Raw genomic sequence first — 72089 nt, forward strand, 5'->3', positions numbered from 1 at the left:
AATATCTGTTTAATGGGACATATCTGCTCACACACTGCAATACATTATCCTTTCATCCCTGTCATCCCTGAATTCAGCCAAAGGGAGAAACAATCAGATGTGGCTCAAGTGACCCCCAATGTACAAAAAACAATATATTCCATTGTATATTTCCTATCACATCATTGTGGAGGAATGTTTGGCCACTTTTCTTTACAACATTGCTTCAGTTCAGTGAGGTTTGCAGGAATTTGTTAATGTTCAGCTCTTCTAAGGATAAGGGGTGGGGGGTTACTCATGCCCTCCTATTTTTGGTTGATACCGGGAGTGGTATTGTTCTTATTTTGAACCCTGCGGTCATATCCCAATTAGTGTGGTGTTCGAATTCGAGATGTCCTTATATTCGACCCAAATATGGCTGTTGGAATTTGGGTTGACCCGACCCGAAAAAAAACGGGATTCAACATAAAAATTCAGATAAAAAAATAATCCCAATGTTCTTGGGACAACCTTTGGTCCCTGTAGCAAAGGGGTCCTGGGCTGGTTCCCACCTGTTGGACCTGTATGGGTTGGGTGGCCGAGTCAGGTTCCTTTGACTGTACTGAACTGATGCTCAGAATCTCTTAGGATGTGTTTTTGTCCCCCATAGTCCCAAATTTCCTTCTCAGGTCTCCACTCTCCCTTAGAGGTCTCTGTTTCCGACCACCCACTTGCCTCAAGAGTTACTTGTATATTTTCTGATACCCCATTGGTATCACTCTCCCACAATGTCCAAGGGCTTAACTCACCTGATAAAAGCGTGAAGCCCTTTCACTACTATAACTCCCTTAAAGTAGATATCTTGGCCTTACAAAAGACCCACTTCTCTCATTCCTCCTTGTCCTGCTTCTTCCATAATAGATTCCTACTGTTTTACCAAGCAAATTCACATCAAAAGAAATGTAGGGTTATGATATGTTTCTCGAGGAGTCTGAATTTCTCCCCTCAAGAAGTGGTTAGAGACTCAAGAGGCAGATACTTACTAGTTACTGGCTCCATTGAAGGTCACATGTTGACCATAGACTCCTACTAAGCTCCTAACGAAGGGCATCTTGAATTTCTTACACTCATTGCCTTAAAAGTTCAGGGCTCTCTATTGATTCTGGGATATTCTAATATGGCGCTAGATTAGGTTATAGACAAGACCAACCTGCCTAGATATCGCTACCTTTCTAAGAAAAGCCATACATTTTCTATACTACTGAAAGAGTATGACCTCATTGATGTTTGGCAAGAGATGAATCCTTTAGCTAGAAATTACACTTTTCTTTCAGTTGGTCAAAATTTATAATCCAGTATAGATCACATCTTTCTACAAACCTGTTTGATTTCCCAGGTGACCAAGGCCTGTATTCTGTCCACTCCATAGTCAGTCCATGATCCAGTGGTTGTAGACTTAAAAGGCTTAAAAGGTTTCAAACCAGGGTTCCGCTGGCAAATTAAAGATCCTCTTTCCCATGAGGAAATATCGAAATTGATTGATGGGTTCTTTTTAGTCGACAACCCGGAGGATACATCTCCTGCTAACAATTGGGAAGCCCATAAGGCGTCATTAGGGGGGAGTTAATTAGAATTGGTACACAACGGAAGACGGCCAAAGACAAGCTTATCAACTCAAAACTAAAAGATTACCATAGTCTATAACTCCATAGACATGACATAAAACTAATCCCAATTTGGACTTTCATCCACAAATAGAATCCTTACGCACTGAAATCAAACTTTTATAAACCACCAAAGCTGAAAAATTCTTGAGATGGGCCGCCCACTCACTTTATACCTGGGGGGACAAACCCGGCTGACTTGGTTATTAAGCTAAACCCCAAACCCAAATTACACGCCCTTCCAAAGATTAATCTTAAAGATGGTAGACTTTCTCAGAATCCAGAGAAAATATTATTGGCCTTTGAGGTTTTTTATAGTTCTCTATATGGTGAAAATAGAACACCTCCACAGGCAGCCTGAGAAGATTTTTTTATTGGGCTCCACTTGCCTAATCCTAAAGCCAATCACAAAAATATCCTTGAGATGCCCTTTTCTGCCAAAGAAGCCCTCAAAGTTCTTAAATTAATAAAAAAGGGCAGTGCTCCTGGTCCGGGTTATTTCTCCTATGCGTATTACAAAGCTTTTGGTCCCCAATCGATTCCACATCTTGTGCAATATTACAATAATTTGCGAGAAGGCCACCCTCTACCTCATCAAGCCAACCACCCCCTTATTAGAGTTATTCCCAAACCGGGAAAGGACTCCATGGATATCACTAATTATAGGCCCATCTCACTAATCAATTGTAATCTGAAACTTATGACCAAGATAGTGTCAGTTCGTTTGAATTCGTTTTTGGGAGTCTATATCCATCTGGATCAGGTAGGCTTCATGCAATATGGGCAGGCTCCTGACCATATGAGACGTTCTATTGATTTAATATCCCTGCTTCACTCTAACTGGGACAATGGTCCTAAGAGAGAGGCAATGCTTCTGGCAATTAACCTGCAAAGGCTTTCGATAGCGTGTCCTGGTCGTAACTATTTTCAGTTTTGTCACTTTTGGGCTTTGGGCAATATTTTATCAATATCATGCGAGCCCTATATGACAAACCTATAGCAAATATCTCAACAGGTGGCTTCCTCTCTCCCAATATTTCCATCTGAAGAGGTACAAGACAAGGCTGTCCATTATCTCCACTTTTATTTGCTATAGCTATTGAACCTCTTGCTAGGGCATTCTGTGCAAATGAAGGTATCGAGGGGATCCAGAGTGGTCAGACGGAACACAAATGTTCACTGTTGGGGGACAACATTCTTATGTATGACTCATCCACATATTACACTCCCAAATCTGTTCCATTTATTGGAGACTTTTGCAAGCCTTTCAGGTCTCCAGGTCAATCGATCTAAATCCCAGGCTCTTAACAATAATATTCCAGGACCTCAGTTGTCACTTTTGAAAGAAAATTTTGATCTCTGCTGGGAGGAAAATTCTCTTCAATACTTTGTGATTAATTTAACCCCTAGGTACCAGTCCTTGTTCCAAGCCAATTACACCCCTCTCCTCAACAAGATTTATGCTGACCTAAAACGATGGTCTAGCTCCCCCCCCCCCCCGTCATGGCTGGGTCGTATAGCCTTGATTAAGATGAATGTCTTGCCTAGGATTTTATACCCTTTCGCACATTCCCAATTCATGTCCCGTTCTCGATTCTCCGTTCCCTTCAATCTAAGATCATGAATTTCATCTGGGGCAGTAGACAGAGCAGAATCCAAAAAAACACCATGTGGGCTCCCAGGTCTCAGGGGGGTTTGGGGGTCCCCCTCCTCAAATATTACTATAAAGCAGCTCAAATCGCACAATTATCCCATTCCACCTTACAGGGGGTGAGGCCACAATGAGTAGAGTTGGAAGAGTCTGCTTGCAAACATGGGAGAATCGCCTCCTGCATGTGGTCCCCTGTAGAAAAAACTAAAGTGGTCCCAGGGTGCTTCTCCCTGTCCCACCCTCTTTTAATTTGGGGTAAGTTCCGACACTGTTCGAGGCTTTGTTCTGCTCTTGTACCGCTTACTCCAATATGGAACAATCCGGAGTTTTGCCCTGGCAGAGGTCCAGGTAGTTTTAAATGGTGGCTTGATAAGGGCTTCTACCGAATCAAAGATATTATTGATGTGCGTGACATTTTTAGTTTTTATTATTTGGTCAGCAAAAAGGAACTCCTGAGACAGGAATACTTCCATTACAGGCAAATTAAATCATCTGTCTGCTCCAAGATCAGACAGGCCCCTGGTTCTATGTGTTCTACTTCATTTGAAAGTTCCTGTAGAAGTTCCTGTAGATCTATTGCTGATACCAAAGGTCAAATTTCAATCATTTATGCTGCCCTGGCATCCCCCCCCCCGAACAAACTGTCATATATGAGGGCTTGGACAAATGATCTTGAGTTCTCCTGGTCCCATGAAGAATGAAACGAAGAAATCTTCTCTCTTTCTAAAATTTCTCTCAATTCATCATTAGTAGAGGTTAATTACAAAGTTCTCTTTAGATAGTACTTGGTACGAGACAGACTTTCTGGTAAGACAGACATGTCATCCCTCTACCTCCCCACTGTGCTTCAGAGGTTGTGATGCTAGGGGAACCATGGTACATATGTGGTGGTCCTGCCCTATAGCCCAGAACTTTTACTCATAAATATCCTGAATAATTTCCATGGTTTTAAAGAAGGATGTACAAAGTACTCCGGAGAGTGCTTTTTTTTAGTAAATGTGACACAGGGGTTTCCAAATACTCTTTGAAATTGATAAAACGTATTCTGTTTGCAGCTTGCTTCACTTTGGCTAAAATTGGCTTTGTGAAAACGGACTGTATTATGGTTAATGATCGGCTAACGCACACACTCAATAATACTTAAGGAAAATTTGATGCTATTTGGATCCCTGGAAGGAATACAGATCACACTAGATGGGTGTCGCTTCTATGTAACAAAGTTTTTTTTTTGAGTCCTATACCCCCCTTTCCCCTTGACCCTGTCCTGTCCATTCCTTTGGCCTCTTCAGCTTAGCCTTTGGGCATAAAGGGTTGTTTTTTTTTATAGTCTCTTTCATTTCTTTGTTTTTTTTATTATTGCTCATGTCAGACTGGTATTGTGCATTCTGTAAGCTGGTGAGGCATGTTTGACCTTCTGTTGTTACTATTGGTATTATTATTTGTATTATTGTTGTTATTATGTCATTTTCTTTTCTCTGAAAACCTCAATAAAAACATTGAAATACAAATATAATACTTTCACAATTCTTTGATTTGTAGTAATCTGCTTTTAAATTTCCCGCCCCCAGAATCCATCACTCCCATCGCATCACCCGGAAGATGTCACACATCTTGCCGGGTGATGCGGTGGGGATGTCCCGCCCTGCTCACTCTGCTAAAGCTGCTCGTATCACCCGGAGGCTGATTTCCTGCTGGCAGCACCCCCTGAATCTACTGCAGCTGCTCGCATTACCCAGAGATCAGCCTCTGGGTGATGCAAGCAGCTTTAGCAGATTTACTATTGGTGATCGCATCTGTAGTTAGATGCGATGCACCATGCGGAAATCCTGCATGGTGCATTGCATCTAACTGCAGATACGTGCAGCGGGGTGGTGGGGACACAGGCGGTATTTAAAAGCAGATTACTCGGTAATCTGTTTTTAAATTTCCTGCCAGGCCACGGCCCTGACAGAGAAGCGCCCCGGCATCACAGCGGGATTGTGCGATCGCCGCTGGAGCGCGGGGCTAAGGTAAGGGGGACTCGGGGTTACCGCTTTTTGCATTGTTTTCCCACCCACACTCGGGATTACCGCTAGAGGGGTTAAGAAAATTGCCTCAACACCCTTGAATTTAAATGGCGATCCCAGCCTTGTATAGAGATCTGACCTCTGTCATTATGTCTCCTAAGCTTTTATATAAGACCAATTAAACAAATTTTTAAAACATGCCAGATGATGTAACCAAAAACATCACCAAAAGCTTTACTTATACTATAACTCTAAAAGGTCCTCATGACTGGTACTTGACTCTGATTAAAAATAGTTGCTTCATAGCATGCTCTTTGCATGGAACAATAAGCTGCATTTATTAAAGCTCTCCAAGACTAGAGAACATACACAAGTAATTTGATTTTTGTAAGCAAATGTATTTAATCCTGCACCAGATCTATTCCAGGTTTGCTGGATCACCCAGGTTCACTGATGAAAGTGTATCCTCTCCAGCCTTGGAGAGCTTTAATAAATCAAGCCCAATGATTTGCCTATAGTGGAAAAGTCAGGAAGCTCTGAATTGGAGTGTAACAACTAATTTGGTCATTCCCACAAAGTACATTACCAATGTTTCAACCACATTGTCTTCATACTCATCTTTTCTGTGTATATTTTCCTAAAAATATAATACAGTTCTGTAAAAGACAATAAAGCTTTTCTGGAGCAACAATTTACAAAAAACAAAACTCTCCAACTCCCCAAAGTACAATGAAAAGAACCTGATTGACTTGACTTTAAGAACAATGACTGTAAATACAGGGATTTCTAATTGGACAATAAAGCTTCAATAGCCATCATTTAATATGCTTTATGCTCCCAGTCTACATTGCATTACAGTGTAAGTTGTATTAGAAGTGCAGCCAAGCAATAGTAGCTCATAAAATATGTATAATTGTGAGGAAGACTATCACCTAATGTTTCTTGCTCCTTGCCTTTTGTAAGATTCCATTAAAATGAAGCCAAGAGAGCATGGTATAAACACAATAATTGTATTTGTCTATATTATGCTTTTAGGTCTTTTAAAATTGTAAGGCCATTTACCATAGAACTCCATAGTCTTTCTTATATTTTGGACCAGGGTTGAGGAAAGAGAGTTGGGAGTGCTCTGTATATCAGTGGGGACAAAGGTGGGGGCAGAGTCCTTTAGAAGGAAGTTAATTTTATTGTCTAAGATTCCACAACCTTTGGATCGGAAGGTAATCTCCCTACCAAGGAAAGTGACAATAGCATTACCATTACAATGATTCTAGATGACAGCTTTTTGTAAACACTTAGTAAATATATGACATGTTGGTCCTAATGTGCTAATCTACTCATAATTGCGTACAGAACTGTACACTGATAATAAAAAAGTTTTCCAAAAATTTACATAAACAGTAAAACCATATCTGTATGGCGCCCCTGTAACCATTATTAAAATTGCGCTTCTTAATCCAGAACACTGATTAAGCCACCATATAATAAAGATTCATATAGTTAAAAATGTAAACAATATGTAAACTTAGCTGGGATCCATATCCTTCCTTCCCCACATTTAGGATATCCAGCCCCCATTTTAGAATTGTTACCTTATCTTCAGCTTAAGTACCGTAATATGCTCAAACTATCCTCAGATATACTTATATTGCATTTCTCTCTACGGCATTAAAAAGGATCTGCACAAAGAATTAATTGGGCAAGGGCATCCTTTCTCTTATCTACAACTCTCTTGTAAATGTGGAGGGTGCCCACCCTTTACCGCACGTTACCCATCAGGAAACAGATATTGACCAAACACTTTACTAATCGAACTAGTAACAAATTTGGGATACAGCTGCCCATGACTCTATCAATGCTCTATCAACTGAAGCCAATTAAAAGGTCCTTTTGCTCTGGTACATGGCGGTTCTTAGATTAGCTAACTGTTGGTCTAGAGTCTCTAATCTTTGTTTCTGTGACTTTCTTAGGTTCCTTTCTCCATATATGATGGCGTTGCCCTTATATTGAACAGTTTTGGATTGAAGTCCACTAAACAGCTCACACTATTTTTGACAGAAGCATTTGGAAAGACTTCATTGAGGAATTATTGCTCCTCAAACTAAGGGGATGTAACAAACTACAGGCAAGATTTCCAAAAGTATTTACAGATGCAAAGCAGACTTTAGAGAAGGCTTTGTGGTCAGATACCCCAGCAGTTGCCCAGGTGAAACAGAAGGTGACAAGGTATTTCAACAATAGAAAAATTTTGACTATACTCTAAGATAAAATGAACGCTTGCTAATAATGCTTTTTACATTCAAGAAATGTGCAGAAAGTATTGTTGTAACCTGCTAAGCTTTGAATGAATTCTTGGTGAGTTGCACTGCCTGTGGATCTTGTTGAGTCAACAAGTTTCCATGCTACTAGTACAGACTAAGTCCAATGAATGTTGTTGCAAAATAGGTTTCTGCAGCTATTCTAATCTTGAACTGAGTTTTTCTAATTAGTTTGTCAGGGAACCTTGCCTTTTTCTAAAATGTGAAACGGATCCCTAAGGTTTATGTTATATAAATATATAGATAATTAGATATTATTAATTAAAAAAAAATACATAAATTGTCAAACAGATCCTAATGAAATACTTTAAGTAAATAAAAATCATTTTTCAGTCTGACTTGAATTAGCACCTAACAATCTTTGCAAATCTTTCTCTTTCATGGACATGTTTGTTACTAAACAAAATGGCATGAACCTGGAATGAAGCTTTTTGGCCGATTTTGGTGCTTAATTATTATTATTATGATCCTAGCTATCCAATCCTTTATTCAATAGATCAGATGACATCTAGAGACATCTACAATAACGCACTTTTCAAGTTTTATCTGATGTTGGCTGACCTACTCTGTATCTGCTAAAGGAAACCTGTCATGAGAGAAACATGGGGCTGTTGAACTGTCTGAAAATAATTATTATTGATTTCTCCAACATACCAAGTACTAATAATATAGAGGTAGCAGTTATAATTGTGTATGGCAAATGTCAACAAGGATGGTTAAATGTCAGACAATTTCACACCTAGATGGCCTTACTGTCAGAATTGTTTTTCAATGTTGTTGGAAAATGTGAATGTAGTGTATGCTTTTGATGAGACCATATTCTCTGAGTGTAATATATCAGTACAGATGAAGTTCAAATGGTCCTTGTCAGAAAGTAAAACATCTGTGCAATTAAAGCTCAGAAGGAAGAATACATGAGCCATGTCAAACTAGCAGTGTTGTATCTCGTGGTAACTCAGTAGCGACATGATTGTTAAAAACTGCAGGTAAAAAATACATACCTGCTAGTGTAACATGTAAACCCAGGATCTAGGTTCTCCAAGGTGCAAAGATTATTAGTAGTTATACAGGATATTTGCACTGTGACAGTATTGTTTATGATAATGCACAGTAGTGCAATATGGTGAAATTGATTCTGAACGGCACCCAAAACCTTGCTGACCAATTGCAATGTACTAACTTGTGGAGTGCATAACTTACCACATTTACCTTTGATGCATTGTGGAATGCAGCATTGTCATATGCTGCTTCAGTTCACTTCTAGGGACATTCAGCTAAAGTGGTCCAAAATTTTAGATACTGCTTGTTCCAAATTGCATCCAGTGCATCCAGTGTAAGAATGTATATGAAAGATCTGTCCTCTACATGTACACTAGGTTTGAACAATATTCTGCTGAAATCTGATTGATCTGGTGATGTACCACTATAATGTAGGGAAGCAATTGAAATCTGGGTAATATCAGCTGTTTACTTGATTGTATACAAAAAAGGGTTCTGATTGCACCTGAAAATCTAATACATTTCTTTAAAAAATAAGTGCAAAATTGTATGCTATTTGTGAAAGTTAGCTTTATTATAATATTTTATTTTGTCATTTTTGTGGTTGTTCAACAAAAAATAAAAATGTGTACATCTAAACATATTACTATTTTAAAAGACAACAGAAAAAGTTTAAAACCAGTCATATTATGTAGCTTTTTTTTATTTGTGTTTTTTATTAATGGAACTGTTCAACACAAAAATACAGTGACAGATCAAAGAAATGGTGTTGCCAGAAGAAAATTAACTTTCAAGGATAGTTGAAATTTTAGCACAGATATCCTTTGTAATATTTTAGTGCCACACTCAGCACCCACTACCCCTCCAAAGTTTTACATTTACCAGTTCTCCCAATCCTCAGCACCACCTTTAAATTAAAATTCTCCTGCCCTGAATTTTTCCCCTCCATGTATGTGTGTTACAGTCCCCGTTCATTACTAGTAAAGCCTTTTATCTTTAATTCCAAGAATTGTACAGCCTTTTCCATAAGCATGAATGAAAATCATGACAGTCATGCAAATATCTTAGTAGTGAGATAGATTAAGATTTATGGGGTTGTGGCGGTTCTGGTAAAATGTCCCATAAAGGAGGATAACTGTAGTATTGGTACAGTTTTCCTACAAATAATATGTTAAAGAAAGTACAAATTATTGGGACAGAAAAAATTAATGTCTCATCGACAGAACCTTTGTACAATGTAATGATATGAAACGTGCCTATGGTATTTCATATGGTACAAAAGGATCCTTGATAATGCATTATAGACAATATCTTCTGTGAATTCTGTTAAAAAAAAAAAAAGATGAAAAAGTCAGTTCTAGCAAACTCTTTCTGGTCAGTGCATAAGTAATAAGTAATTTTCTTTTTCCTAAATATTGCTGAGGCAGTGCTGTATTCTGCAGCATTCTGTTGTCACCTAACAATGCCAGTATTGTTTTTACACTTTTTTTAGGCTGGGTCTACATAAACCACGTTTATATGCGTTTTTATGCACTTTTACAAGTGTTTTAAAGCTTAACTTTAAAACTCTAAAAAACTTTTATAAACGCCTATGACACGTTTTACCGCGAATTGCCGTGATTTTACATAAGCGTTTATAAAAGTTTTACTTTTAACCCTTTCAGGGAATGAGTACAGAAGTACATAAAACCCCTTATTCATTCCCTGAAAGGGTTAAAATATGTGTAAAAACATTGGACGAGGCTTTAATGTTATGTCGTCCTATTTTTCTACATATTTTAATCCTGTACTCATTCCCCAGGGTGTGGTGGTGGAGATCTGGGAGTCTCCTTATTAAAGGGGGCTTCCAGAGTCCAAAGTCCTGCTAAAAACGTTTGTGAAAGCCCCATTGTTTTCAATGGAAGCTTTCATAAAAAGCATAAAAACGCTTAAAACGCCTACATTGAGTTCAATGGAAGTGTTTTCAAGCATTTTCATGCGTTTTCCTGCGTTTATCCAGCGTTTTAATTTTTTAAACGTTGCAAGCAAGGTTTAAGATAACGCTCAAAAATGTGCCTGAAGGAAACGCCTGGTGTAGATTAGCCCATTGGAATGCATAGGGACTTCAAACATGGGCTTTAAAAGCCTTAGGTTAAACGCTGGGGAAACAGTCCGTGTAGACTAAGCCTTACCCACTGATCAGCAACAGCCTAACCATAGGACATATCATGCTGGAGGCTGAAAACTATTCCACTTGATATTTCCACCCAGACATAAAACATGAGAGACTAATAACAGTACTTCTTTAACACTTGACAGCTCAATTTAACACTTTGTTCCCCTCTCTGCACATATACAAGTCCCAATCAGCCTCCATGAGTATTTTATATGGCTAAATAAGACAAGCTTTGAACAGAATGTAACTGCCAGTTTAAATAAATTTGAGATGCTTCTGAGTTCATTTTGACTTAGTTTAAACCTCCTGAGCTGCTTTTGAATACTTTTTGACCTTTATAGGGACAAAACCTAAGTTGTGCCACAAACTAATGCTTCTGTATGCAACCCATCAGCCCATCCAGTTGATTCTGCTCACGTCAAACTCAACAATGAACATGGCTGCACCCATGGACTTGTAATGCTGACCTCCCTCTCTCTGTGTTTTACATATATATACCTCTTTTTAAAGTGCAGCGCTGCATAGTATGTTGGGGCTATATAAATACTGTTTAATTATATATATATATATATATATTTGAAAGATGACACAAAAATAATGATGACAGCAGACGAAATCTGACCCTTGTTTTATTACACACATTACCACTATTATACATATGTATACCTTTAGAAATTTGCTAGTGTTCATCTACGGAAACCTTTCTTCCATTTCTAGGCTGGGGAAAAAAAGAGTGGTATATCACATTTATAAATGGTATAGTACTGTGTATATCAGCAACAAAATTTACTAATCCCTACTTTAGATATAGATGTCTTTTGTATTGACTGTTAAGCACCATAAACAGTAATGATGATGTTCAATATGCAGTTACTTTATATTAGCTAATCATATTGTGCTCAGGCAGGTGACTATACACGTAAGTATGATTGGGGCCCCAATTACAATTCTTCATAGAGACCTAAATTCACTGCTATGTCAATTTCTAAACAAGCCCTAACTCCAACCCTTAAAGCACAAAAGACAAAGACATGCACCAAATACTAGAAAAAAGCATACAGCACATACCCGGAAAAGGAAAAATGGTCTTCCCACTGTCCCAGAGCTATCCTGGAAAATATAGCACATGCAGCGTTGGGAATTGGGAAGATTTAGTAATATTGTATTATTACCATATAGATAAAAATATCCTACATATTGAACTATTGCCTAAAGCAGCGGTCGCCAACCGGTGGTCCACAAGAAAATTTTGGTGGTCCCCCCCCCCCGCCCGAGCAGGGTCAGGACCCCGCTGGGGGAACGCACCGGCCACAGCCACGGACCACATCCCCCATATGAATCTCAGGCTCAGGGAAGTGGGCGGGTTGAGTCTCTGGGTGGGTTCTGGTATCATGACATCACTAAAGGGGAAGTTTCTTCCCCTTTGAGTGACAGTTATCTCCCCAAACATGCACGGTCCGGAGCCGGTAAATTTAGTGGTCCTTCAGCCCGAAAAGGTTGGGGACCACTGGCCTAAAGTATATACTAATTAGTTTGTGCCATATACTGCACCAACAATATTAAAATGCTGGGGAAATAATATAATAAAATAATGATTAAAAGCTACTAAAATATTAAATTACTGTTAAGGGGCCACAGAAAAACATAATCTGTGTAATTAATTTTATACAGTATTTATGATTTTATAATAATAATATATTGTAGCTTATACAATAAAATGGTGTTTCTTATCCAGTATTCTTTCAGAAGTTGGTAGGGGTTCTTTGAGCAATGACCACTGACCACCAAGCAAATGTACTGTGAGCTGTGGATATAGGAAGTACAGCAGCAGTTCTCAAAAACCTAAATATTTAATGGGTTTCAAAAAGTGTGAAACAGTGTAGTATAATTTATTTTTTTGTAAGCAGATATTTACTAACAGTATAATAAAAATGATATTTTTGACCTGATAAATGTAATTTAGTTAACTAATACCAGTTATTGAAAATATTTTGCATGCTTAGTAATGGCCTGTTCACTCATAGAACCTCCAAGTAACCTTGGGGTTGATTTACTAAGGAATATATGTTGTTCACCTAGCAAATAGATTTTCACCCAGGTTAGTGAATGAGGTAAAGCTTTCACATTTACAAAGCCAAGTAAAAATTCTTTTACAAATTCACTTTGATAAGTAAACAGCCAAACCTTTAACATAAAAGTAACAGTAAAAAAGTACATCTATAGGATCTTTTCTATAGATGGTATATTTAGGAAATAAGAAATAACAGATGTAATGATAAGGAGAAGATGCTTGCTGCAGAAGCATATTGGTATTGGTGGCTTGCAGAACAAGACCATCCATGAGGCAACCTTATAAAGACGTTCTTGGGCCTAGGAGATATCTAGAGGGCTCAGATATACCCTTCATACTACCAAAGTCAAACAAATTGCACTATAGATTAGAATTGTGTACCTCCCTGACACTTTCCAAGAGAGGATAGACATTGGATAGTTGCTGATTTATGGGGGAAATACCAGTATAGATAATGCAAATATATTGGCTTCTTTTGAGCATTTTTATATCCTTATCAATATATCAAAGTATATTGGTTGTTGTATTTTAGTAGTCTGATATAAAGACTCCTTTGTTTCCAAAAAATAAGATTTTATAAGGGTATTTTGGTGATTTCTCCATAACTTCTGAAACTACTGTGAGGATAGAGAGTCTGTGAACCTTCCTGAGTCTACAGTTTTTATCACTATATATCTGTAGCACAGTCATATCAAACATCAAGAGCAATTATTATGTAGCATCATAATGTACAGCACATGATTGCTCAGAAGGCTTAAAGAAAATTGAGATTGATATGGCAATCAATAATATAACAAATGTAAATGTACAAAGTACTTAATCCAGGAAATGCAGAGAGCTATTGTGCATCTTTCCAGTATGATAGAGCTAAACAGGGATTTGCTAGGTCTACAGATGCGCAGTTCAGCAGAACAAAAGGAAACAGCAAATTTACATGACTGGAAGTGAAAGTTACCATTAGCTATGAAAAAAAAACAATTTAGCAGAGGTTGCACTATTAGTTCTGAATGCATAATAGGGACTAGAATACTATTTAATTTAAGGTTATCTATATACTTCATTCATACTGTACTGTGCTTCATTCATTTAAACTGTTTTAGGCTGGGTAAATACAGGCAAATATTTTATTTCAAACCAATACAACGAGTATAGATTTTTGCTCCTCGATCAGCTGTGAAGTGATCAGACATGTTGGTAAATGTTATTTAGACCTACAAACTGAATCATCTGTACATCTGAGGATTTTGCACATCTGACCAATAGCTTTCTGATATTCTTTCATACAAGTGATCTAATTGTAGGAGCAAAACGTTGTACACCATTTACCATCAGAAAATTTGCTTATGTGTACCTAACCTTACACCTTCTCTGTAATACAATTTGTCAGTCAGAAAGAAAAAAACTTTTTCTATTCTAATAACATTTTCAGAGATATCCTCACATATGCTCATTTTTGTTAAAAGTGTTTTAAATCCTGTCTAGCAGTCTGTATTTACAAAGACCTTACAGATTACTGGTTCTACACAATTGGAACAGTGACCTTAAAAAAATTATGATTTAAAATGATTGAAAATGATGGATGAAGTTACTTTAACATGTTAAAGGTATATGATATTTTAGTAACTGGTTTTGCGTATACAATAATAAGCTCTCTGTGGACTTTATGAAAACCTGCACTCTGTTTTTGAAATCCTCAGGATAAACTATATAGGCATACCTTTTTCGTAAACTCTTCTGTAGTAATATGTGATTCCTATAAAGAGACCATAAAATTAATGGTATTTGTTGCTTCATACTTCATACAAACTTTTGTGAGAAGCAATACAAGGGGCACAATTTGCAAAAATTGTTTATTATATGCTTTTCCGTAAGTGTTACCCAGTCATATAAGAAACGGTAACTTCAAATTCAATTTTTCTACCTTTTCTTCAACCACAACACCCTATTTAGGTTTATGCTAAGCAATATTAATATGGCATTATTAGCTCATTTAGGAGCTCCTACCAGCGATCATTAGGACTACTTTACTAAGTCAAGGTGGTTACTGCACTTTAATTGCAACCACCATCCACTTGCTTTAAGCATCTCTCCTGCATATCACCATAGATAATGACTGGAGGTGGTTGGGGTGGTTTGTGAATCAAAACTGCTTCAAAGAATGTGTGACCACTGCTTGTTGATAGGAGGGCTACCAGTAGGCCACCCATGTGAACTTGGCCATATTATGGTGGTAACCAACACCTTTTTTGCCCATTGCATCAACTCATAGTTTGTGTACATATGTGTTAAAATTAAAAGCAAATCAAATTATCCTTACTTTTACAGAAAAATGTCAGTGCATTGATGGATGGTCACACAGATGTGGGATCAGTTAAAAAGGTAATAAAAACAATCTCAAAACAAGTAATCAAGCCATTAGGAAGTGTAGACAATGCCTTTCCTATAAATCAAAGTGGTCATGTTAGCTTAAGCTAACAATGAAAAATGTAATATTTAGCAATTTTTTAGCATTCCTAAATTGACACAAGTAAACACAAGTTTGTACTCACCCCTGTTTTTAGAGTAGGGTCTTGTGCTCTGGAGTAGTGAAATAAAAACTGAAAAACAACAGTATTATATCAGTCATTTTCAAGGATCCATCATGCATACAGGATGTATATTGTGTTATGCAACTTACTCTTTTGTACACCTCTTGATTATTCCCCTGAAGAAAAAAAAAAGCATCCGTTTTTGTTTCAAACAAATAAACTATGGCTACACAGAATAAAAAAATGAAGCCCTAGAAGGCAAACATCTCAGTAAACCTACTGTGTATCATCATTGCTTGTATATGGTCTACAAACATTGGGCCTGAATTGCTAAAAAAAACTGGAGAAGATTGACTATCATGGACGAACCTGGGTAATTCAGCAAACCTGCAATGGATTTCGTAAAAAAACATCAACTATATATGTTGGTAACTGGTTTCAAAACCAGCCCAGATCCAATCCAGGTTTGTTTGATCACCCAGGTTCCCCTATAACAGACTATGTTGGACACTCTTGGAAAGCTTTAATAAATCAGGACCATTGACTCATATTTTACAGGCCAACACTGGTTCCCTAGCTTCTTTTACTTTGACAGATAATTCTAAAAAAAAGTGAGATTGATTACCTTCAAAACCTATTGGCAGTCTTTTTATATCTCCATGATACTATCAAATAATAACATTTGCCTATTTCATATATTTCCATTATATGTCTATTGGAAATAAACTGTAGCTTGGTGCACCACATTTATCAGACAGTCAGTGATTTATTGACTGTTTGTCAATAACATTTCTGAAGTGTTTTGTTTTTTTGCAAATTTTTATATTTAGGACTAGAGAATAAAATATATATATTGAAAATGTATATTCTAGGTGGCCAGGGAAATTTACAATACTACTTTTTTATATTTTCAAAGCTCCGTGTCTGCTGACCTCTATGCTGTAAGAGCTTATTCACATGGACAGTCATAATACAGAGCCTTTGCTACTTACCAGTATCCAGTATCAAATGCTAGGAGTCCTGGAATAATTGCAAGTGGTTATATGTAGTCACTTTTGGTCTTTTAGCAAATGTCCATGAAAACATGATAGATGTTTTTTTTTTGCATTGTACTAGAGTTGTATTTTTCTTTCATTATCTTAGCCAAATGAAATAAATTTTTGGCACGTGAACATAACATTCTTTTGAGGGTGAAAGTAATATATATTTGGCTAAATCTAACATGCACGGAAGGTATTAACCAGAGGTGGGTGATCAAATTTAGGAGGTATTAGACAGAAATGGCTAGGGGGACTTTAATGTATTTCAAAAGTGTTAACTAGTCAATAGTGTTGGTATCCGAATTCGGGTTGTCCTTATATTCGACCCAAATATGGCCATTCCAATTTGGATAGACCTGACCTGAAAAACACAGGTTTTGATGGCGCAAATTCTGAGCTCCAAATTCAGGAACCCGGAACCCCCTTTAATAAGGTTACTCCCAGATGTCCAACCATGGGGAATAAATACAGGGGTACATAATAGTATTATATATTCAACCAACACATCTGGGAGTCACCTTGTTAAAGAGGGCTTCCGGATCCAAATTAGTCCCAAACCTATTTGGGATCCGGAAGACCCCTTTACAAGGTGACTCTCAGATGTCCAATCATGGGGAATAAGTACAGGAGTACATATTACCCCTTACTGGTTTCCTGAAAGGTTAAAATATAAGGCGTACTGAACTCAAATAACCTCTCAGTGGAGACTCATTGAGAGGTCATATGAGTTCAGTACGCCTTCCTGATTTTTTTCTTGCCTTGTACAGTGTTGTGCAGAGCTGTGGGAGTCTTGACATGTCTTTTTAAATGTATTTGGAGTCTGTAGAAGCTCTGCACAGTCCCGAAAAATAACCCGAATTTTCCCCTCATTGACTTTAATGGTGTTTGAATTCGATGTTCGATCGCCTGAACAATATTGGCCTATTCGATCGAATAGCCGTGGAATCAAATAGTGGGATATTCGACCAACGCTACTAGTCAAGTACTGAGAAGTGCACTACAAAACATTAGGTCTTTGTACATTCATATGACCTGTAAAAACCTCAGTTTGAGTATTTGAAACAGTTTTCTTTTTGATGACTAGTTTGAAAGTATTCCAGGAGACTTTGGTATTTTTTGACCCACAATGCAATGATTGAATTCTCATTTTTGTCTAGAGGAACGTAAAAACCACTTTTAGCAATCTTATCTTTCATCCCCTCCCATAGCTGGTGTTCTCCTCTTCCAACCACTGAGTTGTGGGTGAGTTCTCGGAGTCCTCATTTACATGGTAGGACTATTGGTCCTGCATTGTAAGGGATCACATCATACCCTCATTTCCACAAATACAATATTACATCCAGCTGATTTCTTTTACAAAAACATCTAAACAACATTCATTTTTTATATCTAAAAAGATTATAGAATTTTTTTGAGGAAAGCATGGATGTTTATTGTTCATTGTAGTATCCTGTCACAGAGAAAATTTCAATGCAGACCTGGTCTGGTTTATGCAATATTCTGCCTGATGCAAGACATAGTTTTATGGATACTTGAACCTGACAAAGCTGGATATAGGTGTATGATGCACAGAACTTACTGTACCTGGGCGGTGACAACTAACATGTCAGCACTAAACAAATGTTCTTCATTACATATTGCACTTTATCCTCTGTATTGCATATTTGATTTGCTAATTTACATTAAAGTTAAAATCCTTACCTGATTGACCTTCATTCTATTGTAAATGGAACTACAAAGATCCATGATAAAATTAGAAATCTGAAAAACATAAAAAATCAGTTTAAAATCAGTTTGATAATGATCACTGTAACAAGGATTCTACAAGTCATCATAAAGATAAATATGTACATTTCATAGTATACATAACATATTAGTTGGGATAATATTCCTCTTTTTTTAAAATCCTTTGTTCTTGTTTTTTTAATATATTAAGGAGAATATACAATTTTTATATTGAATATAGAAGGCAATTAAAAGCTGATGTTGCTTAAAGCATATTTAGAAACACAACTATTTATTTACTGGGTAAAGTAGGGAATGGTAACAACTTATGCCATGTCTGAATTACTGGGAAAACTCCCCTCATTGCCTGTTAAGAGATACAACAGGAAATTAATGAAAATCTCTGGTGTAGTATTTCCTAACAGTTTCATTCTTTTAGAGGAAATAGTATATATATATTTAAATCCGATAACATCTGCTGATTATAATTTCAGTGAAAACCTAAAATGTTCATCCACACTTTTACCAAAAAATCTCTGATTAGTTTAAGAGCTGGGAGGGAATGGAGAGGGTTAGGAGAGCTAAAAACAGGAGGGGTATGTGTAGAGTCAGATTCATGCAGTCGTAGTAAATTAGAGCTCAGATTAAGGGACACTGATTTTAAAGACAGAATTGAGTCTTACTACAGTGCAAAAACTATGGTAATAGGTGAAGAGAGCAATTTGCTGCTTCTCATTTCAGTGTCCAAGTATTGGTTGAGGGAGAGACTGATATGTGGGATAGCAGGGCAGATTGATGAATGACGTCGGAGGACTGCTGTTTGCATGTTAGATTTTAATTATCAATAACATTTTGCCAGCAAGATAAGACATGAACTAAAGGTAAAATAAAATGGTAATATCACTCATCCATAATGAGGATTATACCATATGTCTGAGAGAGTGGTGGATGATGATTATTCTCTTCCAGATCCAGATTTTGAATAACTCACATAGGCCAGGAATTTGGACATGTACTGGTGCCTCCCAATAAAGACAGGTGCTCCTCAGATGACAGGATAGGTCAATTCAGAAATTGACAGAAAGTACAGTTTTGCCTTTTATGTTTGTGTGGTTCAGGATGATAGCCCCTAGATTTGATAGAGAATGAACTTTATTTTAAAAATTTGGTCACAGTGGTGTTTTATTTCTTTCTTTTATTTTATGGTGTATTATTTTGGATTGCATTTTCTATGCAAATCTGTAATAATAAAAGTAGCTTTAGCTAGTTTCCAACCATGTGCCGTGGGCCTGTTTATTTAGATTTTCTGAGACTGGTTTGTTCGGAGAAGACACAATCTCTGCTAATCTGACATGCTAATATAGATGGATAGGTATATCTGTTGACAGATAGGTAGATAATTATTTTGACCTCCAATTAGGCCACTCTAGGTAAAGAGAAACACATCTCTTTAATGTGCTAATCAATTGATTAGGGAGTCCAATTTAGTGTGATTTTATTTGATCTAGGATTTGGTAACTCTTAGGTCAATGTATATTTCTAGTTAGGGTCCAATAGAAGTGAACCATGACATTATTAAGATTGTGGATCAACAAGAATACTAAGTGTCTGGCTTACAATAAATTTTGAAAAAATATAAAACAATATAGAGTTAAGAATTTTGCTTCTGTCATTCCTGATGGAAAACTAGTAGCTCCAAACATTAATCTGTAGAAGCACAGAAAGCAGATGTCCGTGGCACAGCAAGTGTCCAGGATAAATCAATAGTGCTTGGCTCTACAGAAACATAAACTAATAGATGAATACCCTTGAGATGTGCTAAATGCTTCCTGGAAAGCTATAGTGATAAGTGATCAAGATTTATTGGATGGCAGTCCTGCTGTTAAAACTGACCTAGTTCATGCGATACATATTTTAGCAGTGGAAAAAGCAGACATGAATTTTGTGGATATTATGCACAAACCATATGTTTTCTATTACTGTCTTCTAATGCATTTTCATATAAACCGTACAACTCTGGAGACATTTATTAATCACTCACCAAGCACTCACAATCACATTATTTTCTGTAAGAGATCATTTTGTATTGTAGTCATAAACAACAAATCTTGCCTCTTTTATTCTTTTTACATACTAATGATACTTTTTTGCATAGATTTAAAAAACAAAGCTTTGAAACTATTTAAATTCTGACTTGATAGACTACTTTGGACAGCCACTTGCACTGAAGGTACTATTATAATATATCAATAATCTGGATGCTAACAGGCTTGGAAATATTATGTTATCCTAAATGTTTTTAGGATTTAAAGTTATTAATATAATACTGCTATAAAAAGTGCTATTTATTTAAAGAAGTAAAATACAGTAAAGTGCATTTATTCTCTACATTTTGCATTTTCTATTTTAAAAATACAGTAAATAGGCTGTGAAAGATAAAGAAAACACATGTGATTGAGCCACTTATATTTTTGCAAATTATTAATTTGGCTTTATGTCCTTGGCATGTGCTATAGCTGTGCTGTAAATTGTCCTTGTCCTTTTTCTTGTTTCAGAGAGTTTGGAGGTAAGCATAACTAATATATTTTAAATCTACTGTTTTATCCTGCAAAATACTGCCACTGGCCCTACAGAGTTTATGCAGAAGTGTGGTTTAAAATCGATTCTTTAGAATATTTTTAAAACAAATTGATTGTCCTGTGATACCTATCCTTAGGATTAGCCCCCTGTGTTCAGACATATGGGCTGAATCCTTTGTATAACACATGTCAATAACAATATAGTTGAATAATAACAGAACAGATAGGATTTTAGTTAGTCTGATACAGTCAACTGCTTTAGTGTTTCATTATTACTTTGGATGGATGTGCCTGCAAAGAGCTCCTAAAATGCCTTGTTGGTTTTGCAGAACCCTTCTGTAAATATCCAATGAAAAATGATTCAAGAGATAAATGCATCTTTGCACTGTAATATACAGTTTTTTTTCTATTCCATTTCAATATTTTCAACCACTTCCAATATTGACTTACTGTTTGTCATATTAATGATTTCATAATGTAAGGGAGATCATCATAATAAATAACATTAACTAAAACACTCCAGCCATCCAGCATGCACCTTGTAAAAAGACAACAATGGCAGCTCCAATATTTCTGAATTTAGAGGTTCTCTTCCAAGAACATTTTATGTTGGTGAATTATAAATACTGTAGTTTCAAATACTGTCTTCCGATTTACTATACTGAATAATTAGGTAGTTTGGGAAGCATTAATTTTTTTTCTATAGCAACTGTCCTTTTAGGAAGTAGGTAATAGTGATATCAGTTTAAAGTTTTTGATTTTCAAAGCATATCCTTCTATTTTACGATATTTTCTCATCATTCAGTTCCAAAAACACTTAAAAAAAAAAGACTACATGAACTAGAAATTAATAAAAAGGAGGCACTTTCTCCTATATGATATTACAAATGTACTATTAAAGGGGACCTGTCAACAAAATGTTTACTTTACATAAAAGTAAAGACAACCCCTTTCTGTAAAGTAAAAATATATTTTTTAAATCTTTTGAAGGGTGAGAGGTAAAGCCCCTCCACCCATGGAGGTAAAGACAGAATGGGAGCACAAAGCCTTTTGGGATACCCATGTTACGCATCACAGGAGGCTTCTGACCACTCGGCCATGCGCAGAAGGGGATTTTTCCTGTAATAGTAAAAATCCCAAGCACGTGCAGTTCAAGATTGGTGATATACCCAGAAGAAGAAAGAAGACGGATGAAGACAGTGGCGGGACAAAGTCGGAGTGCGCCAGAGGAATCGCAGGCTCTATGAAAGTAAAGTTGATTGTTATTTTTTTTTTTTTGATCAGTTTCGTTGTGTATAGTAGTTAAATTTAGTAGTAGTAGTATAGTAGTTAAATTTTGCTAAGTAATTGACTGAAAACCAAGCCTGCCAACTATACATAAACCTTTACCAAAATTATAATTAGTTATAAATAGCTATTGTCAAAGAGAACATGATGTTGAAAATTAAAGAAGAACTAAACTCAAAAGTCTCCCAAAACAAAAAAATTCACCTACCTTTAATCGCGCAGTGAAGTTGATCGCTCCAGAGGTCTCTTCCGTCTTTGTGCTGGTGCTCTGGGTGATGCCATCTTTTCTTCTTCTTTCTGGTTCTTCTTCCTATGTCACCTGACCCAGGTGCTAAATCGGGTGACATAGATGAGAAAAACACTTGCTGATCTCACTGAGCATGCCTTTTCACAAAAAGGCTCCTTCTGCACATGCCCGAGATCCTTGGGCATTCTCAGAAGGAGCACCCAAGAGCCTCGCAGGATGCGTGATGTAGGTATCCGAGGAGGTGCTGCACCCTTTTTTATTTGCACTTAAAAAAAAAAAAACTAACAGAATTTTTACTGTACATAAAAGGGTTGTCTACCCTTTTATGTAAGGTGAAAATTGTGAGTTTAGGTACGTTTTAAACTTTCATATGTGGACATTTAGGTACCAGACTCTTTCTGCTAAAATACCAGGGTTTGGGAACTATAAGGGAAGGAGAACATTGTATTTCTAATAGTCAACTTTTCTCCTGTTCTGCACCTGTTGGGCCCTATCTTACATTTAGCCACTATATATAAGAAATCTTGATTATTACCAATAAAACTATAAAAACGTTTTTAAACTTTTCAGCATTGTTCAAATTTTTCAACCTTTAAAATTTTGATAGACAGCCTAAAACAATGGACAGTAACAACATCCATTATATTAAAACCATGTCTCCAATTATAGTAGGCATACCTATTACATTTTCAGTTATGAAATATATGCAAAAACAATAAAAAATAGACACAGAAAAACATTGTCACTCCCCACAGATCTGTCTCCCATGTCTCTCCTCTCATCCCCCACTTGGGAGTATTCTATTTCCAAAATATTGTTTTCTATTGTTACCTGTGGTTGATCCAATAGCGCTGTCCATTGGCTGAAGCAGAATGCTAATCTCTACAGATAAAAGAGAAAATAACTGTACATCGTTGCACTTAATTTAGTAAAGACTCCAACCCACTGTAAGCTACTCAATGATAACCTTGCATCATAAAACATTTGTTAAAATATTTATATTCTATTATATTTATTACATTTAAAACATTTTTGAATAAAGAAAACTCCTATGTAAAACACTGCACTACAACTGTAACATTATATTACTACTAGATTAGGCTATAGTATCTATCTACCCAATTGCAAAGTTGTTTTAGGCTTTTCTACTTAAAACATATTAGGACATGCAAATAAATGGTATTATACACAAAGGCAATTTGACCAAAAATATATTGGTTAAATTAAGACTGTGCCCTGCAATGTAGACGTGACACATTTACTTAATGGCAGCTCTGCCAGCTGCCTATATTTATAAAAAAAATCTCACACATCTACTGGTTCTAAGTGGCCAAATATTTTCCCTATCTTTGAGCACAATTGTCTTTCTGGCACAAGATAAAAATACAAAATGGCAGCCCTGGGTTTGCAGATGGGGGAATAATAAAAAATCTGTGGTCATTAGGCTTTCATCTAACTAAATGGACATAAAAAATTAATGAACCAGCTCTAAAATTCAAAAACATTTGTAACACATTGCATTTAAATCTGTACAACACATAATGAGTAGTATGCACTTAATGATCATTTGCAAAATTCATGTTGTGTTTACAGCTACTTTTACTTTTGGGAGCAAACTGCTACAAAGCTTTTACTGATATTTTGGTCATTTTAGTTCACAATGATGTTTACAAATCCAATGATTATATTTGGGTCTCACTGGCTTCTTTTCTTTGAAATGTTCTCTCTAGGTGTTTGGGGTAGTTACAGGTAAATAATTGTAATTTTGTTTTTACATATCTAGCTGGTAGGTGTACTAGGAAATGTTTATTTAGATTAGATTAGATCAGGCATGGACAAACGTAGGCCCATTGGGCTTTTTAATTTAAAACAATTTACACGTAATTTATTTCAGTTTATACAAACACTTTCCATCCATCTGATACTGGCTTGGCCCATCTGTCAAAATTTAAAACTCATTGTGGCCCCTGAGCCAAAATGTTTGCCACCCCCAGATTAGATGCAGATCTGGAAGTATTCAGCTGTCATTGAGCAAGTCTGCAATTCTTGTACGTGTCTGTTCTTTAATAAAAAATGCAGCCTCAAAGCCTGCCTGTATGTATGTGTATAAATGTCCCAAGATGGGAGCTCTGTTTGACTATAGTTAGCAACCACATTATACAAATATACTTTTTTGTAACCGTACCTGCCAACAAGCTAATTTAAAAATGAAGTTCACTTTGCACATTGTATTCACTAAACATTGTATTATCAATACCTATCTTGGCAATCAAGTACATTTTTGGTTTGTTCCAAAAAACTGACGTGTGAAACTTGACACTGCTATATAAATGTGTAAATGTTACTAAATTTTAAATAAAATGATGTATTATTAAAATGCATGCAATCTACTTTACTAAACTAAAAAAAAAGTATAGAAATACCTCACTGTCTGGTATGTCCATATCAGACATATATTGTGCTGCTGATTGAGGGAAACCTGAAAAGAGAAATTGGGACTGTTTTAAAAACCATGCTCAAACATAAAGGAAAGCATGAAATATACAAATAAAGTAATTTTAAAACCAAACAACCAAACCAAAGCCTATTTTTTAAACTATGTTCATTTTCTGCAGATATGCAGATAAATTTCCTCCAACAAATATACTCATATTTATATCAGTAACAGCAAAGATAATTGCACAGTGTTAAGAAATATTCACCAGATTAAGATATTATGTTCCACAATAATCCATTGTTATTGGTAGTTTGCCAAAAAAAAATATTTTAAAATATAAATATGAAAAGCATACAGATGTTGAGCTAGTACAGGACTTCCAAAAAAGTTGATATAACAACAGAATATTGTGCTTCAATGTTGCAATATCCTATTAGATTATTTTCATCTGCTTATTCTTACAGTCATCACTATGAAAGCAAACAGTAGTTGTCCTTGTCCCTGTTCATTATCTATTTAAAGAAATTACAGTACAAAAGCTTTTTCTAAAACACTGTTGCATTTTTAATATTTGTCTTCTTTCAAATGTTATCCAATCGATACATGAAATCAGTTTTATATGTATAATAGGTAACATTTGATAAAAGTTTTTCCTTTGCAACAGCACACTGATGTATATATTACTAAGTTAGGTATGATTGGGTGTTATATATATATTATATATATAAATATTATATAAATATAAAAATTCACACCTAACCATACCTAACTTTGTTCATTCGCCTAATATTTCTTTTCCTTTAATATGTCATTTATTTTTATTAGATATTAGTCAAACAAGTAGAAAAAACTAGGCACAGTTTTAAGTTTAGAATTGTGCAACCCATTAGTTAAGACTTCCAGTGGAGTCTCAAAATTTTTCTTTAGATTGCCATTTCCATGATAGCTATGAAAATGTTACTTATGTTTTATAGGTAAATTTTACAATAAAAAAGTCGCTTGACATCATTACATAGCAAACATTTCAAAAATACAAATGTACAAATATATATAATGTCTTACCTGAGGAAAGGTGAATAGCACTCAGACAGCAGATTGCAAACAGCAAGGGCAGAGGAGGATGATATTTTCTGGATTTAACATTAATAAACTCCCTCTTTCTATCTGTAAGGGATCTGCTTTTCTTGTGGCTCCAAGACTTGAGCATCTTGCCAGGAAATGTTGATGGTGAAGTCTGGCTCATTCACAGTTCAGCTGTATCTCTTTAAATGCAATACTGTATCCCATAGGAGTGTAAGCAATCAGCACCTGGCAGGATCCTACTTTCCCTGCTAGTATCATGCTGAGCTCCTATTTATCAGACATTGCCCCCCCAAATCAATGTTGCGTGATTAGCTAAGGGTTGAGTAAGTAGGGAGGAACAGAAGATCTATATTATTGCACAATAGGGAATTTTATAACTAACACTGAACTGGGGTTGATAGGAAATGCTGCTCATGAACACTATGTGATATCTCGGCACATGCCCTCTGAAATATAATAGGTTTTTCGCTTCCTATGGAGTTTATTAACAATTGCCGCTTTATGACATTTGCTGATCCTTGTTCTGAGAGATTTCACATGAAACCTGTTTTACAAGAAGTTGCATTAAGATGATGTAGTTTATTGTATGTCTTCTGTAATAACCCTGTCAAGCGTGGCTTGTCATTATCTATTTCAGCAAAGGCTTTATGGTGTCATTATACAGTATGCTTATACTACATCATTAAGTGTAACATTTTAATGTCAACTGTATTTGCAATTGACAAGCTCTCAGAGAAATAATTGGTAACAAGGTCCTATTCAGTGCTGTTGGTTAAATGTTAGTAGGAGAGCCACAAGCTTACAATTGCACAATGCATATGAACTATCTCCAAAAATGTGTTGCTAGAGTGTAAAATGGCTGTTGACTTGTTGACTGTTTTGTCCATTTCTGGCTTAACAACAGGTTTTCCTTTAAAGCCCAACTCCTGGAATTTACTTTTTTTTAAATTAAAATGTATAATAAAAAAAAATATAATTTTTTAATTTATTAATTTTTATTTAAATATATAATTTTCAGCAATGGAAAAAAATCAGCTCTGACAGTTACTTTCACTTATACTTTTGTTGTTCCTTCATTTAATAAGTAAACACCCTCAGTTTGTGGGGTGAATAATAGACTAAGGGTGTACTGTAAGTGCATCCCTGAATGGAGGTCACAATTGCTCCCTATATAAACAGTGTTACGGGGTTTTTGTCACTTTTTGAATCTCTGATGTTAAATCTCTGTTGACTATCTGTCAGTGGAAAAAGATGAAAAGACAATGAATATCAAAAAGGATGGGCCTGGAGACATCTGAAAAGGGTGTGTATGAAAAAAATGTGGGAGTGAAAAGGTTTGGAGGGATGAGTCTGACGTTTGGCTTTTATGTCCCCAATTCCCAACAAGAAAGAACTCCCTCTTCCATTATAGAAACAAAGCCTTGTGTATGCTTTGCATCACTTTAGTTAGAGCTTACACCGGGTTGATTACTCCCTCTTTACGCACCTGTGAAAGTACTACCACATAAGAGGATGGAGTGTTAGTCACATGCTTCTTCATAACTGGAATTACCAACTCTTTTCTATTCTTCTGGCAGCATGTCCCTGGAAAGGGGACATTAAAATAAACCAGTTTCTTTGCCCTGCATTAAAAAAAGAACAAGTTTGCTTTTAATTTATTTAGGAGCTAGTAAAGGTTTTGTCTTAGATGTTTTAGAGTTAGAATAGTAACCCATGGTAAGAAAGATAAAGGGTACCCCCAGAAAAGTATTTGTTTAATATGAACAATACTGGTATCTGTTTATACAGCTGGACAATTTAACCAGGCGTCTGTCCCTCCAAAAAGATGCACGTTAAAGTAAAATTCAAGGTAATTTTCTGTTTGTTTTGTTTTGTGTAAACAATTCCTAGGTTTAAAGTGACTCTGCTTAAATTAACAACCCAAAACAATCTGCTAACAGGTGTAAAAAACAGGTTCCTGCATGGGCTTTCACATACCTGCATCGTCTTTTAGTATTTGTGTTTTGTGCAATGCCATTCAGTTTTGACAAATTTCAATTAGAACTACCAAATGCACAGAGCTCAAGAGAATGTAATGCACCAAGTGCAATGGTAAGGAGTGAACAATGCACCTAGCTCAGGGGCCAGGAGTATATACCATACAGAGTGCAAGGGTGAGGACAACGTATTGTACAGAGTGGAGGGGTCGGAAGTAGGTAACACACTGGCTGCAGGAGTCAGAAGTATGTAATGCACCGTAGAAGGGTAAGGAAAATATAATGTATAGACGTCAGGAGACACAGCTACGTCATACACATAGTGCAGGGGCCAGAAGAATGTAATGTACCTGGTGTAGATAGAGACCTTTATATAATAGATATATTATTACAGTGTTCTCCTCAAAAATGTATTTAAACTTGGTGGAAGAAATCTGTAGGTGTGTGGTCATAAAGTGAGTAGGACACCACATGACAATAAGTGTCTCACTGTTATTATTCTGGGTTACCAAAAAATGTACTTCTTCACCTACTCAATTGCTGTACCAAATATTCTAAAAAATGCTATTTTTAGAATAGTCTGCCTATTAACCCAAATGGGATTGGTCACAAAGTTCAGGTATGTCTGAACCTTGAGCCAGATTCTACGAGCCTTCAGGTAATTGAACCAAAGCAGAACTCAAATACAAAATAGATGACCAACGGCAGGTATCTATAAAGTCCAATCTGGGTGGCTTAAATACAGTAATGCACTAAACAAAGTGCATAAAAAGGGGAAAAACTAATACAGATAATCACATTAAACTGCAATACAAAACACTTTACTTTTCAGGTTTAGGGGTTCTTTAACATCCAATAAGGCTAGCATGTTTCAAGGAACTTCAGATACCTTTAAAGCTATTGTCTAAAGACCATACGTTTCTTCTATTAGCAAAATATTTATACTTAGGTTGGTAAAAATTAACCCCTTTCCATATGCAGATCTGACATCCAGGAGAAAGCTGCTAATGGAGAGATCGAAGTATGTGGAATTTTTTCATGGTTGCTAAACAAATCATTAGGATAAATGACCTTCCACTGCTACTGCTGGGGCTCTGCTTTTTAATTTAATGCCTATAGTCTGTTTCATTGTGGAAGTGATCACTGAATAGGTGGCCCCAAGGGCTGGTGTCCCCCTACCTACTGGTCTATGGCTCTGTGTTCCTGCAACTGCTGTAAGGCAAATGATTGCTGATATTAAGACAGGAATGTCAATTACAGACCTCATTCTGCTGAGACTAAACTTGGAAGTGCTTTCAGTGTTTCTGCTCTGAGTAATTCTGAATTTTTGTGCCTTATTGTTCTGTACTTTGTTCAGCTCCAGTCAGTATTATTGCAAAAATAACACAACAAGTGGACAACTCGAATGTAATAAAATGTAAGAGTACCTAGATCATAATGACCAGCAATTAATCTATAGCAAAATCTGTCATCCTGTAATGGAACCATCTTGTCTTGCATATAATGTAGCCTCTAGTTTATAAATAATGAAAATGCAATAAAATTATTTATAGTGAAGAAATACCACACTCTCAGTTGGCAACACAGTGGGAGCACATTTTGAAATGCACCCTTTTTCATTAATGACCTGAAGATATCACACAGAACAGACTGAAATATTTATAATTATATAGAGAACACAATTCACAATAAAACAGCTGATGCTTTCATTGTACAGGGTTATCCATATCTGCAAGATCATTTATTTTTGTTATCAAAGCAAATGTTTCATATGTGCAGTGTGTTCATTCTACCCGACATGAACACCTTGGGGATGCCCTAAATGGAATCATGACCAAGGCTTTATGTCAGTAATTACCAGATGGACAAGCTGAAGAAGAATACTGTGTTGGATCACAAAAAATACTAATTTATCTAGTGAAAACAAACAAGTAGTTTCACTGATTAGTGAATAGGGACTTGTATGCATGTAATATACAGAGATCACACAGGTCATCTTTTATTAGGAAATGCTCAATACAAGAGCTTATTAAAAAGTTAAACTATCCACTGTCTGCAGACTTAATATTCCTAAGTATTACAAATCATTAGGAGCTTTAAAAGTGTGCTCACCTAGTTGCTGCTAAGGGAGATGAGCAATGCTTCTCTAAATGGGATTTAATTGCTTCCATTTGAATCCCAAACATAACTTTTAATTTACAACACTATTATTATTGTACAGTATTTATATAGCGCCATCATATTACGCAGCACTGTACAAAGTCCATAGTCGTGTCACTAACTGTCCCTCAAAGGAGCTCACAATCTAATGTCCCTACCGTAGTCATATGTCATTAATGTAGTCTAAGGTCAATTGTTAGGGAGAAGCCAATTAACCTAACTGCATGTTTTTGGGATGTGGGAGGAAACCCACGCAGACACGGGGAGAACCTGCAAACTCCATGCAGATAGTGTCCTGACTTGGGATCGAACCTGGGACCTAGCGCTTGCAAAGGCCGGAGTGCTAACCCCCTGAGCCACACTAAACATTAGAATAGGTAATCTGCCAAAAATATGTAACATACATGTTAAAAAAGGAGTGTGTTGGTGCCACTGGATAACCTCTGCACAATTAGCATGGATTGAATGTTCTCTGATAAATTAGTGGCTGGAGCTCTTGGCCAATACTGGAGAAGATGTCGGTGCTTTAAAAAAGGAATACACATAAATAGGATCCTCTGACAACATAAACATGATTAGTAGATATAATGTGAGCTTGAGCACTACAACAGCCATCATCTTTATTGCTCCCTAAATCCTATATAAATATATATTACATGTGCTTTTTTCAGCTTTCTATTTCTGATGAAACAGCACTATCCAATTGCTAACAAAATATACAGAGATTGAAAGGCTGAAAATAGACAAGTAAGATATGCTTCCAGCATCGCCAGTCCAATTTCACCCCATCTCGGAGTCTTTTATTATCTGCAAGTAATATTCTTCCTCCTCTTGAGTCACTAGGAGTCACTGCAAAGAACATTACCAATATATTTACCAGTGCCATGCCAATTTGTTCAAGATTTAATTTTACCTTACAAATGAAATCCCTGCCAGGTGTTCCAGAGCTGTGTCATCTTTAATGATAGACAAAAAGTAAGAAACATATGACCAATGGCTGTGAATAATGGTTGTTAAACTAACTTGCCCTGGAAATGATGGTCTCTATATAATTACAGAATCAAACATCTGTCTTCTATGGGATATGCATTTTTCTGTTATGCAAATATAAAATGTTTAATGTAGACCCTGAATAAACATAGTCACTAAAATTTCATAAAAGATTTTACATGGTAATGTAAGTTATTATTGTTATTAAACTGTAATCATATAGTGCCAATATATTACGCAGTGCTGTACATTAAGAAGGGGTTTCAAAAGACAGCCACAGAAAATGAAACGGGACGCCTCCTGAGAGGACCCTGTCTAAAAGCGCTTACAATCTAAGAGGTGGGGAAAGTAGCACACACTAGGAAAAAGGGGATGTGGAATAAGGAATGAGGGTTTAGGAGACAGAAGAAGACGTGCAGATGAGTTTGAAAAGATGGGCTTTAAATACTGACCCTTGGGGAACAAGGTTTTTTTTTCCCTTCCACTGAGCACAAACACTGAATATTTTTTTTCCCTGGCTCTATACCAGGCATTTTTTTCTTCCTTTGACCAATAACTAAGAATTATCTCTCATCTTGCATCAGAGGTCCTGAGAGGTATACTAATGTAGTTGCCTGTAATACTATTAGGAAGATATGTACAGCACCTTGTTAACCTCTCCCACCGGCCATAATCTGTCTGTGTTGACTTGAGATGCACACAGACAAAAAAAAACTTCAGGTTTAATTAAAGTTTAAAGGAACCTATCATAAGTGTATATCATATTATTCACAGTAAGGTTCTAAATCAGTTGAGACACTATCTGTTCTTTTTGCTGAGTATCACCATAAAATCCATCAGTGTTCCCTGCCATTTTACTTTTAGCCTACAGAAGTGGGCATTTTTGTTTTATAAATTCCAAAACATTTAGCCCCACCAAAGAGATTTAGGAAATTTTTGTGACCAGGGAACTAATGTACAAAACACATCCAGATCCAAAAGATCTAAAAAGGGAAGTATTGAGAGAATGTTAGTAATATTCTATAATCATATTAGGCTTTTTCACAAAATTATCCAAAATCTCCCTAGCCTCCAATATACTGGATTGATAAGTAATTTTGTACTCTCTACCTTTAACATTATATATATTGCATATTATATTTTATAATTCACAGCTTTAAACACATCAAAGAAATATACATTTTGTGCATTATCATTATTAATTGTATTATTTTTTAGTAATTGCAAATCTTAGTTTAGAAAAAATTTCCCATTAGTGCATATTGATTACTATGCTATAAAACTATTGCAATGATCTCACTCCTTATTAACAATAGTCCAAATTTTTTCCCTGGTGGAGTGCCATAATATTGCTACTTGTTGCTGTATATTTAGTTCCTGTAAATTACTCTTATGTAATTACTAATCGGTTTGTTTTTTTGTTTACTATTTTGTCCAAATGGTTTTATTTTTATTTAAAACAAACCATTTATTAATATTGTTGTTATCTGCTTACTGCAGTTTTATTTAAATTTTTCATTTATTATTGTTTTTTTTAAATAGTATTTTTTTACTATTATTGTTTTGTTCTTTTCCTAGCATTCCATTCCAGCTTCCAGTGTGGCTGTTGGACTAAATGAACTCCCACACGCCTGTGTGTGAGTTACACACAGATGGCCAAAAAGTGAATGTGGGAAGAGAAGGAAGAAGATGGCCACGCAGGTGAGCAGGTGAGTGCAAATAAAAAAATTGTGACCAGGAAGGTGAGGTTACTTTATTTTGGGTTTAGTTCTGCTTTAATAGAAGTTCACTTTATGTTGATAGTTGGTGAAGAAGGATATCTTACATTGAGCCTGATTTATTAAAGTTCTATTAGAATGGAGAAGATAGTCTATCATAGGAGAACCTGGGTGATACAACAAACTTGGAATGGATTTCCTAAAAATCAGTTGCTCTTAGTTGCCAAATGTTATCAGACATGAACCAGGTTGGCTGGATTGCCCAGGTTCTCACATGATTGTCTATTTTCTCCAGTCTTGGCGAATGTTAATGTTAAGTGAAATGAAGGGCCCTTTACATTGTCGGTTAGTGAAGAAGATCTTCCTTATATTGGTAGTTAGTGATATTCTCCCTTACATTTGTGACCAGTCAAATGCTGCCTTACATTGCAGGTCAGTAAAGAGGTACCACTTTAGCCTGGTGGCTAGAGGAGAGGAACTTCCTTATATTAGTGGTCAGTGGAAGAAGGGCCCCATCATGCCAGTAATCACTGGGAAACATGACCCTTATATTGGTGTTCAGTGGGAAGAGTGCTTCTTACAGATACCCACTGGGGACAATGGTCTTTTTAGCTATTTTTCAGAATTCAAAAAATTGCTCACTTCTGATGAAAACCATTGGAGGAACTCTAGGTTTCCACAAAAAGACTGCTTTAAAGACACTGCTGCTATTTAACACTTTTGTGTATGTTAGATAATGTGTTTCCTGCATGGCAGAGCAGCTTTTAAGGAGATTTACCTTACCTCCTACTAGAAGGTTTAGTATTAATCATTTTTGTATAGTGTGCCATTTTACTTACTGTAGGGAAAGGGTTCCCTAAAGTAGTAAGAAAAACGTTAAAGAGAGGAAGCATTCTTACCATGTTGGTAAATTCTCCTGCAACATTTGTCAATACCATCCTAGTTCTTTTTTGAATGTATAAATGCTATTTGGAGTTAGTTTTTCTTGTATTTTCCACTCTGAAGTAAATACTTTAGAGTAGGATATATAAGCAGTTTAGATGTTTGCCTGGGAAATTCCAAATATAAATTTTATATGTAATGGGTATTACAAAAAAGGAATACTCTGAGTATCTGTACTCTGAGCTAATATGGCCTTTCCCATTCTTTGTTTTGCTTTACAAATGTCCAAAAAGTTTGTTCTGAGGTGCTCTTAAAGCAATTCAAAACATGTCTTTCACCAGCAAACTAAATCCACAAGCACAAATGTACCACTATGGAGTATACGGATTTTGAAAGCAATATTTCAAATAAAGTAAAGTTTTAAAGTTTCAATAAATAAAGTTTGTCCTACATTTTGGAACTCATTCTGGAAGGAATAAAGAAAGTGAACGTTGTATGATACAGAATAGAATTTTACAGGAAGTTTGCCTGCATACTGTAAAGTGTAAAGCAGGAAGACTCTACTCCCTCTAAGAGGGACTTTTCAACCCTCTATACATTTGCAACATATTCTCTGTGCATTCACTAGTAATTGTTATTGTTAGCATTCATTAGAAAATATATATTTCTCCATGCTACTATTTTACCACTAAGCATGGACTTACTACTGCTTGTTATTAAATTAGGCTATGTAAAGTGAACTCCATGCAGCTTCAGGCACATAGCTCCAAAATATTAAGATCTTTAAAAAAAAATACTGCTAGTGTAACAGCTTAACATACATTTTTGCAACTTCTAAGTGCAATTGTGCATGCTTTTTGGTATGTAAGGCTCCGAACACATTCAATAATTGTCGTTGGAAATGATTGTGAAACACCCATTCGACTCTATGGAGAGGGGAGGGGTTGAACGAGGGAGTGGCACATCTGCGTTCTCTCCCCTTCACTTGTACTACGAGCTTTCATCGTTCTGGACCTGCCAGGATGGATCAATGAACGACGTCAGATGAGTGCTGTACACATGCCAGAATCTCATCCAATACTAGGCGATTATCGGGCGAGAATCATCTGATATGTGTACGTAGCCTAAGTTTGTCATGATAATTGACGGAACACATAATAAAGTCTACACCCTCCCCACTTTTAAATGCTCACCTCCCACTAAAACAGCGGCCACCAACCGCCAGAAAGGACCCCGCTGGGAAGGGATCGTAGGCTCAGGACTGTATTGATCGTAGGCTCAGGACAGTGAGCGGTTGTGTCTCTGGACTCAGACCTGCGATGGGAGAGTGGGAGTGTTCTGGCATCATGACGTCACTCTGGGGGAAGTTTCTTTCCCTTTGAGTGACACATGGCTCCCTGCGCATAAGCAGTCCGGAGTCCTTTATTTAGTGGTCCCTAAGGTCCAAAAGGTTCGTGACCACTGATCCAAAACATTCCTCTATTGCTAAGATCATTACCTGCAGAATCTGTACGAAGACCCCGCCACTGTTCAGCTAAAAGGAAAATGTCCACAGGTAGTGATATGGACACTTAAAATACACATGGGAAAAACACAGTAAGAGAAAAGAGCTGGAGCTGGACTATCACGCAACCACAGATTTTTTTTACCTTACTGTAATTAGGTAAGGGGGATGGAAAGGGCTTAGCTCTTACACTCAGTTAGTCAGAAATCAGCTTTAACACTCTTGTTTTCCTATTTCCACACAGAGAGAAACAATTGACACATGCTTGAACAGAATTTCACAGCTAGTTAGAAAAATCTCTATGTGATAATACAGATAATGTGATAATAGATAACCGCAAATTTTTGCCCTGCAAAAAATGCAAAAAAAATGCATACAGCTTGATCCTCTCTGAAACATTGTAAGTGAAGTCTGACCAAGGCACACCATTTACAAAGATCGGGCTTATAAATGCACATTTTCTTATAACATAGATAATATAATTTATAGTAAAATTAATATTCATAAAAGATCAGTATTCACTTATTTTTATCACTTTCAGTACATTCTTTTAAGTTCATAACTTGTCCATCATAATTCATTCATTGTGCAAAATATTTAATACAAAGTATTTCAGTTATTGGACCAATAATACATTTAAATAAAAATTATACTCCCAGTTTTGGATCTTGGGCACACACAAAAATTAATTTTTGGGGTGAAGTACTCCATGTATACGTTACCTGCCTTCTCCCGCTTACCTTGCTACCGATTCCCCCTTCCCTTTTACTTTAAGCTCCCAGGTGTCACATTGACAGCCGGGGTTTGCTGAGTAAAACAACAGCTACTGCAGCAGCCACTGCTGTAAAAGTCAGTTTCTAACCAGTGTATGTTTACACCCCTTGGAAATTTTTCAGAAATACAATGTAGCATTATTGTGTTCATGGTGTTTTCTCAGTCTTTTTTCCCAGAAAGCAATGTAAAAAAACTAAATGGTGGGTGGGGGTGGATGTGGGCTGAATTACAAGCAAGGCAGCATATAGAACAAAGGGGCAAGCCATAAACAGTGTGGCTGGGTTAGAAGAGGGTTGGATGATGCTATAATCTATCAACTCAAAAATGAAGTAGGGTTCAAAGCAGCAGCTGGAGCTTGGAATGTTCCATCTACAAACTGCATCCAGAGAGGATGCTCTGTAAAGGATCAACAGATGAGGTATGGCTGGTAATTAGATTTAGGCCACCTTACATTTCAGAAAACAAAATACTCCATAATCAGCATACTCCAGCATAATGTTGCAAATGCTGGTCTCACTGGACCTCCTTTTTTTACTGAGTGACCCCGAATAGGAACCAACAGTCAATGGTTACTGTTTAGGTAGGTATTTTGGTTAAGATTCACCCTTGATACCTACAAGCATTATCTGTGTATATTTAAACTTGGGTTCATGTGATTTTACTAACTTTTTTTTAACCATACTAATATATTTCAATCAGATCAATTTTCTTTCTTTTTCACACTTTAACCCTTTTTTGTCTTATTAAAATATTGAATTATCCTACTGCAGACCAAAAACTGTGTTTTTGTGATAGTTGCGGAATTACAAGTTTTTGTGTGTGTAAACTGCACACTTTTGAGATTGCCTAATGGTCAATTAAAAAAACTAAATAGGGTCAATCATTTTCATCTTCACACCACATGAGATACAAACGTAAAACAAAAATAGACATAAACTTTTCACTGAAGTCTGTCAAAATATAGACATGTGACCTGTAGGTTAAAAGAAATAACTACATAAGAACAAAGAACTGAAATATGTGTACACTTAAATCTTGTTTTCCCTCACCAGAGACACTGATGTCATTATGTCTCATGTAAACCGCACATGTCAGTGGTAAGGCGAAGGCTTGGAACAGGGTGTAAATGGGAGTTGACAACATCAGTGGAGAAGATGGACGAGCTTTGAAAAAAATCAATCTTCTAGGTGTGGACCAAAGTCATTTCTGTTAAAGGATATATTAAAAGGATGTATCACCAAGACAGAAAAGGAGCAAGAACCAGTTCGTTTGCAGACATAAAAAAATAAATTCCTAAATTTTGGCAATGTAGTCAACATTGCTATGCTAATTGTTGAGCTACAAAACTTAACATTTATAAATAGAATTAAATATCTAACTTGTTTTTTTTTTCGACTTACTTAGGTATAAAATGTAAAAATTAGCCTGTCTCTGATTTACTAAAACATAAAGGGAACTGCAATCACAAAGAAAGTAAACTTTCTTTTACCAGCATTATTGTGGATGTTTAAAGAGAGAAAAAGAGAAAATTGAAGTGGCTGTGTTTTGTGCTAACTCTAAGAAATAAAAAATCAAGGGGAACACTAAACAGCACCAACCATTCTTTCTCTGTGTGGCCGAATAAGTGCTCATGGGGAAGCCAAATGCTGTGGTGGTTACTGTGACATCTATGGAAACCAGTTATCCTAATGAAGTATTCTTTCACTGCAAAATGCATTGTACTACATCTCTGATATAAATATACAATCATATTAGAATGTACATGTATGTGTTTACAGCATGAGGCAGAGAACAATAACTATTGGTTTTCAAATAGTGTGTAGGATTTTAAAGTATGTTAGAAATGAGTATAAGTCTTTTTAATGTTGAATCCATAATAATGAATAAGTTCAACAGTTTTAAATATTTTCATGTTATTGGGATAAATATTAAGAGGCAATTGTATAATCTCATGATCAAAGTATCCCATGAGAGGGATGGTGGAACTTCAATACCCAGCTCCTAGTGATTTTGATATTTGAAGACCGCATACATGTACTTTACCTTTACTCATTTCAGGCCCTACGTGTCATTTTGTTCTTATTCAGACCAGGAGTAATTAGCAATAAATCAGTCCTGAATTTGATTCTGTTCTGATCCGAATCAAAGGGTCTGATTTATTAAAGCTCCCCATGACTGAAGAAGATACACTTTCATTAGTGAACCTGGGTGATCCAGCAATCCTGGAATAGATCTTGTCCAGGACTGAAAACATTTACTAACAAATAGCAAATTATTTTTAAGAAATCCATTCCAGGTTTGCTGGATTACCCAGCTTTATTGATGAAAGTTTATCCTCTCCAGTCTTGGAGAGCTTTAATAAATCCAGACCACAGGGTAAATAGACACCTGGATAGCAGAAAATGATCAGAATGAAGGAAGGGTAGAAATAACGTGAAAAGATCATAGACGGGGGGGAAAGTGGGGAGAAAGTCCACGGAAAGAGCCGACATAAGGATAGGAAGAGGCAAATAGCCTGAAAGTGGGATTAGAATGGAATGATCATTTGCAGACAGATAAAAGGCATGGATAGAAATAAAATGTGGAGAGTGGATTTGCAGGGAAGTAAGGAAAAGAATTAGAGGGAGAAACAGAGCAGACATATGTCAACAATTTCACTAGTTAACTGACATAAAGCAGCATAATTCCTATTAATAAAAAGGTGCAGATCTGCATGTGTGCTAAACTAGAAACTGGTCACTATCAATGAGTAAATCTTTCTAATTTCAGTTCACAAACAGCTTTGAAAATCTTGTTTGAAGTTTGCATGAATACTTTAAGCCGTATCTTTTTCTTCCACACTTAGAGATAATTACCGCCTGTTAAGAAAGTAAACAGCCCTATTTTCCTACACACTTCATCATGTACACAAGAAACATTAAAGCTGCAGCCATCCACTTTCCTGTCTGATGGGCTACAAGCATTGGCCCCTTTCCCACTGAACTGTCCATGAAACTTAGTGACTTGTACCGTAGCTCTGTGATCCCCTCTTATGATGATAGCTCCATATAAAAACAAGCTTATATTGAGAGCTGGTAACTTATCAATTCTGCTCCCAGAAGATGAGGAGAGGAAAACATACAAAGCATAAATATTTCCTCTTCTGCCAGCTTAGTGGCTGACACAAAAGTGGTTATCCGATGACAGCCGGGTGGCTACGGAAAAGTGCCGGGTGGTGCTCCTTGCTATAAGAGGCTGGAAGGAACACTGTGTAGTAACAATTCCATGTAGGTTGTAACCAACAACTGAATAGGATCTCTAAAGCTTTACTTTACTGGTAAATGTTTATATCAACCATGTCATCTTACCTTAAAATTCTGGGAGTTATTTTTACTTCTCTCACTGTGTATGATGTACATCTCCCTCTCACATCATCTCATTTATCTGCTCCTGACATTATCCCTGCATAGCTTTCAGAAAGACAATCCTGATACTTGATTTTTATGTATAAAATGCAGGAAATTTGTATTTTGTTGTTTTGGATAGTGTTTCTAAAAGTTTGATGACATTTACATATGGACATAGTATATTGCATTACGTTAGTTACTGTATACACGCTGGAAATAAATATTTTATTTTATGGATAGGTGACACATTATGACTTCTCAGCTCCTGTATGTTGTTCTTATTATGTATGTGTGGACACTGCACAGTACTCCTTTGTCATTTATGCTGAATTCAGTCCCAACATCTGCTTTTCAAATTTCCTCATTCTGAAGCTGAATTCCAGGCAGATAGTCAATGTCAAACTCTGCAGTTCTGGGATTTACATTGCAAATTGCTACAATGGTTTAAATCAACTGTTATATTGTAAACATGAAAAAACAATAAAATACCATACATACATAACAGAAATGTCAGTTTTACCCAAAACAGGGAATAGGGGAACCATGTCCAAAAATGAATAATCCATTCAGCATACAGGTGGCGAGAAAGGGTGGAAATTTCCACAGTGGAATGCCAGCCATTGAGTACAGTCCTGGGGAAAAAATACATTTATTCAAGGAGGAGGATCACAAGGCTATATGTATTAAATACATTATTAAATGTCTAATCTATTTAATGCACAGTGCTGTGTAATATGTTGGTGCTATATAAATAGTTTATCAATTATAATAAAGATCTGAAACCCTTATTTACTCACCTAGTCAACTGATGCCCTGGCCCTGATCCTCTCTCTTCCTCTGCTTGACTTTTGTACAGGGAGATGGGCTTAAAAGCTAAACTCTAGTCAGCACTTTAAGAGTACCTTTAGACCTCCTTTTCCATCACTGTTAATGGTCTGTTATGTTTCCTAATTACTTTGACCCTGTAGTCTGTAATCCCTTCTCATTACAGGGGCCAGTTGTCATGCTGTACATGTGTGCAAGCAACCCTTCATCTTTTCCATTTACTAGGATCAGAACCACCCTTCCTTCTGTGCTAACACTGAACTAGGCAAATCTAAAACTGGACTATACTTTGCTCCCCCTATGCTGAGTGTGTTCCAAAGTTTTATCAACTTTAATCAACTTTCCTATGACACTGCTGACAGCACAATACAGTTAGGTCCATAATTATTTGGACAGAGACAACTTTTTTCTCATTTTGATTCTGTTCATTATCACAATTAATTTTTAAAGAAACAACTCAGATGCAGTTGAACTGCAGACTTTTAGCTTCAAAAATGTGAGGAACTAAAGCCTTTTTTTACACAATCACGTCATTTCAGGGGCTCAAAAGTAATTGGACATATGACTCAAAGGGTATTTTATGAGCTGGTGTAGGCAATTCCTTTGTTTTGTCATTATCAATTAAGCAGATAAAAGGCCTGGAGTTAATTAGGAGTGGCAAAATCCACAGTTTGGTACATCATGAGAACGAAACAAAGCACTGGTGAATTGTGTAAAAAAAAGGCTTTAGTTCCTCACATTTTATGCAATCTTTTTGTTCAACCCACTGAGTTAAAGCTGAAAGTCTGCAGTTCAACTGCATCTGAGTTGATTCATTTAAAATTAATGGCGGTAATGTACAGAACCAAAATTAGAAAAAATATATTATCCAAATATTTATGGACCTAACTGTATATCACAAACCTTATCTCCCTTGTATTCTGTCTGTACTGTGTTAGCGCAGGGGGTACAATACAATAAATAGTGCTTAGCAGAAGTCTGTGTGAACTAAACACCATGAAAACGAAATAGTAAATGTATTGACAGGGATTTCCCAGCTCACATATATGCCTCTCACACACTGTATCATCCCATAGGCATTTCTAGGCAGGCTGCACTTACATGGAGACTACCCTAGCAGCATCCACACATAAATAATGACTGACAGGACAGGAAGGAACAGATTACGAGAGGGCTGCAGTCCATCAGACTGGAAATAAGATGAAATAATAAAGATACCTATTGCAGCCTTCAGGGAAATGATCATTTCCAGCACATAATGACTACAAAAAAAGAAAGGTCAGGCTGGTCCAGGTTTATTTAGAGCCTTGTCTATTCTACATCTTAACAGACTTTTAGGTTTACATTTTTAAATCTTTATTTATAATGCCCCACATAGATACCACAGCCACGCCCACCTATGTACAGGCTTATATTTGTGACTTTGACATTCTGATTGGCAGAGCTTTGGGGTAAAGAAATGTCACTTAGCACTTGCCTGTGCATTCTGCGCTGACAGGGTATATCGTGCAGTGCCCTTCCCCCGTGCTGTGCCCATCACCCCTCCACCCTCACCCCTTCTATCAGAACCTCTACTTCCAGCGGTCACATGACTCCGTGATGCTCGGCCTGTGCCCGGTCACATGACCGTGATGTCATCCGCCGCCTCGTACCAGTAGAGGAGCCGTGTGTCTATGCTTCAGCGCCGAGGGGGTTCGCTATCTGCCGCCTGGCCGGGGCAGCCCAGCATGCTGTTCGGTCTGGGCACCGCTGTAAGGTAGGCAAGGCGGAGAGAAGCCCCTTCATTTCATTAGGTGATGGAGGGGCTGCACTCACAGAAAGGTGTCAGAGACCTGTGCAGCCAATGGTCTCTCTCTAGCTGTGTGACAAGCAATAAATAGAATACAACGTGCAATCCTGTGCCAACCTGACAATAAAGGTGTCAGTACCATGCCCTGTGATTGGGTCATTGCAGATGTATAGAGCCTGCCAGGGGAATACTCAGCTGGCCTGTTATCCCTGCAGAATTGGGAGTCTCACTCCTGTTGCTGCAATCCCTTGTGTGCAATGGGGAATAACCCCTCCTGTGCATGGTCAGGTCAGCCATATTGCACCCCAGTTTGTACAAAGATGCCTGGGGAGGGATGTTCACCTCAGATTCTTATTTCTGTGTTTCTCAGGTAGGTCCCAGCACTCCCAATGACTGGCAGGTGTCCCCATCAATATGTTCCTGCAGAATACAAATACATCCTGATGACACAAGAGACATTCACCTGCCACCAATTAAACAAAACTGAGGTGTGCTTGGGGTGATTTGATCCCTGGGATCTATCTATCTGCAGTAAGAATCTGCTCCCAGCCTTCCTCTAAGGCAGCTGATTTGTTTCACAGACTGCTATAAACTACTTGGTTGTGGACTTTGCAGCTTGTATTGAGCAGCAGTCAGAAGGTGTGGAGAGGAGACATTATTATTATATTGTGATTGCAATCTCGTATTGTTCTGCATTTCTTAGCAGCTGCCTCAAAGTTCCCCTTTATAGTAGTTTTCTGACAATGATGTCCACTCACCTCTGTGACCGGTCCTGATGGCGTGTCCTTGTGGTTCCTGTAATGCCATGCTTATGTCAGTGCTGCTTGGAGTAGGTGCATTGTATAGACTCCTACTAAAAAACTCATTGGTGTCAGTGGGAATAAGAATTTGATGTGCTAGCCATGGGTGAAAACATTTTTTTTGGATTGCAGATATGCATAGGAGTAAGATTAGGGTAAAATAAGGAATGGAGCCTGGAGCGTTACCTTAAAGATAACCAGTCAGAAATAAGTAATTATAAGAATTCTAATTTACACTGTATGTAAAAATTTGGGTTTTCTGATGTCTGTGCCCCAGCTGAGGGGAGTCACCTTTTATTTATTCTTCTGAGCATTGTCATTATACCAGAATGTAAGGGGGGATACCTGCAGATTATGGCACACGCCTTCCTTTTTCCCAGGATGTCCGGGATCCTGTCATTCCTGCATTCCCTGAAGCCATCACCTTTGCTGCCGACTCTTCTGGGTTTACCGCAAACCTCTCCAGCCATAGGGCTGCCACTGATGATCTCTCTCCTGTTAATTTTAAATGTATTCTTCTCAGTTGTGCTAGGAATTGAGCTGTAGCCCATGGTGCATGCAGGTAAAACCAAAACATAAAAAACACCAGGGGCAAAGTTTTTTTTAATACTTTGCATATCCTCTACTATGAAGTTGTCCTATCATACAGTTGGTCAGATTAGAAGATGAAATGGAGGCCATCCATTTGCAGCTGATAAGAGATGTTAATTGGTCTGCACAAAATGGTAAAATGATCAGTTCAATCCTTGAATGATCAGTATAACTCTGATTGCATCTTGACAACCGTTATGACACTTCTTGTCTGTTATCAGCACTGATGTCAGGCTGGAGATTGGACTTCATTCACAGAAGGAGAGTACAAGTAAACAAGCAATACTGTGAACAGGTGGAGTAATTCAGATTACTGCAAATGTATGTTAGTGCTCTTAAAGTAAAACTGAAAACTTTGGCAAAAAAAATGGCAGACGGGGTGAAGAAGCCACCAGTATTGCCTGTGCTGTTTCCCTATCCTGACGTATGATGCCTTGTGTCTCACATAGCATGTAGACATGGGAATGTCTAGGCACCCTCACACATGAGGAAGTGCACTGCTATTTCTCAAGAGGAATTCAAGACATAGCTATATTTTTAGATTACTGGTTAGGAAGACTTAACACTTCTAAAATCTTCCCCTTTAACAAAGCGAATCTTCACTTTTTAAGTTCAGGTCTACTTTAAACTATCATGTCAGCTTTCTAAACAGTATTTTAGTTTTACTAAAGATCTAGAATATATTGTAGCTAAACTCCGCAAACACTAACTTTTGGAATTCAGCAAGTGTGACAACTATGGCTGTCCTCATAGATACAACAGAGAAGTTAGTGTAGCTACCAAGGAACTGGAAGTGTGCTATTGGCAGAATTACACAAAATTAAAGTAAAATGTCTAAAAAGAGATAAAAACTAAACAAAGAAAATCTAAGACAGTCATCACAATTAAAAGACTGCTGAACTGTAATATGTTTTTTGAAGGGGGTTTAATAAGCTTTACAACAGAAATTTGTCAGTACATGACAGGCAGGAGAGACTAACAGGGTGTTACTTGTTTTCAGGATAATGCCCACATGTGATGCTGGGTCTCCATTAACAAAATAATTGTAATCTGGTAAATGAAAGGGATGGTATAAGGACATGTAAGGCTGCTGCAGGATTTGTCTGTATTGCTGCAGCTTCTAATGAACATTGTGGGAACCCTTATGTTCAGCGAGTTGCCAGCTTTTGTACAGGAGGAGTCTGCACATTTCTGCAAGACTAAAGGTAGGGCTGGACTTGTGCTTGATGTTCATGCAGAAAGCATGTTATTGAAATATTATTATTTAAATCTTTTATTAGAAGATAAACAACATATATTCCAGAGGATTAGGTCTATAAATTAAAAGTATGCTTTGGTAACAGTCCATTAAACCAGTTTAATAAAGGTTTTATTGTGCTCTGTCAATAAAAACAAGGCTAAGTTTAGTGAACTTGTCTTTAATCATGAGGGAAATATTTCACCCAGAAGTCATGTTACATTCATAGGTTGTCTAGTGGCCTAATACCGGGGAGGACACAAGTGGGATTTGTGTGTTACCACTTATTTTTGGTTTATTCCTGCTAACCCTGCTGTTTCTCTATATTATAAATCAACATGTACCACTGACGGTAAGAGTGCATCCTCCTTACAATGAGCACAGCAAATTCCTAGACCTTGGAAGACCTTGGTTTTCATTTGTTTTTCTAGCTACCTCCTTGTCAGGTGGTGAAAAAAAAATGACTACCAAGTATAGCATGTGAAAAAGCCGACTGCTCCACAGGGCTCCATGCTATCTGACTCCTCTGGTATGTTGAACAACTTGTTTCCCTTTGGCAACACTGCTTCCTCTCACTGAGCCCTATGTTATTCCACGTATGTAGGAAGTCAGTGGAAAGTCTAGCAGGGGACATGCTATTCCAAAAATCTGAGTGGGGCTGTAAAGTTGCAGCACACTAGCTATTGGACAGGTAAGTATAAACCTACTTTTTTAACAATTGTTGGTCTAGGTATTTTACCCTTTCCTCCACCCCCAAAAGGGAATATCTGCATGACAGCAAAGTTTCAGCACACCAACCACTGGAAAGGTAAATGAAAACCTAATTCTTCCACACACACACATACAATTATTGGTCTAATTCTCTAAACAATGAGGGCAAAGTATAATGTGTATGTAAAGCTGGTTGACTACCATTTGCTTTAATATTAGAGATGTGGAGAATCATTAGGAATCAGTATCTCTGTCTAGACAATCTTTTGGCATCTTAACTCAAAGGTTCATGTTTTTGTTTTGCAGGACGCTGTAGAGGATTTATGGCTGGTGTTTGACATCATGCACCATCGTTGGCTACTACTCCTCGCATGCTTCTGGGTCCTGTTCATGCTGATGGTTGCCAGCAAATTTATCACCCTGACAATGAAAAGCCCAGAGGGTAGGACAATTCCCACCACCCCGTTTTCTATATGCTTTTGTTTTTCCTGATGTCTTTGATCCAATCACATGACACAGAGGGTTTACTTTTTCCTCTTCTGTCCTCTGGTGGTGGGCATTCTTAAATGTTGCAAAGAAGTGGAACATTCAGCTTGATGATTCACCTAAAAAAAAAGCTTGTCCTTGATACCCCGTGTTTTACAAAAAGTGGAAAAAAATGTTGCTGGGTGTCATTCATATAGCGATTTGGATAGATCACTGAAAAATTATTAGTTCAATCTATAACTCTTTGTGGCAGGTGACTGGCAGGAGTGGCAGGAGAAAAAGTAACTACCCTGTATTCCCGAAAATTAGACATTGTCTTATATTAATTTTTGCTCCAAAAACGCCACTAGGGCTTGTTTTCAGAGGATGTCTTATTTTTTCATGAACAACAATCACCATTTATTCTTCAACAAAAAATCAACATTTATGCAAATATATTCATGTCGTCACATTCTGGAATATCATCATACCTTTCCAAACTCTGAAATCCATCATGAAGTTCTTGTGATATTTAGGAACAAATATCAACATTTTTTCAAATACAGTCATGTCATTATTTTCTGGGACATCATTATATTTCTCCAAACCTTGAATTCCATCTTGCATTTCTTGTGACTCCTTTGCTTTGGAACCATTGGCCTCAATATCGCTTTCCCTACATGAGCACCTCGTGTTTATATATTGTAGCTCATATTCGGGGTAGGGTTTATATTTCGAGCATCCTCAAAAATAAGGAAGAATTATGCTAGGGCCTATTTTTGGGGTAGGCCCTATTTTCTGGTAAACGGTTTATATTGCAGCATATTTGCATTCACTTATTGTGAAAAATGTTCACACCCGTCATAAGGTTTTGGTGTGTTTACTGCTTCCTCATGACAGAAAACCATGTTCTCTTGGAGATGCTAGCTTCTCCTAGCAGCAACTTCATAGAAAATAAATCTGACTGCAGTGTTCAACCCAAAAAATGTATTAAGCCGGGTGTGAAGAAATTGTAGGCAGGTGGCTGCTTCTGTATTGTGACCAAACTCTTCATTGACCACCTAAAAACAGCCAGGTGGTTACTGAAAAGTGCCAGGTGGTGCACCCAGCTGAAAGTGGGTGGTGAGAACACTGAATGTGAAATGTGTTTACGCTAGTTCCTTAGGATCCAGTGCTGCGGCACGAGTGACCAAGCAGCTGGCAGGGAGCCATGCAGGATCACTTGATCCCAAAGCAGGTCTGCACCTGCCTATACTGGATTATTGGAATATATGTTTTTGATACTCTGGGTAAATAAACAGAAGAAAAATATTCAGTACCCCGAGGGAAACATTCAACAGTTATGACTCCTCTTAAACTAATATAAGCTTCGAGAACAATGCCACTTTTCTTGTCGCTGGGTTTTTTTGTTTTTCTTTTTTTGAAACTGAGTTTTTATTGAAATTTTTTTTACAAATACAACAAAAGAAACAAAACAAAAAGAATTTGGGTTTTTTTTTTAATCTGATTCCCTGTGTGTCATTTTTACATTGGTACTCTTTGTTGATAGTTACTTTAGCCATTTTTCTGTTTTTTGTATACTTCATATTTTCTTAATTAGCAATAAATATGTAGATTGTACTAGAAATATTATTTGTACAGTATATGCTTGCTTAAACTGTAAGGCTGTTGTTGCACTTACTTACATGTTACTTACACGTGCTTACATGTGTGAAAGTTTGTGAAATATTTATTTTTTTCTCTTTTTACATGCGATGTCAAGGCTATGGAGTCAGACAAGGGTCGCAAACTATTTTACCTGAAGTGGAAAAAATAACGGTTACTGAGGGAAAAAAATTACAAATTGAAAGCCAGGTATGTGTGCATAACAATTAGTTGGTCAATGTGGAAATTCAGTGAATCTTCTGCACTTAATAAGCTAAAAATTATAATTTATAACTCCTTGATTGTAAGCTCTTCGGAGCAGGTTCCTCTCCTCCTCCTGTGTTGGGGCAATTGGGGATTACATAATGTTGACCATCATAAACTATACAAAACAGAGCACGACATATTGCTGATTTCAAAACTGGATTAACCCAATAATTCCTTAGTGCCACCTGACAAAATAAATAGGATTGGAAACATATTCAACAAAACAAATAAAGGTCAATGTTTAAACTGTGTTTCTTAACCAGGGTTTCTCCAGATGTTGCTAGGCGTTCCTTGAGCAAATTGTGACACTCAGGTTAGTTTAAATGACACCAGTGAAACTTTTAGCTATTTGAGGGGTGACATTCTTTCCACTGGCTAGCAATGTAGGAGGCATTCTTCCCACTGACCACCACAGTACTGTGAGCTGTGAATTTGTAGTAGGGGTTCCCTGAATACCTGAAAGTTATTGTAAGTGGTTCCCCCAATGGTCGGGAAACACTGGATTAAATCATGTGATATTGTGCTGTGCAAACGTGCTTATTACTGCATAATCACATCACCCACCAACAAGTATAGTTCTACTCTAAGAGTGCTTATAAATTTAAGGTCAAAGTATCTGTCTAATTTCCATAAAATGTCTAGAGTTTTTTTGTTATGCCAACTAATTTAACATTTCATTAGTGCATTTGAAACAATATACGCATGAAAAGGACGCTTGCCATGTGTGACCCAAAAAATTAAGGTTTACAGTGTTCCATACTTGAAAGTTCTGTCTCTGGTTAAGTTCCAGGCTTGCTAAAAACTTTATCAAACTCTTAGCTTTAGAAATACTAGAAGTACATGACACTAAAACTTTATTCAGAATTTCAGTTGTTTATACCACACTCACCATGTAATGTGAAAGTCTTTGAGCCCTATGACACTTGCTGTTGATATACAGTTATTATAGAATGTGTGCCCTAACTAAAGATATACATTCCAAGCCCTTTAAGTAGGTTACTGTACATGTATTGTGTAAGATTCAGGCAGTAAGGAAAAAAATATGTTGGGCATTATTGAACAGAAATAAATTTTTCATTACAGAAATCAGTTCTTAGAAAGTATTATTTTCAGGAAATAGAAATACCTCTTAATAAAAATGCTTTAAACCTTATTGTTTCATGTGTTCAGAAAGCGAATACAAGCGTTAGCATCTGAATGCCAACAACATCTATCTGTAGTGTCCCCTGCTGTATTTTACTATGGAGTTTTAGGCTTATTTTCTGTTTATGAAGCCACAGTAGAGTTTTCATAAATGTACATACAGATATTCTGTGCCTCAATAAATGCCATCTGTGTCTAAGCTGTCAGCAAGCATCTGTGATTTTAAACATTTAGCCCTCTGTATTATTTCGAATGAATGGATCAACACATAGATATGGGAGGCAGTGGATTTACTTGTTTATGGAGTTCAATATTCCTCTCCCTAGCAAGTCCTGGCACCAGGACTGGCCATGTCTTCTTTTTGGGACTGAATAAATTTAACCCAAGGATATAAACATGTTAAAGCAGGCATTGACATTAGTAAAGGTGCTGTCACATGTCCAAATCATCAGTTGATTCAGAGATAAAGGTAGATGAATTTACAAGCAATTTGTAAATGTAAAAACCCACCTTTACCTTCTTTCACCCTCTGATTCATTATATTTGTCAAAGAGACTACCATTCATTAGAGAACCAATAGAAAAGCTTAGGGATGGGTGGAGGTATGTGACAAGGTTCACCTTTTTGGTTCATTGTGCTACATTGCAGTAGCACAAACAGAAGAAAAAAGATTGTTGTTTGTCTAATATCTTACTCGACTTTAGTGGCAGCCAACACATCATGAGACAAAAAGAAATATCAATGCAATCTAAGCCCAAACAATCAAAAATTCCTGTTACTGTATTAAGCTGGTATGGGGTATCCGTCACAGATTTAGTTTGTTTTTTAATTTATTGCTGACTCCTAAAGGAGTGTGGCCCTGTGCAGGGATGCAGTTTGAATTCATGTAAACTCAGATTCTGCATGAGGACAACAGACTGTTTTCATCATTGCACAGACGGTGCAGAGGTTTAGGAGGGCATGTGAATTCATTATGAGGTCACCAACTGCAGCAGATCTTTTGCTCCTTGCCAATATGTTCAGGTTGTAGGCATGACTTTGGCTTTTATTCACGAAACAAGATCGGACTTAATCTGATCATATATTCTGCCAGATGGTTTGCCATAACAGATGACACAACCGGATGGTAAACATTTACACAAAGTAGGAAGGAAAACATCTGTGTAGTATATTCTTAAACATATTTTTTCATAATGCGACTTGGAGAGCTTAAAGTACATTGCCACTCTGATTGCTAGATGTGCTATAGGGTTCTGTTGAACAAGCAGAATTACAAACTTAAAATATTTTTTACATTTATGTATCACAATAAAAGGGTATATACTTTGGCACAGTACATAAAAGGAAGGCCAGATAATGGGTACCCATGTAAGAAGTCTTTTCTGTGATCTTTGAAATGCATTGGCACCGAATATAGAAAATAAAGGGGGAAATGTGGCTGCAGGTAATAAAGTCATGGAGCTTAATGGTTTGTAAACTGAAAAAAACATAGGGTCATAACATTGGTTTAGCTTCATTGTTGTTTAATAGAAGCAACAGTGCCTTTACATGTCTACACCGCATTTTATCAGTAAGCATGTATAACGCCTTGATCCCAGACTTTGATTGGTAATTGAAGGAGAATCTGACTGATAATGCCTTTTGCCTCCTCTTTTCTTCTGTTCAGCACGTGCATTAGGTAGACCCTAATTAGCTGTTACTTGCTGCTCATTTAGTTTGCTTTCTGAGAGGTTCTGCAATAAAGAATACATTAGATAAGTGTTTTTCCACATTTTAATGATAGTGGAAACCCCTCAAGTAACTTTCAGTTTTTTTGGGGAATCCCTTTTATAATTACTATATCCACAGCTCATTACACTAGCGTAGTGATCACTGGAAATAGTCACCCTTACAGATAGGCAAAAAGATTGTTAGTGTCAAAGGAAATGACCAGAGAGTCCCAAATTGCTCAAGGAACCCCTAGAAACCTCTGGAAAATATAGGTGTGTGTGTGTGTGTGTGTGTGTGTGTATATATATATATATATCGGTAATGAGTGTTCTCCCCAGCCTACCCCGCTGTTTTTGTTTGTTACTTAAAATTAGTCACTGGCTCACAATACAGGGCCCATCACCCTTCTCTGGGGAGAATACTGCATATGACAAGGGTTAGTGTTTGAAGTGGATAAAAACTCTAATTATATGATATTTATTTTTTTGAATAACTGGGGTTCCATGTTGTATTCTGGAATGTTATCTGAATGATGAATGTATGGTCTCTCCATGTTTGCTTGGAATCTTCCCACAGTCTAAAAAACTTGAAAGTTCATTGATTCTTAATATCTTTTAGACTATAAATATGGTAGTGACATTAGACTGTGAGTTTCTCTAAATGAAAGTTGATGACATAACAGACACTTTGAAGCACTGTGTAATATGTCAGGGCTGTATAAATGCATTAAAATGATATCAGCAATGACATGAATCATACATTGTGACCTGTTACCCTTGTTTTTTTCTATTAGCTATTTTATGTCTAAATGTACTTCCTCCTGTGTCAACTATATCATTACTCTGCACTAGCTTAGTAATGGTGACAACAGCGGACCGTACCTGAACAGTGTATGCTGAGCACAGGCACTTGTAGTCAAAACTGGAGGAATGTGACAGATAGTGCCTTCTAAAAAGGTTACTTGTTTTGTGAGAAACATTAAAATATAAATGTACAAAATATATCACTACAGGCATTAAATTTATCAAACCAAACACACAGGTTCAGACCCCCCCAAAAAAAGAAGTGATAATTAGTTCCCAACTAGTAAGATAAGAGGTGAGACAGGAAAAAAAGAACAGCTATTACATCAAAACCAGAGGGTAGTTTGACAGCAATCTATATGTATAAAAGAACTTATAACAAATTACTAGATATTCTTTTAATGTAATTTTCTTTTAATTAAAACTGCTCATTTAAAGAGATTACCATGATAATGCCTATATGAGATGTGAAAAAAACATGGAGACACCATATACTGTTAGGGCCATTTACACTTCTGTGTTCTGGTGCATTTGTATGTTGTGTTGCTATGAAGTTTTAATGGCACCACAACACGCTAAGGTAATACTCCTCTAATGCACATTTGTTGCAACACAACCCAATGCAAGGTAACACACAATGCACTGCATTTTTTGTCACTTCTGTTATGTTGACATCCCTATTAAAATGTGTAATAAAAGTTCCCATAAAAGTGTGGAAGGGCACAAAGTACATTTTCTTTCTGGGTTGTTGTTTTGCTGAAAATTATTTTGGGGCTTTGTTATGCAATCATTTGGTTGCATATGATTGCCACTCATTTACCTTACAGAATAAAAGATATTCTTTCTGTTACAGCCATCTGCAGAGCCCCAGAAAAGTATGTCACACCTTGATCTCATCCACAAAGAGCGTCTGGAGCTTTTACAAACTGTGTGCCGAAATGGATCGCTTGGTAACCTGTCCCATGCCATCATCTCTAAGTTTGTACTGGACCGAATATTTGTCTCTGACAAGCATAAAATCTTGTTTTGTCAAACCCCCAAAGTAGGAAATACACAGTGGAAAAAGGTTCTCATTGTTTTAAATGGTAATGTCTGTGTTTCTTATTTCTTTTTATTGTGATCATTGATGGCTTTCTCAAACAAATGTACTTGTAAACTATATTAAATGCTGTTACAAAAATATGGAGATTCCTCTAATCGGATTACCAATAGGCCACATCCCTTATTTTTAAAAAGCATTAAAAGAGAACATACAGTTTTTTGTGACTTTTCAGGCCAAACCAAAATCAGGATAAATTACCAGATATTTTGCATTAAAACTTTTATTTCAAAACACCAATCATTTTTTTGACATATTAAAAGACTAAAAAGACTGCTTACATGATTAGTCTTTTTTATATGTCTAAAAATTATTGGTGTTTTGAAATAAAAGTTTTTATGCAAAATATTTTATCCTGGTTTTGGTTTAGTGTGAAAAATCCCAAAAAACTGTATGTTTTCTTTAAATGCTATATTAAATGCTGTCCAATGATTTTCAAATGTTTAAGGCAGAGAAAGAGGAGTCTTTCCAAATCACTCTCCACATTTTGATAGGTTTATTGTTCCAAAAATATAGTTTGTTCGTTTAAGCACACATAATTGAAGAGGCACAGTGGTCTCAAATATCTTGTTAGTATCTTGATAGATTTTCTAATGCTTACCTCTTCTGTAGTACATTCTGTGATTACTGCAGTGTCCATTATCTACAGCCCATAGTCTGCGTATTTTGCAGACACCTGAATATTATTCTTTGACAAACTATGATTGGGTCAGCAGTTTTGAGAATCTCTTCCTGCGTGTGAACATGCCTGACTCTCTTTATAAAACAGGGTGCACTGATGTTTTCTTGTAGACAATAGGATGCTTTTTTGTAATAATGCATCATTAATTTTTTATTTTCTTTCAGGGGCATTTTCTTCAATTGAGGATATTCCAGAAAACATTGTTCATGACCATGACAAGAATGGTCTGCCTAGACTATCTTCATACAGTATATCTGATGTGCACAAACGGTAAGAAGTTTAAGTATTGCAATAAATCATTTGTATAGCTGTTTTTTTTTTTTAATATACTTTTGTTACCTAAATAGGACAACTGAATGTATATAATCACATTGGTTGTTCTATTCAGGCCTGGGTGCAGTAAAAAACCGATCCACCGTTATCCTTAAATGGAGGATACTTACCCAGCACAGACTTTTTTTTTGGCCAAGCAATAATCCAAATATATTAAAACCTTTAGATCATAGCAGACATATGAAATTACTTTTCTGTAGCCAGTTAATACACATTATAATCTAACCACACATGGAGCATGAATGAGTATACTTATGGGCCTTAAGGGAAATAGCATCAGTAGCAGGTCTGTACATATGACCATTTAACAATCTCTGCAACTGCTGTGTCAGAGTGAAACATTTCTTGAGAAGTGCAGATAATACTGTGTGCCATATTCATCTGTCATTTTCATAAGGAATAAAAACATAGCAACCATAGCAAGGTTATTATAGTCTTCAAGGACATGAAGATGTTTTCTAGATGACATTCTTTGTGTAGCCAGTCACCAGTGAAATTGATTTCCCTAGTTAAATTTTCTTATCTGATCTCTGTTTTGTCCTCTGTTTTGGCCACTATAAGTGATTTTTTTAACCTATCACTAGAAATGATTGCCTAAACTAAATATATGGCCACCATATAGATATGGGCAGTTAAAAAAGCTTTATGAATACATAAAAAAAGTTTGTTGGCTGAATAGTTTCCAGCTGCATCTTAACAAAGTCTTTTAGTGTGTCTTCTTTACAAATCAGCCACAACCTACAGTGAAGAAGTAGAAATACAGGAGAATGGGACTCTTGCTTTCTATGGGCAAGCAAGCACCTTTCAGAGTCACAGAGAAATATTTCTTCTTCCCCATAGCTAAAAGCAAGACTTTGTACACCTTTTGTTTTGATGCACCTGGAATGTATGTTGGTGATTTAAACTGAAAGTTTATTTTAACCCAAAGTAAAAATGGTATGTTATCAACAGGAATGGGGGCAGGACTTTTCCTAACAGGTGCATAGAAAATAAAAAAAAGAAAACCTAATGAAAGGGTTACAGTTAAGATGACCTGTTGTGTCAAGTTGGGGAGAAATCGCCTAACTTTCTGTTCAGATGATCAGTGTCAAACAGGGAGTGGGGTAAAATCCTCCAAAGGGGAGCATTTAAAAGAAAAATAATACTAAGAGAAATGCATATTTTATTAGGTATATAAACATTTTTTCTTTAATTAAACAGCTTTCCAATACTCATAATATATAGTTATTTTTCTATATAGTTATATAAAAATGTTATTAGCAGTTGGGTTGATGGGAAGGTCCAAACACTGTATAGACGTAAAGTGGTGGACAAAATACCTGTTGTATAGGGCGAATTTGCTTACAGACTGATTACATCTCATTTTCTTTTATCCCTCAATTCAACCACTAGGAGGGTCAATCATGTGTGATCAGGTGACAAGTAGGAAGAACAACAGATGCCGACTTCATTTCCTAGCATTTTTGCATTACATTGTAAAAACCATTTGTCTGCATAAGCATCTGTCAGAAAACAGTACCTGAAATTGTTAAATTGATCGAAGTCTATGTAGATATGTGGGATAATGGTCACTATAAACAGTCTTTCTTGGTCGTGTCCAGTGACATATGACTGAACGAGCAATGTACAGACCTGAACAAGCACTGAGGGTAGGGGAGAGGATGAGCGAGCAGCTACCCACTGTGCTTTCCTCTGCTGACATACATAGCAGTTGTTTCTTGATCTGCCAGGACAGATCAATGAACAAGGTTGGGGACTGCTGTACATGTGTAAGCTTTTCATCTGAGATGAGCACAACCATCTCGAATCAGAATAATTTAAGATTTGTATGCATCCTTAGTTCTACCGACCCCGCTGAAACAAATCCCTGCTGCCAAATAAATTCTTCTTCCCTGTAAGGAGCGCAGTTGAATGGGGTTCTAACTGCTGAGCAAACAAGCCAGAAAGACCAATAGGCTGACTGTAAGCAAAAAAAAAAATAATTTTTTTTCTTTTTACCTGATATATACATCTCTCTCTCTGAACATCCTTATGATTAAACCATGCATAATTGCTGCTACCAGGAGTGTTTGCTGTGGAATGGTGTGAATTGTGTTTTTTTACACAGATTACAATATTTAGGTACAAAGGCTTGTAGGAAAATTAGATGAGCAATTAAAAACAAAATGTCAGACTGTAATTCTGCTTTACTGCCAGGATGATTAGCTGGAGTATCATTTTAGTAATATGTGAGGAAGTATGTAGTATGTAACTGTTTTAACAACTTCATGACTTATTCCTATGTATGTTTTTTACTTATTTCCCTTGCATTTCAGACTGAACTCGTATTTCAAATTTTTTATTGTCCGGGATCCATTTGAACGACTCATTTCAGCCTACAAGGATAAGTTTGTACATAACCCTCGTTTTGAGCCATGGTACAAGCACAATATAGCTCCTGTCATCATTCGTAAATACAGAAAGGATCGCTCAGAGACTAAGGGAGGTTTACAGTTTCAGGACTTTGTACGATACTTGGGGGACCCAAACCACAAGTTTCTGGATCTCCAGTTTGGGGATCATATAATACACTGGATAACATATGTGGAACTTTGTGCACCATGTGAAATTAATTACAATGTGATTGGACATCATGAAACGCTTGAGGAAGATGCTCCATACATCCTAAAAAAAGCAGGTATAGACAGACTGGTATCCTATCCCCCTATTCCTCCAGGAATCACACATTATAACAAGACTAAAGTAGAACAATATTTCTCTAAAGTATCAAAGAGAGATATCCGACGGCTTTATGAACGATATGAAGGAGACTTCAAACTTTTTGGATATAAAGAGCCAACCTTCCTATTTTAAATATGTGGTATTTACTACTGTGGGTTCTACTGCTTGTCCTGTCAACAGGAGGACACCTGGGTCACTTTCTGTTGATGGGTTCTCTATGATGACAGCTTGCACTTGGCCCACTTGCACTGATGCACTGCTGTTTGAATAAGTTTTGTAAGGTGGGAGGTTGTTTTTGAGAAACCACCTCAGATCTCCTTGGGGATCAAATCAAATGTGAATAACAAAGCTTTTTGTTTACAACCTAAAGGTATTAGCAATATACACTGTAGGACATTGGTAGTCGTGACAAGCATTTGGATTGTTACAGCAGCCAACTTTGTTTAACTTGTATTTTTGTGTTTTGTAATGTGCCATTCAACATGAGCCACTAATCTGAACAATGCCAACTGTCAGTTAGTAAAAGGAAGAAAGGAACACGTACAAATACGTATGGTATTACAAGGTGTATGCGACTTTGGAATAGTATTCATGTATTGTAAACTGAAGTCCTGTCTTAGACGGTCTGATGCTAAACTCAGAAAGTAAATCTTACATAAATCTTTAAAGGTATTTACCAGGCCTAATGAAATATACACCTCAACTGAAGACCAAACCATTGTGCAACAATTGTGCTGCTGCTTTACCGTTACAATAGCACCAGATATAATTCCCAGTTTCTTGTGCAGATTGCTGTATAAGGGATACCTGATATTGCACCTTTCAGTGTTCTGTAGATACTTTTTTATTCGCATAAGTGCAATCAAATGGAAACAAAAGGAAAAAGATTTTGCTGTTGCTTAAAGTTTATTTAAGTTCATTCACACTCACCTGAGCAAATGCTATTACTGTCCTTAGGCCAAAAAAGCCAATTTTCCCTGTTTTGATTTGTATACAAAATGTCACATTAGAGGATATATTCTGAAATAGGCAAAGGACATCACCCTACTCTTCATCGGGTTCTTATTAATCTGTAAGCGTGTTTCAGCGTCTAGCATTGGCCTGATTCTTTACAGGAGCATCTCTCAATCTTTCTAGACAGGCTGTGCAATGCGTGTGTCAGTCTCTGGTCTCCAATGCTGCTATGGTTTTGCATGGTGTCCTGCTGTTCATATTGTTGGAGCACATCTCTGCCCACTCCTATGCTTGAAAAAAAGTCTCCTGAAACATGCTAACAACTCCAGTAGAGACATTTTCTATGGTCTTCCGCAGTCCTTACTTGTTTTCCCTGGGGATCTCTACCTATTTATTACATAGTAGTGACAGGGAGGCCAGGGTAAAGAACTAGTGAGAGCTGCTGGGAAGAATAGAAATCAACACTCCAGATTCCCTGCACACCTTGGTAGAGAGGGCTTTTTCAGACTGTCACCAGGAAAAGTAAGCAATCAAACTATTCTTGTACTGGAACAGTTTATTTTTATTAACTTGTTAAAGAGACAGTGTTGTTTTAAAGTTTGATGGGGGGACTTATTAGCTTTTTTTTTTTTTTTTTTTTTTAGCCTGGGATCTTTTTTTGAATAGAAATTTCCATAAACACTACTTAACAATCCTCCTACATACTGCAGCTTCCATCTTATGTTCAGTGGTGTTTTATAACCAACTTAGAAACAAATTTAAAGGTATTTGTAGACAAAAAAATGTGCTGCTTTTTGGCATTCGTGTGGCCAACAAAGGACTGCATTAAAATACTTCTTTTTTGTAATAGGTATTATTGATGAACTGACTTTTGTAAAATGACTTGATGGTATGTGGGTACAAAAATAGGAAAAGCTAAAATAAAAGGATATTTAGCCATGGCTTAATATGTTATACTATGTATTGGGTGTTTTTTTCTAGATTGTCTTCTGTGTAAACAACCTATATATTTTGGGTTTTTTTAATTCCTTACAGGGGTTCAACACTTTTCAACCCTAAGTTCACCCTAGACTAACCACTCTCCTCTATACGGTATCTTGTACTTTCTTCCATTTATTCTACAAGGCTGTGTAAAAGATCCATCTTTAGAATTTTTTGAATACTTTAAGTGTTTTAAAGGAAGGCTTCTTCCTAATTGCCAAAATTCAAATATGTGTTTAATAGGATGGAAAAAAATATTTGTCTATCACTCTCAAATCTTAACCTAAAACACATCTTAGCCCATGATTTACACATTTTAATACTCTGTGAAAGTGAACTTCAAAATAAGCCAACTGACCCATCTAGCTGCTTGCAGTGTACAGTATTTCATACTCTATGATCTCAGCAATCTCAGTCTGTTTGTTTTTAATACAAGCTTACATACATCTGATGTATAATTATGTTTAAAGACTGATATGCTGTCAATAATAATGTGCAACAAAAATAAATAGGAGAAAAAGATTCCCGTGCTTTTGTTGTGAATTTTAAAGATGCACAACATAAGTTCTTAACAATGCCTGCAGCTACAGAGGTGAATAAGTGCTTTTTCAAGTTTTAAAAATGTAACTTTCAGTTGTTTTTGAAGTGAAGGTGCTAGGATCTCAGAATAGTGGGGGAAAGAAGATCACTGCATCAAAGCTGCCCGACAGATGTCCGTTCGCCACTTAGGAGCAGAGCAAACACTACTTTTATTTACCCTTTCAATTTGTTTATACATAAACATTCTCATTTATAGGGAGTTTTTACTACACTTATATGAAGGGCAGTAATATTGTTCTCGCACAGCTGACCACCCTCATATATGTAAGGCCAAGTTTACCTATCAGTTTACCTTTAAAGATTAATTACCAATAATTTTTAATGTGCAAAGGTAAGTAGGAGCATCATACATGATAGGAAGTTGATCCTTACAGCTAGCACGTGTACAGTTGGATTGGCCCAAACCTATAATCTTTTATAGAGACTGGGCCAAATCAGTTATGACTTTTGTGTGAATGCTTGCACAGCCAGGGTTCTTGTACTTGCCAAAGTACTATGGTATTTACCAATTCTGTATAATGTTACTGTATATTATAGTTACATACTGACCCTATTTATATTCTCAAAAATATAGATTTAACAACCATTTGCACTACCTAGTTTTATTTTGGAATTCGTGATTTCTAATCTGCAGTGCCACCCAGTGGACCTTTATTGTTAGTGCAATGTCACAGAAAACTGCATACTTTCTGTTCATTTCATTGACACCATATCAAAGATTAGAGTGTAAAACGGTAGTCAAAAACCTCTAAAGCCATGCTTGTAGAATTTGTTTTTACTCTTTTTTTTTTTAATGCCCAATCTAGGCATAATTTCAAATAAAACAGTTTTAATATGCTACGCCCATTCCGATTGCTTGGCAAGGCAATTCTTCAGCAACATAGCATTACATTTTGAATAAGGTAGGGATGAGTTAAAAAAAAAAGAAGCCACCCATTTTTGTGCAAACTGTTTCAGACACTGAGAACTAACGTGTAAGGTGTTTACATGATCCTGCACAGGGAAGGTTATAATAATAATGTATTGAGCAATGTCTACAATGACAAACCAAGGGCCCTTTCTCACTAATGCATTGTGGTTATACCATACTTTACCACGATACATGTATGAGACAAAGTATGGCACCATTTCTTTTAAACAAGAGGATTTCTGCAAATCATTTAGTGAAACTAGTTTGAAAAAACTGGGCTTGACTATTCTGAAGTTTCTTTTTTGGATTCTGATCTTTGTTCCTTTACTAACTGAATCGCTGATTTTTCTTTTGGCTCATCCAGCAGTTGTGGTTTGGCTGTTTTCTTCTTCTACCTAGTACTCAAAAGAAACCCTTAAGGAAAAGCAATAGGTTTTCTTTCACCCCTAGTTCTTTCCCAACATATACTTACTTTTCCTTAATTTCCCAACAAATCCTTTATTGGGTATGAAGGAGAATGTGATTCAATGTGACAAGATATTGTATGAATTTACCAGCACATTGTCTTGTCCTCAGGAGAAGTTCTTGATGTCGGCTTTTTTTTTCAGCCCCAATCTCAGGCAGATGATGAGCATTGCTGTCGGAATAGGCCTTTCAGCATGAAAGGCCTATTTTCAGGTTATCTGTCTCCAGCTATCTCTTTATCTGACTGGAGAAGATAGATTTTCATGTGATAACCTGGGTAATCCAGCAAACCTGGAATGGATTTGGTCCATGATTGAAAACCTTTTGAAAACAGCTAGTCTCAGATGTAGCTTGGGTCAAATAAAATCTATTTGCACATATTTAGGGTACCGTAATACAAATATGTATAATATTTTTGACTGAATTTCAATTTCTTTACCCCCATCACTTTTTCTAAGGTATTGCCTTTTTGTAGTGTTTTCATTTTAGACTGAAAGCATTAAGAAGCAAGTAGTCAAACAGGGATAAAGCTGTACATTGTACATGATCTCAATTACACAGAAAGCTCAGCCAGCAGCTTTCACAAGTACAAGGAAGGTCAGCTATCATTTTCAATCAGTAAATGTGTCTGTTACTTGAATAGCTATTCCAGAATGGTGCTCATTTAAATGTAAGTGTAATTATTATGTGCATTAGGTTCTCGTTTATAAGAAAGTTGTGCTTAATAGTAGTGAAGAGGAGGTCCTGGAGGTTTATCTGTGGTTATGCAGCAAATAATTTGTTAGCGGAGGTGTACAGAACTAATACTCCCTAGCTTCACTGCCGGGTTTATCCCTATACCTTCCATGATGCAATCATTATATTGTTTGATTGGCCATGACTGCATACTAATATGGTATGAATGGTATCGCTAAGAGACCAAAAACCTTTTAAGCCCAAGGGCCCATTTGGGCTCCGATTTTGAAACCTTTTTTAAAATAAAGCGCTCATTTCCATGTGTAGCATTATGGCAGTCTGTTTAAATAAATGCGTTTTGAGTGAGCTGATGAGATGTACAGTAATTCCCTGATTATATCTGATAATATTTTATTTACAAAAAGGAGAGGTGGGTACCATTAACGTATTACAAATGCAGCTTTTACTTTTTTTTTTGTACACCATGAACATTCTACCTAAATTGTATTTTACAGTCACATAATAAAAAGAAGAATACACGCATAATGCATGTGTCATTTAGGCATATCTAAAGCCATTGTTTTCATTATGGCTTTGTCTAGAACAGTGTCAACTAGTGTTCCTCTAGAAGTTGTTATGGGTTCCATGAGTCATGAGCAGTTTGGGACTCTAAGGTTAGATTGAGTGACACCAATGTTGTTTTTGTCCATCTATAAGGCTGACATTCCCTTCCCACTAACCACCACAATAATGTCCTGTGAGCTGTTGATGTAACTAAAAGTTATTTCAAAGCTTTCGTCCACATTAAATGGTTGAGAAACACTGGTCTAGAAAATTGACCCGACATTTTTACATTGCAGCGAGGCCCATTCTGTCCATGCCCCAGTAAGAGCAGCATGAAGCCTCCTGCACTCCAACACAAACAACTTTTGTTCTGCTAAGACTAGTAGATCCAAAGGCAAATAAAAACTTCCATATGCTCCCTGTAACATAGTTTTATCACATATTGATCCCACCAGTAGATCCATTTTGTTGTCCCTTTAACAGCTTAAGCAGTCCAAAAAAATGACATTTAGATGGTTGGGATAAATCACATACCATGGTCAAGGGTGCATTACAACCTTCATCTTTTATTTGGCTTGATCACACAATAACATACATAGTAACTTGTATATAATGCACACACATTGGTGTGCATTTTTTAAAGGGCTATGCTGTAGTGCATTTTTACCCCCTTCCCTCTACCATTTTACTACTTCAGCGCAGCCTGTCCTAATATTTTAGTGCACTGCAACATGTCTCATCTTTGCATAGCAACACATGTGGTCCATTGCTCCCGGTGGTTATAAGCCCTTTATGCAAAATACCCGATATAGCAAATTGAAATGTTAGCCAGGTTTTTGCCTGTAAGATGTATGTGTATCCTTTACTTCAGTCAATTTACTTTAGTCCATTTTCAAGCTAGTCTATCAAATACCAGTGCTGATCTGTAATTTCAGGACAGGTTTATTAGTAGTTTGCTGCTAGCTGAGAAGTGCCCAACAACTTAGGTGGAGTTTATTTGGTTGAGAAAGGTAGGGTTTCTTTTTCTTAAAAAATAAATTTGACAACATTTGTTTACATATGTCACATAAATGTATGTATGTGTGTATATATATATATATATATTTTTTTTTTTTGTATATTGATGGCGCAAAATGTCATTACATCAATTTGACATGCTTGGCAACATACAGGGAAGTCTTGATTTTATAATAGAATGATTAGAAAATAATTTGTTGACATGACTCAGCAGCAGACATTACAGATTATACACCCCTATCATGTTGGGTATAGTACTAATCTGTACATCGATTCAGCTATATCAGAACACATAGTAAAAGTAGTAAAAAGATAAATATAAAAGATACTTATGTAACTACTTGTCAGCCCAAACACAGCATGGTAAAAAATAAGGACATCTGTGTGTCAGATTCTAACATGATTTCACTATATCACCCACAATGTGCAGCAATGGACGGAAGTGGCAGGGCAAGACATCCCACTCAACAGTGGAACCATATAATGTATTTATTTGTTTTATGTCAGAATCCTTATGTCTTTCATCTCACCCTCCTAATGAAGATGAAATGAAACACATTGAGGCGTGGGAAATAGAATTTACGTTTATGGTGGAGAAATGTAGATATATATGGACGGTTTCTGTGAAATTGTTTTTATATATAACTTTTATTGTATTTGCTAATAATATTTATGGTTTTTTTGAATGGTTGTTAGTTTATTACCTTAAAAATACTTATTTTTTGGTACTACTAATAGTAAAGGTATTCAACACAAGCATAAGCACCCTTACTGCATTCTTGCTCAGTTTATTAACACACTAATAAATGGTGACCGGTTTCAGGTAACTCCTATAAGCTCTCAATACTGTTGGCTCGATTTCCAAAGCTAGCACATGAAAGTAAGGGGGCTTATTTAATAAAAATATAGATGCAAGTTAGTTTTGAGGAGCCCAATGGGATTCAATTTGGAGCTTGCTGTCACATGCTTTGAGTGTTTGGGCCTGATTTACCAAGACTCTCAAAGACTGGTGACAAAAGACTATCATGAAAGATCCTGGGTTATCCAGCACACCTAGAATAGATATCTTAAAATCATTTCCAATAATTTGGCAAATGTATTCAATCATTGACCAAATTCATTACAGGTTTACTAGATCACCCAGGATCTCCCATGAGCGTCTATCTCCTCCAGTCTTGGAGATTCTTAGTAAACCAGGCCATTTACATCTGCCAAATCTCTGCTAAAATTCAAAAAAGCAACCCTCACTTCCTTAAAACATTAGTAAGTAATTCAAAAAGCTTTAACACACCTTCTAGAATCTAACTTTTACAGCCACTGAGGACTTTTAATGGGTAGGAAGGGGGCACAAGTGCTTTCTGCCATGTAAGGCCTTGTGCATACAGGTTGGTCTCCATGGACACACCAAATAACTGTCATTTTTTAAATAAATGTCTTGCTCTTAAATAAAGCTTTGTGAACTGAAAAAACTTTTAGTCAATACCATTGGTCTGTCAGCTGGTGTGTTGTAGTGTACAATTGGCTAGGAGGGCACACATGATCACTGGACTGTAAGGTCTTGGACAGACAGGCTGCTCTATGGACATGGCCATTGGTCAGTTAAGTGTGATGTCACAGTATACAGTTGCCATAGCTACACTGAAGTTGTGGCTTTTCATTACTTGCTGAGGAGCCTCTCTAGAAGCATCTCCAAAGCATTTATCCCGAGACTTTGTGCAGATTGAAGCTTTTTATTTGTCTTGTTTTGTGTGGAATCATTTACAGGAGCATCTGATACCATCTGGGTGCAAAAACGGATTGTCAGAGGCCGTTCACGGCCCAACATCCTTGAAATGCCCTCACATGAGGGGGAAGGCCTAACAGGTAAGCCAAACATAATAGAAAAAGCTGTTGCTGAGTGCTAGGATTGGTTAGGAGTAAGGCATTTCCCATTCCCTATGTACAGCGCTGAGTAATATGTTGGCGCTATATAGATCCTGTTTATTAATATTAATAATAATAATTCAGAGAAACTAACCATACATATTTATCATTGCAGGCCAATATTCCCCAGTAGCTCACAGGACCAGGTCCAGAGTTACTCTTGGCGGCGGAGTTTCAGATCATCAGCTGCCTGAAAGGCCAAGAAGAAGACGACGTCCAATCGCCAACTCTTCACAAAGAGTCCAAAGCCATTCTCCAGTCAGACGTCGGGATGGATACCATTGGGGACCCCAGAACAACCAGACACCCCCAGGCAACGACCAGCAGACTGAGGATCGGCCAAGCTGCAGGATCTGCTTGATGGATATTGAACAGGGAGAGCAAACCGAGCAACTCTCCTGCAAACACCAATTCCACCGGGCCTGCATCAGCGCATGGCTGAGGGAAAGTCATACCTGTCCCATCTGCCGGACACGCGTTCCTGAAATTTTTGAAGGTATGCAACCTGGTAATATTCGTGTAATCATTCAGTACACTGGCACTGAATCTACTCGGCAAGTTATTTCATCTTGAACAAGATGAAGAGAGCTCACGTCCATGAACATGACGACGTTTATATTCAGTTGTCACCAATGCTAGCCATTTGGGTAGCAGCTTCACGGGCATAGAGAGATCTGTTGGCTGGTTCCCTTGCCAGTGCTTACCTCATCCCAATCAGGTATGTGCTGAATTTTTCACTTCAACATCCTTTATCAATAACCCTAATAAGTAAAATCTTTTTTTCTGCAGGTCGGGGAAACCATATTTACAAATCTCATATTTGCTAGATATTGCTGGGCTCTGCAAGGGTAATTATTAGTTAGTTGATTTTTCCAAAGGGAAGGGGCTACTCACTTTTCGCTATTTTTGCAAGCCGGATTCCAGAGGGCCAAGCTTGTAAAAGTATTTTTTATTTTTATTAGTTTTAATTATTAATATTTTGAAAAACATACCACTGGACCTTAAACTGTGTCCTGGTAACAGCTACTTTAAAAGGCGTAATCTAGAACTTTTTTCAGTATTGTGTTGACTTTTTAATTCTAGACTAGATTTAAATCTTTCAAAGAATGTGTGAAGGGTATTATGTACACCTGTATTCATTCTGCAGGGTGAAGGAACAAATATTTGGGGGCCACATGCGTGGGATTTCATATTGAACAAAGCTGGAACATGCAAGGTAATTAATAGCAAAAATGGAGTAATATACAATTTTTAATTGGCCGAATTTTCATTCATAATAGATATGTACACTAGTAAGATGAACACAAATAGACATAAAAAATTAGCATTGAGTAGATAACACACATACACACTCACATATGTACACACATAAATAAACACATATATACACATATGAAAGCGCACACACACCTACTGCGTTTCCTCGAAAATAAGCCCCATCGGCAGCTTCTTTGTGCAAGCTTCTTCAGAGAATGCGGTCACATGGTACCCAGCGGAAGAGGGATACCAAGAGAGGAGGATGGAAGCAGCCCAGACACACACCTTGGAATCGGAGTAGTAGTAAAGTATCAGTAGTAGTGAGTACTTTTTTTTTTCTTCAACCAAATGCTGTAATGTATGTATGAGTTCACATATGTGGGCATGTTCTGTATTGTGTGTGGGCACTATAATATGTGGGGAATGCTTTCCCCACATCCTGTAATATGTAGGGTAAATAAAGGGATACGATATTGTGTGGTGGAGGCACAATTTTTTTTTCTGGGGGGGCAATCAAAAGTGTTCCTGGAGGGCTCGGCGATTTCTACAGTAGTTACGCCTCTGGTAACGGTCATCGTTTTTGTTGCCACCCCAGTCTCATTTTTGTACATGAATAAATTTTGATTTTAGTACATGAGAAAAATAAGACATCCCCTGAAAATAAGCCCTAATGCGATTTTCAGAGGTAAAATTAATTCAAAACCCTGTCTTATTTTCGGTGAAACACGGTACATATATATGTAAAACACAAATGCATACATACTCACATTAAAAAACACACACCTAGTTATTAGAAAAGGTCTAAAGAACACACAGCCAACATTAGAGGAACGATGACTAGCATCAAGTAGAGTAGTGGAGTGTAGATTAGTGTAGGTCCTGCCCTAAAGAGTCTACCTTGTCGTGGTGGGCAGGCTTGTAATCATTTGGCCGAAAATGTGTCACAGAGTGGGAGACATAATTATTTTTCTCCGGTGACTTTCATTATTGGCCAGATGATTAAACCAAAGGACTCTTGATCAGTGATAATGCAAAACTGATATGTGATATGGTAAACATCCAGCAATACACTTCTTAATATAAAAATAAATTAAACAAATTCACACAAATCAATTGTTTACTGTGTTTTTTATTTGTTCTTTTTTAAATTTGCTTAACTCCAAGCAAATATAAATGGCAAATTACTGATACTTTGTATTTTTAATACAAAATTGAAGCACTCACCAAACTATCACTGTTTATTAAAAACACCAAAATGTCATCCCTAAGATTAGCCAAATTAGCCAAATTGATCACTAGACCTGGGAGGCACAAATTGCTCATTGCTCAAGGAACCTCTAGCAACCTCTGGAGTAAGTATGGATAAGAAACACTGCATTAGAGCAACAAAAGAATACAAAGACCTAATCTTTGAATCCTCAGTCAACAGCATTTTCATTAGCAAGTTGCATACACGTGATTGCAATGGGTCCATCCTTGACAAACTTTCCCCTCTTCCTCCAGCCATGTTTTTCTTTCAGTGGCTTCTACGTAACAAGACCACATTTTCCAACATTTTTTGTATTGTACTACACTCCTATGTCTCTCCTTATATCATTGTAATCACTTTTTGTTCATCTCTAGATCACGTTTTTTCCTTTTTTATTATCCCCTCTTTGGGTAATATTGATATTGATGATGTCTTTACTATGACTTGTCCACTGCTGCATTCATGTCACAATGATAAACACTGTAACATCAAGTAACATCACTTATTCACTTGAAGGCTGACGCTCTCAGTAGTGGACTGGATGTAGATGAGGATGTGAGTCAAGCCCAAGGATTCTTGTCCTTAAAACATTTTTTGTAATGCTATAGTGAGTGGGATTTGTCCAGCCTGGTTTGCAAACTACAGAGTGTTTACTTAAGAGGTCAGGAGTAGGCATTATTTATTAGGCGCCCATTCACAAGAACATTTTCAGTGCTCAGCGTTCCCCATAGTGCTTAATATATGACACATTAGGTGCATGCACAACTGTGAAATAATGTACGTTTTCATGTTCTTGGAATCCCCCCACTAATAAAGATCAGATATACCTGCATTCAAGAACACTAAATTGTGTTTTAGCATTTTCTTCAATGTTATTATTCTCCTTTATAACACCTTGAACAGTTTCAAATACAGTATTCTTTTGAGGTTTATGTTGTTTTCTCAAATCCACCTGAAAAAAAGTAAATATTTAATACCATTATTAATTTTATTATAATTAATAATTAGTATTTTTATATCAGAAAGGACAGGTAAAAACTCTTAAGCAATAAAACATTCTTACCCGCCTTTAGCGCCTCTTTTTTCCCCCAGGGCTGCCAGGACTGAATGATCTCCTGTGTGCATACCAATCGAGATGGCCAAGGTTCCGACGGGAAGAAGGCAGGGTGCAGATTGTGGTGCCTGAAATGAAGCGAGGACAGGAAAGTGCAATTAAAAAATTGCGATCAGGCAGGTAAGTTGAACTTACTGCAAAAGGAATATTGCCTATCTGACTTTTTATTCAAAAGGTTTAGTTACACTTAAAAACGTGTAGAGAATTAAAAGTTTTTTCATCATTCATATTGTAAAACATCTGATGAAGCAGATGTTTATATGAAATGGATCACTTTTTAAAGCTGTGGCAATTGACCTGCCAATTACCTTGCCCTATCTGACCGACAAATAAACTGTATTTTGTTTGTTCTTTTAAATCATTAAAAAATCTTCTTATGCTTTTTCTGTTACTCTTGTAATCAAGAGCAGAACAACCCAAAAATCTTAGTTTGGGGATCACTGTAGTATTTTCATTATTTGGCGGAAATACATTGACCATTCATGGAAATGCAATCACCTACAATTATACTCTGTCAGAGGTCGCTAACCTTTTTGGTCCCGCGGACCGCTAAAATTACCGGCTCCTGACCGCGCATGCGCAGGTAGTTGGTGGTCAATCAAAGGGGAGGAACCTCCCCATAGTGACGTCATAACGCCATAACCCCGCCCACTCTGCCATCGCAGTTCTAAGCCTGTGATGGGAAAGTGGGCGGGTTGTGTCGTGAAACACAGTCCGACCACTTCCCTGAGCCAGGGATTTGCACGGAGATGTGGTCCGCGGCTCTGGCAGGTACGTTCCCCTGGGGGGGTCCTTCTCCTGACCCCACTCCGGGGTGCACAGGCTAGAGCCGTGGACCACCAAAATCCATGACCACTGCTCTATATGATTATTGGTAACAGAATTACACCACAGTGAAATCAACTTCTGCATTCATGAAAGTGCAAGGGCTCTCCTGGACCTGGAACTGATAGCTGAATATCGGTGGCCGGGAGAGTTGGGAGCTATGTTACAGGAGAGCTATGCACAAAGCTCTCACTGCACATAGCCAGGATCCACACAAGCAATGTACTGCCAGTGACAACAAGTGCTCATTTCTCAGTGACACAACACCACACACACCCCATTGCTGCATTCCTTCCACCTATTCTTCTGGATCCATGGTGATCCTCTTTGGGCAATCACTGATGATGTAACTCTTGCACATGGGCTGGAGTTGCATTGCCTTTTAATGTTAGGTCTGCAGTAGTGCTGAGAATAGGGCTGGACTGTAACAATGCATGGCACCAGGTAGGGAAAAACAAAAGGTACTAGGAGCAGAGGACTTTGCATGTCTCTTGCTATAAACTTCTACCTCCTGGTGACTTGTTTTATTGGCTATAGTTCTGCCTTAACATCTGAAACATTCTGCCAACGCTTTCCATTAAAAACATTCAAAAGTTCCTAATGATGCTGTAACATTGCCCTGTTTTACCCTATGTATTCTGATATTGAAACAAAGCAAAGCTGAAGCCACATTATTTTTATTATGCAGCCTGAAGTTTGCTCAGAGCCATTGGATGCCACTTTTGCGCACAGGTTCTATATTTTTATGGTACACACCTACCTTTTTCTTAACGCACTGCATTGATAACAGGTCCAATATGTCACCACTGCATTCCCCAAAGCTGCCATCTCTGTTGCCATCTTTTCCAGGTCCACTGTAAACCTCTTCAGCCATTGAGCAGCCACTGATGTTGTCACTCCTGTGCATGCCAGAAAAGAACTGAGCTCTACAAGGGCTGAACATGCAAGGTGCATGCGTTGTGCCATGTAAGCAAAACACAAATAGACACCGAGAGCAGGGGGATTTTTTTTTGGCAAAAGGGACTTTGTATGTCTCTCCTGCCAAAAAACATTTGCTTGTCTGACCAGAAAATTCCTTACTAAGATCCCGCATGCCCAACAATTTAAACAAAAATGCCAACCCCGCCAATTTCCTACTTAACACTGCCACTGACACCTCTTTCTCAAAGCATCTACACAAAAAATATAGCAGGATACCCAATACCTCCTCTTCTGGCCTAGCCCCTCCACACTCTTTGTAAAAACTCCACCACTCTTCCCATACTACAGGATATGCCTTCCAAGTTGCCAGACTCATGGATCGCTTGACCATGCCAGCTAGGTTCCCAAGGCTATCTTCCATAACTCTGTGGGGCAAGAAAGGCCTTGGCGTTCTGCTCCGGGTGCCACTCACCAAAAACGATCCCACTGAAAGCGAGACAAAGAATCCACAATTGTATTAACTGTCCCTGGAATATGTATAGCAGAAATCGCAATATTTGCAATAATACCCGGTGTGGTTGAGGCTGTGAGCGAATTCACTGCCGCACCACCCCAGGTTATCATAACAACCACCTCCTTCTGCAATTTTGCCGATAGCACCTCAGAATGCATCCGTACTGATTTCAAATTCCTTCCCATCGGTGGCGGCTCTGCCAAAGAGCATGGAATCCAAAATCTGACCCGGAAACCTTCTTCCAGCAGCCTCACCGCCACCCTGTCCAGGTACCTACTTAGGAACGGCCACATGGGCCCGACCTTCACCGACACCCTCCCTTTTTCCAGCGAAGCCCAAGCCAAATAACGTAACACTAAATGTCTCAGCAGCCTGGTAACTGGCGGGCATGAGGCCATGAGCTAATTCACTGCCTGCACCATCCCCAGGTTATCAAAGCAAACATAAACTTCTCCCCTGGAAATGTCCCCCACACCCCCTTGTGCAAACACCTGCTGCCACCACTGTCATCCACTACCTGCAGTATTCCTGCTGCCCTGTCCCCAACCCCCAGGCCCCAGCTCCCCATGGGCCGTCTACACCCCCCCACCTCCCCTCCCAACACCCCCTTGCTCTCCCCCGCAAACTCAAGCCCCCCCAATGCCCACAATAATCTCAAATAGCTGTCCTATTAATTCTCAGATTCTCTGCTTGTGTTATTCTGGGGCTAGGGGGGGAGGCATGACAGGCACCATGAGCTCTATTCAAGCAGGCAGGTTCGTTATTGCAGACAAACAAACCAACCTGTCTGAGCACAATCTTCTGTAGAATGTACAATGAGCTGAACATACACAGCTCAATGTACATTCTTGGTATACCTAGGTACCTGGAGTTAAAGAGTTCCAAAAAAAAATACAGCAGGGCAGTCCGATCTATCTGCGGGTGTCTTGCATCAGGTGCCGCCATCTTTGCCTCTTCTTCCAGGTTCTTCATCCTACATTACCCGACCCAGGCCTGAGATCGGGAACATAGGATGAAAAAAAACTTGCCGCTCTCTGTCTTTGGGATTCCATAACAGGGTCCAAGCCAGAATCAGCACTTCCTTTTCCTATGCTACAAATGAGTCCTCCTATGCTACTGAATTTATGTTTATGAAGTAATCCCAATTCTGATGACTGCGTAGTAAATGATTAGATCTCAGATTACATGCAAAATAGAAATGCATGTAGAGGCATGAAGAGCTTGGTTTCATTCTCAGCTATGGGGAACTCACTAGGTATTCAAGTAGTTTGAGACATATATGAATGATGTAGTAGTATTTGAAGGCATTTTAGCTAGTGTTATAATTACACGTAAAAGAGTGCGTTGAGCCATTGTATGTAATGTATGCACAGGATTAAGGCACTGTGTATAATAAAGAAAAATATGAAGTCCTGGATGCAGAGACATTAGACACTTACATAAATGATGGAAGCATGAAGCACTGCATCTAATAGGAAACCATGAGGCACAGTGCCTTAAACACAGTCATAGTAATGGTGTGCCTTCAATGAGGCTTGCGTCTGACAAAAGTGACTCCTAGCATCCCATGAAAGGTTGCTTCTCTGCTCCTCCTTCTATTACAACAGCAAGCATAGGCTGTAAGGTGCCTGGGGAAGAAGAAATATAGTAGCAAGACATAGAGGCCCAAGCCATTGGGCCTGAGCAGGTATGTATATATATATATTTTTTTTTTGGAATGGTGGGGCAGTAATGGGGTTTGCTATAGACTATAGAAGGTTTGGTCAGGACATGTTTATGGTACAGGGTAGAAGAAGGTGGGTAGACACAGTTCTCCTACACACTAAGGAGAATAATTACTGATGAGATAATTGTGTTAAATTTGGCATATGGTTAATTGCTATGTCTTAGGAGCATATGGAGATGTGTTGCTGGTGACGTCTTGCTAAATGGGGTGCTAGAATTGTGTTGCTTGGGGCACCAAAATGACCCTACACAGACCTGCTTATGGGATTCATATGCTTTTGACATTTAGATACAAATTAAATTTTCCATTAAATCCATAACAGCAAATCTGTAATAGCGCAATTATCTGACAATTAGCTACATGTGATTCAGAAAGAGACAAGTTAATGCAGCTTTAGTCTTGTAAAGAACATAATTCTACTTCTTACGATTCATGACTA

At 37.3% G+C, this 72089-nt stretch overlaps 2 protein-coding genes across 5 annotated transcripts; one reads left to right on the forward strand and one right to left on the reverse strand.

Moving 5' to 3' along the window:
* Positions 1–9150: 9150 nt before the first annotated feature.
* On the reverse strand, positions 9151–34914 carry NMS (neuromedin S). 3 transcript variants are annotated; one of them, XM_072413820.1, is made up of 11 exons: positions 34665–34914; positions 27232–27367; positions 24649–24704; positions 23057–23107; positions 18089–18148; positions 15497–15523; positions 15369–15416; positions 14537–14572; positions 11817–11858; positions 11415–11466; positions 9151–9916 (listed from the first exon to the last, which is right to left on the reverse strand). In XM_072413820.1, the coding sequence occupies exons 3-10, from the start codon at positions 24676–24678 to the stop codon at positions 11428–11430; spliced, it is 333 nt and encodes a 110-aa protein (XP_072269921.1). In that variant the 5' UTR covers positions 24679–24704; positions 27232–27367; positions 34665–34914; the 3' UTR covers positions 9151–9916; positions 11415–11427. The 3 variants fall into 3 exon arrangements, with proteins under 3 accessions (XP_072269921.1, XP_072269922.1, XP_072269915.1); XM_072413821.1 differs by lacking the exon at positions 34665–34914 and having other exon boundaries at positions 27232–27857; XM_072413814.1 differs by lacking the exons at positions 27232–27367; positions 34665–34914 and adding an exon at positions 25725–27210.
* Positions 34915–41497: 6583 nt separating this feature from the next.
* CHST10 (carbohydrate sulfotransferase 10) lies at positions 41498–57863 on the forward strand. 2 transcript variants are annotated; one of them, XM_072413800.1, is made up of 6 exons: positions 41498–41716; positions 45395–45530; positions 47316–47407; positions 51974–52205; positions 53066–53171; positions 55550–57863. In XM_072413800.1, exons 2-6 carry the CDS (start codon positions 45431–45433, stop codon positions 56085–56087), a joined length of 1068 nt encoding a protein of 355 aa, XP_072269901.1. In that variant the 5' UTR covers positions 41498–41716; positions 45395–45430; the 3' UTR covers positions 56088–57863. The 2 variants fall into 2 exon arrangements, with proteins under 2 accessions (XP_072269901.1, XP_072269908.1); XM_072413807.1 differs by lacking the exon at positions 41498–41716 and adding an exon at positions 45112–45185.
* Positions 57864–72089: the final 14226 nt, after the last annotated feature.

Source organism: Pyxicephalus adspersus, chromosome 1 (assembly GCF_032062135.1).
Source record: "Pyxicephalus adspersus chromosome 1, UCB_Pads_2.0, whole genome shotgun sequence".
Taxonomy (NCBI): Eukaryota; Metazoa; Chordata; class Amphibia; order Anura; family Pyxicephalidae; genus Pyxicephalus; species Pyxicephalus adspersus.

Excerpts from the sequence above, each read along its gene's own strand:
- NMS (XM_072413814.1), bottom strand. The coding sequence starts at position 25,905 with ATGAGCCAGACTTCACCATCAACATTTCCTGGCAAGATGCTCAAGTCT. Across the intron at positions 15,417-15,496 it reads ATCAAGAGGTGTACAAAAGA|TTTTTATTTCACTACTCCAG; the intron begins GTAAGTTGCATA and ends GTTGTTTTTCAG. Across the intron at positions 14,573-15,368 it reads ACCCTACTCTAAAAACAGGG|GAATCACATATTACTACAGA; the intron begins GTGAGTACAAAC and ends GTCTCTTTATAG.
- CHST10 (XM_072413800.1), top strand. The coding sequence starts at position 45,431 with ATGCACCATCGTTGGCTACTACTCCTCGCATGCTTCTGGGTCCTGTTC. Across the intron at positions 45,531-47,315 it reads GACAATGAAAAGCCCAGAGG|GCTATGGAGTCAGACAAGGG; the intron begins GTAGGACAATTC and ends TGCGATGTCAAG. Across the intron at positions 53,172-55,549 it reads ATATCTGATGTGCACAAACG|ACTGAACTCGTATTTCAAAT; the intron begins GTAAGAAGTTTA and ends CTTGCATTTCAG.